This window comes from Daphnia pulex, chromosome 7, assembly GCF_021134715.1.
Source record: "Daphnia pulex isolate KAP4 chromosome 7, ASM2113471v1".
Classification (NCBI taxonomy): Eukaryota; Metazoa; Arthropoda; class Branchiopoda; order Diplostraca; family Daphniidae; genus Daphnia; species Daphnia pulex.
In genome coordinates, this window is record NC_060023.1 from 3,154,605 (window position 1) to 3,226,543 (window position 71,939).

The window sequence follows — 71,939 nt, forward strand, 5'->3', positions numbered from 1 at the left end:
ATAAATGGATTAGCTCAATGTTTTCTCGCATGCATGTAAAAATAATCGTCGAGACTATCTAAGATTTGGAATTCATATCAAACCGAGAAACAAGCCGATCGTCTTTTTAGTGGCTTCCACCTCCTATGTTCATTCTCCCGAGAGGATGAATATGACATCACTTTCTTTCAGGTTCAACAATTTTATTTCACTCAAAGCAATTTGATTGACACGCAAGTTTAGGGACAATAAACACTTAAACACGAGAGGAAATCAGGGATTAGCTCAAATCGTCGTCCACTAACGGGAGTCCTAAGCTGTCTGCCGAAGCAGCTCACACACACCCTCGAAGGCGCCATTATTAGGCCTAAAGCTACTTGTCGTAGCGAGAGGGAGGGTGGGTAAGGAAAAGTTACTCTTATCAATACGACACCTATGAAAGGGGGATCAAAGCTCCACATCTAAATTTCTGTCAAACTGAGTGAGCGGGAACATCCTACCACATTTTTGTCAAGGTATAAAACAAGTCAGAGTCTATAGCTCTAAACAAGTGTTGAGCGAATAGCCAAGGAAACTATCAGCACAGAAAAGACAAGTCAATGTGAGTATGCCATCAAATTGATCGAGATTATATGTTTGAAAGTGAACGGGTTTTTTCTCTCATTAGGAGAAGACAATAAAGGGTGGAGCGACGATAAAGTAAGCTAAATTATCAAAATGTAGATGGCAGTAACGACAAGTGTGAAATAAACTATGCAATGCCAGAAAAGAAAGAATTTAACGGCATTCGATAGAGCTCGTTAGGCCGATTCGAATGGTATACGGGAAAGTTTGTGCAAATGAACGCATCCTTGAGTAAATCGACTTTAAAAGTTTTTGGTTTACCGGGCTTCTGTAGCGTCCTTGGCCGCCCCTTAGCTCACCCCTGAGCCCACTCCTCGTCCCTTGACGGATCACTCCCTTTTTTCGCGGTACCTGAGACCCTATTTTGCTAAAAAATTTTGTCCGATTGGAGATTCCGTGCGACTCTAGGCCACTGCCTTGCCTTGTACATTAAAGCCCCTAGTCCCAAATAACCCCGGTCTCCCCTACCTATAGTTTTTGGCGACAAATTTACCTAGTATTTTCTTAAAGTAGTATTTGGTAATAATTTTTTTCCGTTCCCGTGATTGAACTCAATTTTTGATCGAAACTCAAACTAAAAAAATTATCGATTGATAAAATCTTTTTGAGATGAGTTATTTGAGTGCGATCAAACTTAAAAACGTTGATCGAACTCAAACTCAATTCTGCACTCAAAATATTCCGTTCCACGCCATCTACTGATGAGAAATAGAGTTATACAGTGGGTACCGAAAGTATCCGTACGGCTGAGAGGATCAGTAGGGAAAACGCGTTTTTCAAAACGCTCCCATTAATTGAATTTAGCGCTCCCACTCGAATCAATTCGCGTCCAAAATCACAATTCGAACTGAATTGCTTTTTTGAAAACGCAATTCGAGTTGAATATGAATTGATTCAAATTGCCAGAAACTCAATTCGAATCCATTCGAATGGAATTCGAATCGATTCGAATGAAATCACGAAAAAATCTAAAAATTCTTTTTTTAAATTAGGCAAGAAATATTACACAAAAACATCCATAATTTTAACTGTTTAATTAATTGCAGTAGAATATCACTTAAATCGACTGGATTTAGTGATCATTCAATTATTATAATAGAATATTTGTTCGTTTAAAAGAACCCAAACAATACCCATCCCCTTCGTTTATCGAAACGAAGAGGTGGCACATCTAGCGGTCGAAATTGAAACTAAAAATATCCAAACTTTGCAAAAATTTTGTCAAATTTGACACGAATTCACCCAAATATTCGTGAATATTCACAATGAATATTCATGAATCTGGAAATGAATATTCAGGTAAATTTCCATGAATATTTACCCAAAAATATTACAATTCAAATGAATATGAATTTTGATTTTTCCAATTCGAGTTGAACTGAATATTCGAAAAATCTCAAAAAACGCAATTCAAGTTGAATCGATTCGAATCAATTCGAATCGATTCGAATCAAAGGCAATTCGGGTGGGAGCGCTAATTGAATTCTCGGTGGAATTCGATAAACATTTTTTCAAAGGTTAATATAAGGGTAAGGTATCATGTGATTTTTTGGGGGAATTTTTCAACAACGCGATATGTGGTTTTTATCGCGTTGTGTAAGTATCCGTACGGCCGAGAGGCCTAGTAGGGAATGGGCTTACTTTGGAGGCCTATAATTCGGTAAGTACGTAATATTATAGGGTGGGAAAATTTTTCAAAAAAAGAGCTGCATTAGCTCTATGTGTGGTCATAAGATTACATTTTTTAAGTTTCATTTATTATAATCAAATCGAAAATGAAAACACGAATTATTAGTTTTCCGTTTTCTTCCCCTCGATTCCCCATCACCAGTGTTGCCATATCCCAAAATATTTACCCTTTCTCTTTCTCCCTCTTCCGTCCAAGGGAAGAAAGAAATTTTGGGATTTTTTTAAGTTGAATTTTTTCGTTACAAAAAAAAATTTCAACCGTTTTTTTACTGTGGTTTCTTCCTGTTATTGGAATTACTTTTGCCAAAGGAAATAATTTTCCGCTCAGCAGAAGTTGAGTTGAGTAATAAATCCCCAAAATTTTCCATTTTTTATTTTCTGATGCGCGTTTTTGCAATTTTATTTCATATTTCACCCATTCTTTTTTTTTATTAAAAAAATACATAAATAACGAAAAGAAAGAGAAAAATTTTCTCTTTCTCCTTCTTAACTTTTCTGTCCGATAAAAAAATAATAATCCCGTCCATCAGAAAAATTGATTATAAGATTAAAATTTTGGTTGGTTGCATATGCATTTTCAAAAAATCTGGCAGCTCGGACGGCCCTCATTTTTTACGGCAAATAATTGTAATGAATAAGCAAATAAAGAATTAGGCTTTACCCGCAATTAATTTAAGAGTTACAAATTTAAAAAAACGGATTTTTTTGCGTTTTTTTTTTCAACGTGCGCGTGGAGTTGGAGGGTGCGCGACGCGGCGCGGGGTACAGAATTACTCATGTTACTGGGCGAAAATCGTCGACAATGAGTTGATTTAGAACTATTATTCTCTAAGTCATTTTTCAGTAAAAATATTTTAATAAACAAAGAAAAACTAAAGAATTTTCCGAATATTGCGAACTATAAATATCATCCCAATAACGAATTTCGCAATTTTTTCGTAATTTTAAGTGTTAAAAGAGATATGAAAGGCTATGAATTATGAAGTGCCATGTTCAATGTGATCTGAAAAACAAATACAAATAAAGACAAATGTATTATAACACTAAAGCACTAGCGCTGGGACTGGAAGTTCTTTTTCAATCCGGATGTTAGCTTTATCCTGAAAATTAATAAAGGTAATTATTACTGATGTCTCAAAGAATCATCTGCATCATGTCTCATAGGTTTTAAAAACTCACGAAGTATTTGGCGTAGGAAAGGAAGACGTTCCAACCCACAGTTACAACGTTAACGTACATCACCCGATAGACAGGCGACACGTAAAAAAAATTGATGAATTGCGCAGGTGGCCATACCGAACAGTCGGTCTGAATTAAAAGACAAATTTTTCGTTAGATTAAAAAAAAATTCTGGGAATGTGACGAATAATGGGGATCGCAATGTCAACTGGAACTGATGATGGAATAAAAGAAATGTTAATGCGTGATAGTGGTGGAAGTGAGTAATTGTGAAATATTAAATGAAAGAATATGAAACAAATACAGAACATCGGAAATTTTCCTCGTTTTCGTTTCTGTAGAGCTGTTGAATAAGTTTTGCAACTCTCGTTAAAAATTTTTGAATATTTTAGATATACCTCTGAATGTTGAGACATGTTCTTTTGAGAACAGGTTCAAGTTGGAATCTAAACTTCCCTTTTGAAGGTAACAAATAAATTTCAACGTGCTTTTAAATAGTGAAGCAAAAAAATTCTCTAAATTTCAGCGTGTATAAAATTTAAATTCAAAATGAATTCTGCAGAATTACTTTCGTCCTGTTAGAATAAAAATGCGATCATAGTTTTGCTGTTTCACAATTCACATGCTTAAGATTAATGGCATTTAAACTTCGGATGGCCTGTTTATCAGTCATTTTTAAGAAAAGAATGAGCATTAAATGGATGGCAACCACAAAATTTTTTTGAGTTGGCTAATAGATAAAAAAAAGACAAACGTCATCCGTCTGACTATCAACTATTGATACAGTTATCGATCCTTAATGTTACGACAAACAAAAGCCTTATTTCACAATAGCACTGTAGCTATAGGCCAACATCCCCAAAACGATGGCAACCTACTGTATTGATTCTCTTCATGGATTTTTATTAATTCATAGGGTAGATTTTCTACACCTTTGCTTGATTATAGCTATGTGCAACTTTTGAAGATCAAGAGAATTCCGATCGTGATAAAAGTTACGTTCTATATCCACTTTGTTAAGCATAAAATGTGAAATACCTTATAAACCATTACGAATTTGGCTCTTAACTCATCCCACGATTGCCTAACCGTGTTTCCTTCCAGGAGACCAGCTCCCATGAAAAAGGAGACATTGTTAAATGGAGAAAAGATTGTCTGGTCGAGCAGGATCTTTTTGCCGACACTAAGGAGCGCCGCCCCTGGGATCACGCGATCCAGAAACTTGTACCAGAAGTGATGAGGAAGGCCCAAAGTTAAGCCGATGGCCATCATCCGACCTGATTCGTTTTACACACATAAAGATAAATTTGGGTTAGTTACAAAGATTTCACATAGGCATTCCTTATAGCTGACTATCGTGTCACCTGATCGTTTCCAGTCATATGGCTCTGCATTTGTTTTCTTGTGACCACCTTTCTTGGAGTGTTCAATAGTCTGTTGAATAAGATCTCCGGCCGATAAAAGTAGACCTGAATAACAAAATATTCGACATCAATTCCAAAGACTCTCTTTTTTGCCTAACATCTCTGTGATGCCATTCACATTGTACTTAGTGTAGCCGAAAAAATATATTAGATTAAAATGTTGTTTTCAGATCTTACCACCGCTTAGAGTGTTGGTTACCCATAGATAACGACCAAATAAAATCCCTTTCAGTTTTGATATAACGGCCATTTGTCGGTTTGGTGACTTTGTTCATCACGCGTCGAGGGTTTTTTTAAGAAGGAAGGGTATACCTTATTGCTTAGCTGAAAATGTTGTGCGTGGGACTGAGCAATCGATCGCTCTTTATATATCCGCGTCTGGCGTTTGGTATTCCGCCTGGTCTGACACGCAATCTGTGGACGTTTTATTTGTTGACTGATAAGACCATTTTTTTTTATCGTACCACCAAAAAAATAAGTCCACTGACGAGATCAAATAATCGCTGTTGTTTCAAAAGCATATTTAATCACGCCATTTTTCATATCGGTGCGAGTCTACTTGAGTCCAATATATACTTTACGAGCTAAAAATTTACTTTTACGGAACAGTAATCCAGTAAATATTTGAAAAAGTTTTTACGTTTGAATTTTCATTAATTGGAATTAGCCTAATAACCGAATAAAACGATAACGATCCATTTCTAAAATGTTTCGACAAGGTCCGTGTAAAGCGATACAAAGATCGATTTTTTTAAATGATACGAATTAATATGCCAAGTGATATGCGTTAATGCGTACAATTGAATTTGCTATTGCACGTACTGGTATATAACCTAATATCAATATTTTGCTAATTTTTTTCTTCGCTGTTGATGATTTTGTCTCCCTTCCGCATATATCGTTTCAAACGTGTTGTTTTGAAACAGTTGAAACTTGAAAGTATCGCTTTTATTTTGTTTGATTCTAAACAAAAATGTTTTGGGATAAATTTCAAATTTGTCAGTAAATGATTTTGTCATTAAATAAAATCGATCGTCGAATAAAATTTATAATCGATAATCGATATCAAATTGTTTTCCAACTTGGGGCACGGTGCACATACTACGTAGTAGAGTTTTTGCATTTCGAGCCCCTCGTCCCTCCCCCCCTGTATTAGATTGAAGTACTAAACCCCCCCCCCCCTATAATTTATTTAAACAAGAGCAGCAATGCATTGCCAAATTATACGAAATTGTCACCAAATTTCCTTTTTTTTTCTAAATTAATGTATTTTTTAAATTCTTTTTATGTTAGATTGATTTTTTTTATTTACTACGTATCAATCCCTCGGACTCCCCCCCTCCCCACGTAGTACTTTGAAGTGATTAGGCTGACCCCCTCCCTCTCCTAGCTCTACTACGTAGTATGTGAACGTCCCCTTGTTGCAAATTAGAGCCAATACAGTTGATGCATACTATATGTTGATGAAATGCCACAAATATTCTATACCCAAATTGGTTTGCGTGTAACACAACAAATGTTTACCATTCAGAAACAGAAACAACAACATATTTATTGTATACAATTTTCAGAACGAATTATTAATTAAAAGAATATTTTATTACAGTATAGTTTTTGCCCTCACGGTAGAAATGTGTTTTGTCTATAATACAAAACAAATATAAATAGGGTTCCATATAGACCAACACCTGAGTATCAAGACCTTATAGACAAATTTATTGCGTCTCAATTATTTGGGAATACCAACATAGTTCGTGTTCAAAGTCGATAGCGTCACTGCGTTTATAATTGACAAGAAGCAAATCTTGTTATTCGACTATGGCAACGGTTTAAATCAAATATCAGTCTTATCAGACTATCTCGTCGCGCTACATTAGCGCGCCAAGTCTCCGATCTAAGGACAAAGTTCAGTTTATAACTGCGTATCACTGCGTATATACTGTATGCACGATCTATATTTACATCCTTATTCGAAGATTTTGACTAGACGCAGCTTAGTTGGTGCAAATATGTAAGGAGATGAAAATATTGATGTCCGTTGTAATTATTAAAAAATCAAGAGCGTAACGGATATACATGTGCCAGTAATTGCTCATTAATAGAAGTTTGTAATTAAACGGAAACCTCTAAATTCAATCACTAGCGAAAAGGAAAGTTTTTGTTATAAAAATGCGACATGGTTAGATAAATCGAGAGGGTAACAGCTATTTCGTAATAGAACTACAGATAGCACTATCTCAAGTTAGCTCAGTGCGCATGTTTCGGTTTCGGTTCGATGTTTTCCACTACTATAGTGATTTTTTTTTTTAAATTGAGTTATAAATAATGATTTCACACCTACAATCGTTTGCTTTTGGTTAATATTATACTGTAATCTGTTGTTGATTACAAAAAAATCCATTTTAATTTATTTATAACCGCGTAATGAAACAAACAAAACTGCTTACTAATAATCTATGTATATATATAAACCTATACCTACGTAAGTATAAGTGAAAGATAAAAATGAGTGAGAATAACAACGGCAGAATTCCACAGAGCGATTTATGGCCAATGTATTAACACTAAATTCATAAAGCGGCCAGCAATCATGGTTATTTATACAAAAGAGTTTCGACGGACAGAGTGATATAATACAAAATTAAGTGAATGTGAGAAATTGTTTGATCACCATTTATACGCGTTAACTTGATTACTTCTCAATTGAATACCAGGAGTGTATACTCTATCCAAAGAATCAAACGAACCAGATTTACCCCATCGTTCCAGACTATAATAAGACACATTTTAAGTAATCATTGAACAAATGAAAATTGAAGCGCCGAATATTGACTAGCTTATCCGAACAATATTAATGAAATAGCTAATAACTAACAGCAAAAGGTTTTGTACACGATAGATATTAGAATATATGTATAATACATAAATATGTCAGTGGTCGATTCAAAATTGGAACATATCACAGCAGAAGCAACCGTTACGTTTCTCACCAAGAATTTGTGACGCTGTTGATATGCAGGAATTGAATATTTTCTTGTATACGTGTTGACGAAAACTAAAGATGATGAACTAAACGCTCGTCGTTAGAGTATACAATACATTTTTGCATGGCTTCAGTAGCACAAGGTTTTTCTACGCAGTGGGAGAGTAGCCAAGGTTCTTGCGCTGGAGGAAAAGGTGGATTTCACGGAAGGAAGGCCGTTCGGTGGGCAGTCGCCGCCAGCATTCGCACATCAGGTCGTAGATATCGCGAGGGCAGTGCTGTGGTCTCGCCAGGGAAACGCACGGTGGGGCGCTGGCGATAGTCCCCTGCGCGAACCGTTGCAGATTTTCGACGACGGCCTCGTCGCTGAGTTCTTGATAGGGACGCTGACGGGCAAGAACGAGGATCTCCCACAGGGTGACGGCAAACGACCACACGTCACTCTTGGTCGTATATTTCCCCTGGATCACACCATAATTTCCAGACGTTAGGATTGAAACCCCATAACATGTTTGCGTTATTTGTTGTTGTTATTTGGTATACCTGTATGACGGATTCCCATGCCATCCAGCGGACTGGTAAACCGAGTGCTTGATCCTCGGAGCGATAATAATCCAATCCATATATGTCACTGTCGGTCCCAAAATCGCAGATTTTGATCTGAAGCCCTTTGCCTACCAGGCAGTTCCTGTTTGTTTTGTTGTTTATAACATTGCGTTATAATTTGCAGCATTTTTATAACATTCGAATGAAATTACCTGGCGGCCAAATCGCGATGAACGAAATTTAGTGACTCGAGGTAGCGCATTCCAGATGCGATTTGACTGGCAATAAATATCAGACTTCCCATTCTGTTGGCAAATAAAAATGTGAATTAAGTGGGGAATGAATTTTGAACCCAATGCGATTGTTCGTACGTTAATGTTTCGTCCGGAGTAGAAAACGTTTTCGAAATGTTGTTGCGACTATCGGACAAATTAATTTGGTGATCCGGGCGGAATCGGTGCAACTTTAAGAATTGGTTCAAATCGCCGTAGTCCAAATACTCAAGGACGACACAGAATGGCTCTTCCGTCGTGCAGACGGCCAGAACACGAGATAAATGAGGATCGTCCAAGGCGGCCAGTAGCCTCACTTCCTGGTAGAATCCCGACCTGATTATTTTTGCGAGAGAAGGAAAAATAAATATTTGTGGTTAGACGATAAGAACGAATTGATCAAACGGAAACAGATGTGATTTACTTGTCTTTTTCCGACGTATTGGGAAGATATTTAGCGGCCACCAGTCGCCGTGAAGTGTAGACGGCACTTCCGTACTCGGGAATGTGCTCGGCTTCGGCTTTGTACACCGTGCCGAACGCCCCATTGGCGATTCGCTGGACCAGATGCAGTTTGCTGAGAGATAATTCTGGGATAATCAGTGATTCGGCTCTCGATTTCAGGGCGGATAATAATTCTGCGCGGTCCGCTGGCTGTAATAAAATTTTAAAAAATAAAATAAATTATTGGATTAATTTTCGAACATAAATAATTAGGTATTAGATTTGGTTCTAGAAATGGAAACAGGGAAATAATAAGCTTTCTTCAAAAGTGCGGATTCAGCAGAAATTTCAAAATTGAGATGATACACTTCCAGTTTTATTGGCTACAATTTGAATTGAAATGAGCCATTTGTTTACTTTTCACGGAATAACGCAGGGTGGTGGGCTCTGAAGGGGACGTAAAAAAGCGAGTTTGTTTAGAGTCTAGACTGTAATCCAATTAAAAGGGAGAACTATTTCGTTACCGGCTCAGTTACTTGGGTCTCCAGTTGGTGGCAAAGTGACTTGACTTTCTTAGCTTTTGCCAATAAAAAATGTTCCAGTCAGAAAGGCAAACTAGGCGTCTAACGTAACCAGAACCCAGCGGTTGACCGAAGACCTCTGTGGAAATAAAAAAGGACGCCACAAAGTCGCGGTTTCCAATCAACAACAAACCGCTGATGCAGATCGTGGTCGTTCGTAACGACACCCTCAAACGGATAAAATAAAAACTGGGGAAATTAAAGGCGCATCGGCATCGGCTGGTTTATTGAGGCAAAAACGAAACCACATTTTTAGAAATGGTGAAACGATATAAAAATTTCATTGGAAAAACAAACAACCCCAAGAAAGAGAATTGAGGCGAAGAGTTGTTGAATAAAAGAACTTTTGAGGGCGCCATCGTCATCCGTTCGCTATGAAACTAGCGCACGTCACTCACGATTGGTTCTTCCGGTTAAGGGTGATTCGGTGCACATTACTAAAATTTCTCTTTATTGATGCGGTAATTTCCGAGTCGACTGATGCCAAGTTCAAAATATACAATAACGAAGCCAATAAATCGTTAACAAAAGTATATGCCGTCGTGAAAAACAACCGAGGCGATTGGAGGGTTTTCTTACGCTTCGCACCGCTGCGAATGCCGAATATCTTTTAAGCTGCAAAGAGGGTGGGTCAGGTCAAAAACTCAAAACCAGTTTTTCTCCTTTTCTTTTTTACGGGGTTGTAAACGTCCGAGTGAGAAGAGTGTCATTATTTCTTCTTGTCGATCAATGGCGCCGATCTTTTGACTGTGAGATTCGAAACTGTCCGCAACGACTTGGTTCCGACACTGAATGGCAAAAATCTCACCTCTCTGTCTGTTCGTTAAACTCGCATCTTCATCACTGCTGTCGCGATTTTACTCCCATTTACGACTACATTTTTATTTTATTTTTTGAAGTAATGTTATAAGACTTATAACACCTTGAGTTTCGAGTTTCATTTCGTTTGAATTTTCTTTCAACTTAAACAAAAGTGTGACCACTTTGTTCATTCAACTCGTTAAAAGTTAGAGAGTTAGAGTTAGAAGTTAGAGGCAATCAAATGAAATCGCTAAACGAGTCAACGTTAAACCAACTAACTTAATGAGTTTTTTTTATTTCAAAAACTAAAATCCTATTCCCCATATGCCCATAGCCGCAAACTTTGAAAAGGACATAAAAAATGTTCCCGCAACTGTCGACTTTCCATCCCGATTGAACTGAAAACTCTTCAGTGCATGACAGACATGGAATCTCGTGGTCTTCTTGATTTAATCAACTAGCAGCTCGTAATTTTTTTTTTCATTTTCTACCGTATTTTTCTAGGATTTTGTAATTCAAAAATTGAATTTTAAACCACAAGTTGAGGCCTTGACGTTTTTTTCTTTTAAATTTCATTCCAAGCCCGTTGGATTCCAATTTCACGTGCATTGACGCTTTAGTTGACGCAGACCCAGCGCCAGCCCCGAGAGTCTCTCGTCAATAATCCAACACAACTGGAAAACCGCGTCGAAAACATTAAAAGAAACGATTCCAGTAGTGGCCACTTTTTTCTTCTTCTTAAAGTCCATTACGATAATCGATTTATTATGCTGATAATGCGGCTATGTGCCTAGAAGCAGGGAATGGAAGGTGGAGTGCTGCATCGCGTGACTTGGATGTAGACCCATCAGCAGTGGGGCTTCCGTCAATCAATATTGAGAGAGTGGGAGACTGTGGCTGTCTCTCTAAGCACAGGAAAGACATTAAACTCTCTCTATAAAGCTAGACGGCTCATTCGTTCATTCTCCGGATGTGGCCCAGCAACCCCACCTTATACTACACTCTGTATCGACTGAATCGGACGAGGATTATACCGCCGAAGAGACCCGGCCATTGGGAATGAGGGAGTCTGCAATGTTGCCCTGTTGTTTCTCTCTCACCTTTTTCAATGGGCTGGATTCGCTGATTCCGTTATAGTGCCCGATCTGCTGATTATTGTTCTTGCCGGATCCGAGGCGGACCGACGCCGAGGACGCCGAGCCGTTAGTGGTGGTCGAATGAGACGATGAGGCCAAAGTGTCGATTTCGATCGCCATCGATGGAGGGGAAGCGGTAGGCAATTTGGGCTGATGCGGATGCTGCTGTTTCTGTAAAGCTGGCTGGATCAGTAGGGGCTGATGGGCGGCGCTGCAGCTGCTAATCCCGCTAATATCCGGCACGGCGTAGTCGTACGTGTCTGAGACTATAAACCATAAATCGATCATCGGGTTATTCCAAAGTAAGATTAATGGGTCCGTAGAATAGTTTCGGACGTCGTCGGTCGGACTCACGACCAAATGGTTATACTGCTGCTGGCCCATTTATTAGAAATGCCGAGCACTCATAAAAGAGCAGCGCTTTTGATTTATGACGCAACTTTGGCTTTTCTGAGTCGCCGAGTTCTTTTGTTTTCTTGTCATTACCTGCGGATGTGTTGGTCTTTTTCATTGGACCCTCAGTTCCGGCCAGCAACAGAGTGCTGTAACTATAATAGGGCGAGAAGCGCAGGGCGTGATAAGGCTCCTGATATTCGGTCCTTGTCAAATGGGCGCTGGCTGGCGAGTGAGGCAGCAAGTACTGCGAGGCGGCGTCCGAGCGCGACAAGTCGGCGCCAATGTTCCCATACGGAAGAGAATTGTTCTTGTTGTAGATCTTTCCCCGATGATGTTGCAGCAATTGATCCTCGTGGTGTTCACCGACCGATCCGTCCAATAGCCGCGGACTGGGCTGACTGCCGACCTGGGAGGCCCAATTCGCCTTGTCCGGTAACGGACTGCCGGAGAGACTTTTGCGTTGACGACGCCGCATCATCATGAAGAGGATGGCCGCTGCCAGCAAGAAACTGACGGCCACCAGAACACCAACGATGATGGCCATGTACGTTTGGTTTTCTCTGGTCGGCGGACTCGTCTCTGTCAATCGAAAACAAAAGAAAATTAGACTTTGTGAAATTTAATTGCTTTATAAATTATAACATTATTGCATTAAAATTTTGAAAAAAATCTTTTGACCCTTTAAAAGGAACATCGGTGGAGTCAATTGCACTGCTGGGAAATTTTGTTCAAAAATTTAACAGTCCTCTGAAGAAAGAAAACAGTTTATGTTTTACGTCACCAGCTATAACAATGCGCTGACCCTGCCTGCTTCATTAGGTTTTGTTCTGGATCTTTGGACTATTTCAGATCTTACATGCGTTTTCCGTTTTTTCTTTTTTGTTATTCCTTTAACGACCCATTCAAAACTGTTTCTCATTTTTCCCCTTTCCTTATTATATTGGCAATAATATTCGAAAAGAGACCCGGCCGAGTTATTGCTTGTGAAAAACCCACAAAACAAAACAAAGAAAAACCAAAAGTTGACGATGGTGGTGGTGGTCGGATGGAGAAAATATGCCTCTTTGAACTTTCATGAACTTCATCGTCGTCTTCGAGTTCCGTCTGTTTTTCGTGAAAACTTGGCTGACATAAAAGAGAGAAAGAAACCCTTTGCTATACCGTAGTTTGCGCTTGCACGCATATTTATGTTGAAATAATTTTTTTCTTTACTGCGCTCCCGCAAGGTTTTTACCGAGTCGGGAATGTCATGAACACAGAGATGATTTAACAGCAGCGCCAAGAAAGAGATGAGGACCTAGATGTGAACTCATCGGGGATGGATTCTTTTGCCTTGGCGAGAATGTGAAAGAAAGTCTAGTAAGCGGCCGGATGTCGCCTTCCCGAAAAATGAATGTTCCGCTCTCTGACGTAGAGGCTCGTATTCATATGCGAGGGAAACTTTTCCAACGGTTATGGTTTTTTAAATGACTAGGAGGGAGTGAGGGAGTGGAGGAGGGTTGTTTCGTTACCGTTCACGCGCTCTGTGTTTACCAATTTCAAACTAAGAAAAAAAAATGGGGAAAAGGAGCCAAGCTTGGCACGAGAGGGTAGAAAATGGATCGTTTACTTTCGTTCCATATTCATTGATTTCCTCTGTCTACTTTGTTGTAAACACATCAATCGCCAGAATATGGACATCAGTAATATTTTTCTATGTTAATCATTTTTCCCGTTACGATGGCGAAATATTAAAAAATGATTTCTCATTTTGTAAGCTAATTCATTTAATTCAAATATCGTGAAATCAACGCTAAATGGCGTAAAACCAGACCGCGCCTTGTTTGATGTTTGCTCATAAAATATTTTCGTTACCGTTGGTTTGATCAGATGATCCGGCGTTGATCCCGACATCGTGACCGGTTGGTGGGAGTGGCAAATTTGACACGGGCGGATTGGGAGCGGCGGCTGGCGGAGTGACGGGACTGCCGTCCACTTCAGTCGTGTAATTCCTGGCGGCAATTTCGGAGCGGAACGACACCTCACTGATGAGAATCCAACGAGCCGGAGGAGCCGGAAAGGACAAGCGCAATTTCACGTAGCGACCGACTCGGTGGTGCAACTTGACGCTAATGTTGCGTGAATTCTCGAATATGCGATCCTCGGGAGGGCGGTAGATGATTGGCTCACCAGGGTAGACTTGTCCCCCAACGCTGAAATGCACTTGCATCTCGGAAAAGATCTAATAACATTTAAATGAGTGGATGATTCAAGTGTCGTGATTCATTTTGATGGCCGTTTCAAATGGTGACTGATTTGACATTGATTTGAAACTGATACGGCCAGAAATGGTGTTGAAAGTGTCCCGTTATTTATTTTGCTGATACGAAAGGACCAACCGAAAAACAAAAAATTATTACCTGAACGTCTTTGGTAAACTGATTATTGGCGAAGATACTGAGCGACGTAAAGTCCCGGACCGTGTCGAACTCGAAGACGATCTCAACGGGCTGTCCGTTGCGCGAGTCATTACGCCATCCAACCCAACCTATACAACGGCCGAATCATAAAAGTTAAAACGACGACAGCGAAGAGTCAAAGATGACGGGGACGACGGGGAAAGTAAACTGGTACTTTGCGCTTATCTTTACCTCGATCTTGGTCGTAGTAGCTGGCTTTGAAGTTATCGGGACCGAGTTTGCCGTCAGTCAGTTGACCGAGTCCTTGGCGCAATAAAGAGCCGTCCCAGATGCCGTCGTAAGAAGCGTCGTAGAATTGCCAGCCGGCTCCTCGCTGGTCTCCCTGCGGCATCAAATAGCTGGCAATTCCCTCAGACCTTCATTGGGGAAAACGACAACAAAATGAAACATTAAACGCCATGAATATACAAACGAGAGAAGGCTAGATGTATATTCTGCACGGTATGTTATATGGCGCAGTTAAAGGAGACACTCAAAACTTGGTAAAAAATAAAATAAAATAAAAAAACGAAAACGAATGCATATCGTGCGAGACGACAGGGAAATATTACGAACCAAGGGCATCCGTAAATCTCGACTCGCATGCAGACGGTCCGTCGGTGATGGCTGTAAGGGAAGAAGCGCAACTTGCGGGCGATTAGCACCGGGTCCAATTCGCGTTTCTCGGCCACGTACGTGTTTGTATTTCCAGCAATTACCTGTTAAATTAAACAAATACCATATAATATTTTAAAATTATTATTCTCCAAATCAACATGTTCTATTGACAGACAGTTTGAATCGTTCTTATAGGGGGAAATATACTATTTCAAATATTTCATCTTTGTTTTAAAAAATTCCTCAGAGAAAAGGAAGAAAATCAAACGCCAATGAGTTCTGACGCAGAATTCCCGTGTGCTTTTCGTTCGGGAAACTTCCCTGAGCCACTTGCCTTTAGGCAGTGGCGTGTTGACGTTGGAGAAAGGAAAACAAGGCTGAGTACGATTATTGATCGTGGATTGTTGGGCTCTGCTCAGACTAGAGCCAATTGTTGTACACGAATCGTGCTATAGTTTGCCTCGTTCTATTCTGTTGATTAGCGGCAATATACACTTATCCCTCACCCTCAATTCCAGCTCATCCTTTTTGTGTGTATACCTACCACCGTCCAAGTTGAGTGTTGTACACGTATACGAGAACAACAATCGACGTCGTCATCACCGTCGAAAAGGCACGACGCCATCAAAGTCAACTTTGTTCGTTGTTGATGATATCTGGGATTATTATCCCGTGAATCTCAGCCAAAGTTTGGGTATACGACGCCACTTCAGTTAGGACCGAGTCACACGCAACTCTTCCGTCATCAATCTAGCAAGGCCGGTGAGAAAAAAGTTGGCGACGTTGGGAAGTCGAGGAGCGACGGGGGGACGGGAGAAAAAGTTCATTGTTCCTTCCATCAAATCCTATCCGCCGCGCCCGCTAAGATCCTGTGGAATTTTTGGTTGCCGCATTTTCAGGTTCATGTCAACATTTTCTGTTTCTTTTTTTATAGGAGTTCCAGGTTTTCGTGATGGATTTCGGTGGTGGAAGTAGTCCGTGTTTTCTGGGTAGGATCGATGGCGGGCAACTTATTCCCGTGAACCTCGGTACCAGGGCGCCGCCGAGTATTTCGTTAATAATCTAGAGCGTCGGTTTAAGGGATGGAGGGATGACGTGTCGCTCATACAGAGCGCAGCTTTTCTCTCGCTCCCTGCCTCGTATTTCTCCGTTCGTCTTGGTCTGTTCAACGCAGAATTCCCCTCTCCTTTCTTCCACGTTGGCTCCGGCGAGCGTTGGGAATTCCGACAGAGTTGATTGGCCATCTATGCAGCACATACGTCCAGGGAGAGAAATGAAGGCCGTTCTTTTGATTCATTAGCCAGCTTGTCTTGCCCCCCTCCATATAATAAACGTCCCCATACGCATGTGGGCTATCCACAATGCACAATCCCCTCGCTCTGCCAGTCACCCTGTCATCCAGCTCTCATTCCCCTGGATGGCTGGATGGCAGAGTCGGAGAAGGAGAAAGTCAGAAAGAGCGAGAGTGCGAGACATTCGTCGTTGACGTCCCGTCACGTCTAACTATTCCCGACTAGAGTTTGACTGTAAACACATCTATGCGATGTAAAAGGAACGGCAGCAATCCCTAATTGATCTCGCTGCGGCTGGCATCGAGCAGCCACTTCTCGATGAACGCTCGGCGGGAATCGCGGAATAGATTAGTCGTCGTGCAAGAAAAGGACGGCTGCATTGCTGCGTCATTCAAAACCTTTGAAACTCTCAAATGCTCAACGAACCCAAAGAGGGATTTCAATTTCACCGAATTTCACGACTCGTGTCAATGTTTTCAACACAACTATATTGTTTGGGAAAAGTTTTTTTTCGTTTTTTTCTGTACGTCAACCTTTCCTCTTCAAACAATTTTGTAAGACGCATAATTGTAATCAGCTAATAGCCAAATGCCCCATTCTCATCATTAGATTTTCGTAGTTTTTGGTCTTCTTGGAAAAACAGAAATAGCTGCGCGCTGAAATTGATATGGAAAAATAACACGAGTGAAAAGGAACTTCTGAATTGCATGATTCATTATCCAATTTTTCTAAATCACATTTTGATTCCCTGTTATTTCCTGGGGGTTTATTCTGTCCCTTTTTTTGTTCATCTTTTGTCATCGTGGAAACAATTTCGAGGTGACATTGTGGTTGTTGTTGTTTCCCCCTTCAAACTCACAGTACTATTTTTTCTACACCCCACCAGAATAGAATGGAGAATGATTTGAAGCTTCCGGTAGTTTTCTCTCTTCCTCTAGTTGTCTGCATCGTCTTGTTTAAAAAATAAAAAAAACACCCCGGAATCACTTTGGTATTCTTTTCTGTTGTTGTTTTCTTTTTGTGTTTGTTTCTTTTTCCCTTCCTTTCCATCGTGTTTGGGAAGACACGAGAAATAATTGAGAGTCTAACGTGTACGACTGTGCGTGGCTACTTGAAAGACCCGCGCACACAAGTGATGGTTACTAACCCACCTGCTGATAATGACTGCAGCAGGAAAGTAAAGCTCATCAACAGCCTTCAACTTCCTTTTCTCCACTTGAACCTTTTTCAATATTTTTAAAAATATTCTTTCTACCCTGTGTAGATCCTTGGCTGAGCTTGGCTGAGCTTGGCCAAAAGTCGAAACATTCGCATGTTCAAGCGACCGAAAAAGGTAATTAGACGTGCTTGGCTACTTGAAAAGATTTCATGACCGTCATGGTGAGAGCAGAATGACTAATACGATCAAGCCAGGTGTGGAACAGTAGACGGTGAAGAGGGCGGACAGTCGGTGCAGTGGTTAGATTTTGGTGCACAATGGCAGCGGAGACGGGAAAGAGCTACTTGCTTGTTAAGGGCATCTACTCGATCAGTCGAGTCATCCACCAACGGTCATGATAAGACAAGTGGAAAACAGACGGTGACGTTGGGACTGCTGTGATCGATGATGTCCAGCGGGATGCGACGGACTGAAGGCCAATACATTAGACAGTCAACAGTGAAATGTCTAAACGATTTAGCGTCGAGGATGGGCTCTTGCGCTAGTTTGTCCATTTCATCTTGAACTATGTTTGGACGTCTCTATTTTTAGTTTTGAATTTTTAATAATTTACGGAACTATGAAAATTTTGTTAAGAAATCCACACGATGAAGTGAACAAGCCAAAGCAGTTTGAGACATGACCGGGCGATTTGATTTTAAACTATTTCCCAATTCCTCACGCTATCATAGGCACTTCAATCAGTTGTGAGAAAATCAGAAAAAGGAAATGAACTGATTGCCCGTTTCGACGGTGAGAATGAGGGAACGAAACGCTGCATGAACGTCCGACCGACAACAACCGTACACATCCATGCTGTTATTAACATTTTCTTTTTCCATTATATTCTTTTTCGGTTAGAGAAACTGTGATTCAGTCAGAGCTGCACACCGCATAATAAGAGACGACAACAATAAGGAGCTGTCGTTTCTGTGTCCTACTGCCAACTGTCACAATACAGTGCAGGAGAAGCCGTTCTCACGAGAGATACTGGACTCGCACGTTGAACAAGGAATCCCGTGCGAGAGTTGAAGGTGCGGTTTTGAACGGCGTCTAGCTTCCCAATTATCGATTACTTATCTGGAATATGTTATTCCATTTTAGAAAATAAAATATTGTCTCGCGATGATTACCGCATTTAACGGCAATATTCGGCTGGACAAATTTTTTTTAAAGTTCTAATAATTTACTTGTAGTTAGAAGATGAGAGTTAGGAGTGTCAACCCAAAAAAAGGGGTGGCTTCAAGAAGAGATTGTCGTCTGGATATAAGAAGAAGATGATCGCCCTTTAATGGAATCATTTCCGCTCCTGATCCCGCCCTATTTTTCTCTCTTTTTTTAGTAGAGTAGGGATCGGCTCTTTAGATAAAAGACAAAACAAGTTAACAACCCAACACTGGAAAGAAAAACAAGACAACCATCAAAAGTTGGGAAAGCACGAACGCAATCCATGGGATGGCGACGATGGAACACGCAAGTGTCGGCAAACTTGCACCGGACGTAGATAAACCATCATCCGTTCAACTCGCAACCCCCCCCCCGTCCATCTTCAATCTCCTCCCGGCGTCTGCAGTGTAATCCGCGTGAGATAATTACGGGTTGTTATACGTACAGCGGGCGTAAAAAGAAGGGACTCGGGCCAGCTGCTTCTGTGCGTCATCCGTTGGAAATCAAAGAAGTCAAACGAGGACATCCAACTTTTCTTTCTTTCCACGCGAATGGGAGAGAGCCGAGGGATAACAATCAAGATTGCAGAAGAAGAATCAAGTAAAGGGCGACGAATACGACGGCGGAAGGAGAGACTGTGCGAGAAAATAGAAAAGAAAGGAGTTGGTGCCCTTTTGGCTCTTCCCAATCGAGATTTCCTCACACCCTCATCATGTGTTGTGTATTGTTGACTTGACGTGACTTCTCATCTATATAATCACGTAGCGGCTTCGTGCTCCATTCTGATTCTCTGCTCTTTTCCTCTTTTTATTTCTTCTTTTCTTTTATTCACTTTTTTTTCTTTCTTCTGTGTCCTTCTGTGTCATCGTGGACCTTTATCATCTCACTGATGTCTGTGAGAGTCGCAGCAGCCGGGAAGGAGAAAGGGCCGTTTCGGCGGAGTACTGTGCCACTGCCACTAGTCAAAGAGGAAATGGGAGGATGACGGTAAAGAGAGAGGGGGGAAGTTCCACGCGGCCCTTTACATACAGACCGTAAACGATGAAAAATAAATTTATAGATAACATATAGAAAAATAGATTGGGATCTAGACACTGCGTGGTCGGGGAATATCGTGCCCTTATGTTACAGCACTTAAGCCAGTACCGTATATAATAAATGATTATTAAAAAATCAGTTTATAGTCTGATATTCAATTGAATTTCCCCCCTATACTTCTCTCCTGGTTCAGACTTTGGAAGTTGGTTGGCAATAAAGAAGAGATAGAATAGGAACGGCTGCAAAGTAATGGAAAGCAGACTGCGCAATAAGAAACATACCTCTTCGCCTTTAATGTCCTTGTAGCGAACCCATTTGGCCAACGATTCCCTCCAATATTCAAGTAGAAAGTGTTCAGCGAATTCTTGTCCTTGGCCGTTGCCGAATCGTCCTATCGAAAGAAAGGAAAACCGAATTAAATAAAGAACCACATAAAAAAAAGAAGACTCGTCAAACATTCATTTGTGCGAGGATTGTTTCCCCTTCACCTACTCTCTTTCTCTATTTAGTCACTACCTTGATTTTCGTGATTGTTCTGCTGCCGTAAAAATAAACAGTGGCCCAAATGCAAAATTACAAACTCGTACAAACCAACTTTTCAGATTTACTAGTTCCCAGCAGCAGCTTCTAATTATTCCCTCCTTACCCTTACCTTGCGTCTCGACAGCCGTGATGACGTGGTCCGTCTTCAAGTCGATCTCGAGCCAGTCTCGTGGCTGATGAGTGGCCTGTTGGCGAGGACACCACGCGCCTCCGTTCCTCTCCACGCGCACTCTGCACATAATAAGGAAATCAACAAGAAAAGAAGAGAAAAAAGAAACAAATTATTAGCATTAGTCGTTTGTTTGTTTGTTTATATTTTGTTGGATATTTATTTCATGTGATGGCCGACTGATCGTGACGGGAATCATCACAAATCAAAACAGTTGGCGGCCCAACAGTCTAACGAATTCCTCCTAGTTTATTTCTGCCTGTTGATGGACGCCAGTCACTGGTCCACCACTATGCACTCGATTTATCAAGACTTTCTGGTCCTTTCGTCGTGTCTACACGATGATGTGTACAACACAAAAAATGGGGTCTGCTTCGATGACTTCATTTTCGTGATCGTTCACAGATGAAAATTGCGCCGAGTCAGCCGAAACTCGAGAAAGAATAAAAGGATCGGGAATAAAGGCGCTGGCTTGACCATAGAATGGAATCGTGAGACCGGCAAGGGCAACATCACTTGATTCTGATGGTGTTGAATGCGATGGCGACAAGAAAACCAGGAGGCCAATGGCATTAATTCTGTTGGAATTCCCGTCTTCATCATCGACGTGTCTCTGATGTTGGTTTTAGCTACATGACTCGGTTCATTTCATTCCCAGTTTTTCTGCTTTCCTCTCATGCTGATTGTTTACTTTTATACAATTTTTCGACTTGGGTTATTTTCCTTTTCCACGGAATTGGTTAAATATATATATTTTTTTATATTTAATTCTATTCAAAAGAAAAGGAGAAAACTAAATTTAGCGGTTTTCTTCCACCGGGGCTGAGTTACATGTTTGGTTGTTTGTGTCGCTCTTGTCCCTGGAGCAGGATCGTAACTCGAGACTCACTATTCGATTCACAACATCTGGTTAGTGTGAGCTGCCAATTAGCGATCAATAGCGTCGTCCTTTTCAAGAATCGATTTTAAAGTGAGTAAAAGCTTTGCAAAAACCGATATGATATCGAAGAAGATATAGAAGAGTCTTTCAAAGTTGAAAGTTGGAAATGGAGTGAAAACGGAAAGATTGGAATAGTCAGCATACAAAATTAGCGTTTCTCTATCTGTTCACAGCTTGAACGTCAGTGTCGAATGAAGTAGAGAGTGGGTCGCTGTCGAACGATATCGAGTTTGACATGCTGTCATGGCTGTAGTGGAATGTGCAACGCTACACTGCCCTTCTACTTGTGTATTCTTCCGGTTTTGATCGATTCCAATAACCTCCAAATCTTGGGAGAGATGACGTCAAATGCCAGCGAAGAAGTTACCCGTCACCCATCAACTTTTTCCAGCTTGAGCTTATTTCCTAGCAGAACGAATCCTGTCACCAGTATTGAAGAAAAAATGGAAGACTAAAAATTGTAAGATGAGATTCGCGTTCACTCGACCAGTTACTAACGTTTTCGTCTTATTTCCAACAGATTTGGAATCTGAAATCTTTCCACTCTCATCTCTTAGCGAATTTCATTCATTCAGCTTCAGAGGATACTTGGCTGATCCATGAATAATTCAGCAGAGGGAGAAATTCACACATTGAAAAGTGAAATGTAGTACCTGGCGTTGTGCGGTCCGACGCTGGCGCCGTCAAACGACGAGCTGGCGGCGATGTCTTCGTCGCGTATGGCTCCCGATTCCATGCCCAAGGCGCCGACGCATTGACCTAATTGAGTCGTTCGTGCGAGATGCGAAAAGGAGACGACAGGAACCCGACGACAACCAAAAGACAAAAGAAGTGAATTAATAAATTTATGACACTGTAGAGACTAGAGAGAGAGGAAAAAGAAACATGAAATAACAAATGTTTAAAGAAGAAATTGTATAGTCTAGTCTAATTTACTAGTGGATATGTTTTATACAGTTTGTGTCATAAAGAAAGGCGGCCGACACATTTTCTTTTATGAAAACAAAAGCCGGATTCTGCCCCATTAAGAATTCAGCCTCCGCTGACAATAGAACGTAGTTGTTGCTTTCTTTTGTTTTCCAAAATTTTGTTGTGTCTATTTCATTAAATTTCTTTCGTCGAGTCGAGTACCGGCACTCGGGGGCACACTCGAAATAGTCCAAGGGAAAACGCAATCAATGTTAATTGAAAAAGCTTGATACAACAGCCAGCATCAAGAAGAGTCTGTCAGCAGCCAACAAGGGAGAGAGTCTGCGCTGTTGTACAACTGGACCTCCTCGGGCTCTTCGTCCGGCACTCGAGAGTCAAGATCCGAGTACAAATTAATCGACACCCAAGAGATGGGCAACACACAGCGCCTCATCTAATGAAAAAGACACCCATCCAACAGCACATTACATTATCTTACGTATTATTTCCTTTCTTTATTTTCTTCTTCGTCGCCATATTTTTTTGTACACAGCCCCTCATCTTTTCTTGCTCTTGAATCTTTGACGTACGCGGACGTACGTCACGCTGAGTTGTCACGTCCAACTTCTCCTGATTCCACGAGTAAATTAGGGCAAAGCGCCATTTGAAAACGGTCTTTTAACAAGTAAATTGCCGTGTTACATGACGAGTCAACTGACGCATCAAAAAATAAGATTTAAACAAATTTCGAAAATGGGGATCCTTTGTTGAGTCTGAATTGCAAAGTGTTGTACGTACTCGTGTCGAGTGCGGCTGCTGGAAGGACGACGGTCGTGGCCATCATTACGACGATGGCGAGCGCTGCGACGCTTCCCACTCTGCAATCTCGACGACGCCGTGATGTTGGTGCGGCGCACTCCATGTCTTGGTCCGACGCCTACCGACTTTCTTCCGTCGTCAGTCTCGAAGTAGACAGAGCACGTCTCTCCTGCCCCAAACGGCTTCTGGAAATTTAAAACAAAAGAGAACAAAAGATTTTGAGATTAATTACTGCACGCTAGTCCCGTTGTTTCCATCAAACAGGATGAACTTTGCAAAGGAAGGCCCATCGCAGTCGTCGAGAGGTATATTCATAACGAACGCAAAAGGCAATCGGTATGCAAAAGGAACTCTCTCCTCTGATCTTTTCTTTGAATAGGAGGAGCTTTATGATGGAACCGCCCGACGGAGCAATCGAGAATGAGTTTCCCGCCGTTAACTTCAAATACGATCTATTTATATGCCACGGCATTCATTATCAAGTTGGCGGTGCACGTCTGATTTGCAGTCGGATCTGAATCGAAATTCAAAGTGCGCGCCTTTACAGAGAATAAACAGAAAGTCAGATGACGAGATAGAGCAGAGACGAATCAGCTGGCAGAGGTACTGGCCGTGAGAAAGATGAACAGGGTTCTACAGAAACACGAATATGAAAAAAGGAAAAAAAAAAGGGAGTCTGTGAGATCGCCGCTCCTGTTGGTCGATGGGCCACGCACAGCTTCCGCTGCTTTTGGCCGCTTCGTCTTCTTCCTATATAGTAACTCCGGTCTCAAGTTGCCCGTCGCACCGCTGAGCTAACAATGTGCTGCCGCTGCTGGGCTACAACCATCATCAGAACAATCGATCCTAATCACAATGGGGGAGCCGGAGCCCTCAGACTCCTTCTTCCTCCTGCAGCTATGACCCAATCACAACGGATAGTTACATTGGGTTCGGAACGTACAATGAAGAAGACACAGAACAAAGAAAGGAAAAGGATAATACAATTTTGAAATGAAAAAAAAAAACGAAATCATCGTTGGATTTTCTGCATATGCAAATAAACTAGGTAGGTCTATGCTAAGATAAAAATATTTAGAATAAAAAAAAGGAAAGACGGGAATACATAGACGTTATATGTACCCCATGGCGGGATCAATAATGGAATATCCCTACACTGTCTTATATACTACACACAGTTTGCATGTAAAACAATACCACAAGAGAAACTCGTTGGTACTGGCCTCTGTCGGGTTATTGCCATAGGAGTTGGATGCTGGGACTCGTGTCCTTGTGCTACCACACATGCAGCCTGGCAGATGTGTTTATTCTGTATTGTTGAGACCCTCTCGCTGTGTCTTTCTCTCGAGTCTCTTTTGTTGGAGAACTTCCATCAGAACAGAACAACTTTGTCAGAAGAGCTCCTATGCCAAGTTGGAAGTTTTCCACTTTTGATTTATACTTTGATATCGATATCAAGAGCGAGACGAACAGGACCTGACTCCCGTCCCCAAGTCCTTGTGTTATATCGAACCGCCATCACGGACGGGGGCGAACGCCTGAACGAGAACTTCAAAACTCTCATCGCGCTGAGTTTGGAGAATATCAATGGGGAAAAAATCGGAGGGGAGAAGGCGCCTAGGCTATTCTCTTAAACGGGAGAAAAAAGTGTAGAGGGTGTCATATCAACCGGGTCATTTAACGGATTGCATGAAAACGCGGACCGCTGACTTTTGAATAGGATCGAGAGTTGAAGGAGAGTTGAAGGGGATGATCCACAGCTCAATGTACATGGCAGCAGCTTTTTCTCGTCGTCGCAGATGCGAACGGATGCAGAGGGGAATTCACAAAGATACAAGTCCGTTTCAATAGTGCGCTGGCGCAAAGAACCTTCTGTACTTGTACACCAGAGAAGAAAAGAGAAGCGGTGCAGAAGGGCTCCCTCTCAAGAGAGAGAGAGAGAGATGTGTGCACACGGTTGGATCGTTTCTGGTACATGTATGCGTAATTACATATATATTATGCATCCGCCGATGAATATATGTGCACTGTGGTGGCGGTGAACAAACAGATACAGCACGGAGTAGCAGCGCTGAAAGAGGCCACGGAGGACGCGGATTACATCTAGTACCCGTCCGCTACTAGTCTCGTCTTCTATTCATCCACGTCATTATCCAGTATGAAAAGGACTAGTATTTCCTGTACAGAACCAAGATGAAGCAGCGACCAACAAACTTTTAATTGCCCGTGTGTTTTCGGATAAAGAGATATGCGGCGGAGTGTATTATTGAAACCGCCGCCGCAATCGAATCCAGATAGACTCGAGAAACCGGGGGAGCAGACGTCGGTTGGTTATGGCTTGAATTTCCCCGTCTGTTTCAGCTGACAATTTGCGTCAATGGTTTCTCTTTTTTTACGATTTTAAATGAGAGATACGACGAGGCTTGATGGGTGAAACCCGAGGATATCTTTCCCTCTCTGAAAATAAGTAGAGAAAAAGACGAAAAGAACTGATCCCTCGTTACACACGGGAACTGTGCTGAATAGAAACGAGTGTAAAGGTTCTCCGTTCAGTATTACTCTCCCCCCTCATCGCACGGCCTTTGCCTGGATCTATACGTCGCAGCACATTTACTTGCGTGTGTTATTCGAGAGGATGGATTTAGGTGCCGTATATTTCTGGATAGTAGACGTGCGTATGTATAGGGCATGGTCGTATCCATTCGCGTTAAAGAAATAAGAAAATACGAAAGGAAATAAAGAGGCGAGAATCCAAAGAGCCCGCATGGGATCCACGACATCTGACGTGCCAGGGAAAGCGGAAAGCCCGATTTTTATAGATGGATCGCACAGCAGCAGAGCAGCAATCCCTCCGCTTATTCTCTTATTGTCGCCGCGTCCCTTTTCCATCCATCCACCCACCCACCCCCTGGATATGCACCAATTGCGCCATCCACGTGACGGTGGACCGACTATGCCGCGCTGGATGCAGTGCGTGGAATGGACGCGAGTTTCCCGCGATCTAATACAGCACAGACATAATAAATAACAGTGGGCTGCCCAACCGACAGCCATCCCCGAGGTGCTGAATCTCGCCATTTATCCTCGACAACAAACCGACGACCACGAGAAAAATATGAAAAACGAATAGAAGAAAAAATCCAAACTAGTTGGAATCCTATTCACGTAGTTTCACTAGAATAGTACAAAGGAGCTACGGGATCCTTCTTATTTCTATTATGGGCTATAACATCCGATTTCTAGCCGAAGGAGAATGTGAGAGCCGCGGGAGAGCGGATCAGTCGGCTCAAGAAATGAAAAGAAAAAGACGAATAAGTTTCGATAAGATGAACCTAATCATTTCGGCAAAGAATTGGAGGAGAAATTTCTTTTTTTTTTGTCAAATAACGACACAACTTGGCGGCGGTCGGATTTCACGATTGTAATTGTCCAGTTTCTCTCTGAAATTCCTCGTCATCTCTGAAAATCTTTTCTGGAAAAATATCAACGGGCCAAGAATTTTCTGGCTGGTCATTATTTATTGACGCCAAGGCGGAGAGACGATGGACATTCTCGTGTTACTCGGACGAGTCGAGCCTCCCTTGATTGATCCATGCGCGCGCGCGCGCACCTTAACACACAGAAACTCACAATGGCCCCTTTTTTTTCAATAAAAGTGGGAAAAGGGGAAAGAAAAAATCCTGGAAAAATCCGAACAAGAGAACGTCGCCGGAGATTTCTATCGCCTGTCCCTGTTCATCGTTTCCCTTGGCTGACTTCTCATAATTTATTCCACGTATATGCATCTATAAGTCTATGCACGGCCTTGTGTTGTGCACCTTCGACCAGAAAGAGTCTCCCTCCTTTTGGTGGTGGTGGTGGTGGTGCATCTGTCCCCCCTCATTTTCGTCGTCGGTTGCTGTTACCTGGCCGGCCCTTGGTGGCGGTCGATGGAAATTGAAACGCGCGCGACCCGTGTCAGCTAAAAGATGCAGTCGGGATAAATAGTCGCCGTGTCCTCTTAGTCTTTTCTCGTCTTTTCTCCTTTCATTCCTGAGGCTGGACCCCTTTTTGCGGTCGAGGGAGAGACGGAGAGGAGGGCCATGGTCGTCTCCATGGATCCGTGACCCGCGAGGTATTTTATTTTTATTTGGTTTTTGTCCGACTTTTCCACCGTGTGTCGTCGTATCTTTCGATGACGTGCCAATGAATATTCCAGCATTTATACATAAACTTTTTACATAATCGGTAAAGTTATTCCCCTTTTTTTTTCTTTCCTCCCTGGGCTGTTTAGATCCTGGCCTATGACCGGCCAGTCGCTATTACTCCTGGACCGTTTTCCCCCTGCGTCTCCGGTTCCCATTTTCCGTAACCCCCGCAGTCGAAACACTCGACGACAGTCGTTTTCTCTCTCATTTGACGTTAAACTTGATCGACATGATGTCAAGAGACTGAAGAGAGATGGTCGATTCAAAACCGCTCCCTCCTTCCCTCCATCCCTCCTTCGCTCCTTCGCTCCGACGTGTACCGGACAGACGTACAGCAACTTTGCTCCACTGTGGCCCTTTATTCCCTTCGCTTATACAGTCGAGCCTCCCTCATTTTAATAGGTCGTTAAACCAAGCGACTAATGAATGCGCAACAAAGTTTTCCCACCGGGACTCTGTGCATCCGCAAGAGCATCAAAGTATTCCGGCTGTCTTCCGCTCTCTCCTATCGCGAACCATTTGACGATGTTTAGGCTGGATGCGGCCAGCTTTAATCGTATGAAACATTTCTCCATTAAACGCGCAGTGAAAAGCGGTGAAAAGGGTAAAAAATAATACGAAAGCGCGTACTCGTTTATTTATTCGGCCTGAAAAATGTTCTGGTCGTCCACTCTGCCCTGCTGTTATTCCGTCAATTCCATTTTCGAAAGGGCACCGAAGCAGCAGCCGAGTCCATCGAGTGCGAAATTGTCATTCTCCGCCTTTTCCTCTCTCACTCTCTTGAGAGAGACGGAAGCAAAAGAAATGGACGCATCCTTCAACATCCACCATTTATTTATATGGATACGCATAGGCCATAGAGAGGCAGAAAAGAGAGTGGCGACCGGGGTAGACAGGCTACAACAGCATTGAGCTTTAAGAGCGTTCTGTTCTGTTCCGTTTTCATCGCCTAGTCTCTTCTTCTTTTCTCCGCTTTTCTCTCCGACTGACTTTGGCTCCCCCCTCGAAGACTTTTTCTGGCCCGTTTTCTTTTCCTTTCGTGTCGACGAGCAAAGGTAAAAATATGCACAGACACAAACACAACAAAAAGGAGAAGCTGAAAGGAATAGAAAAAGAAGAAAAGGAGTGAAAACCATTTCATTTTTCTTTCCAGCCCCTCACACACACGAGTCCCACAGTCTAACTGAATCTACAATTTCTCTATTTCAACCCGGATGGACTCTCAGTCCTTTGACTCGAATCATAATTCACGTAGACATGAGATATATGTACACATACTACGACTACTTTTATGCTTTTAGCTGTTGTATGGAGGAATAGAGTGGAAGACTCTTCGTCTCCCTCCACGTATGATTTCGTCGACGTTCTTTCTCCCTTTTCTCGTCTCTTCCCATTGCAGTTCCCAGTAGTTTGAGCGCTGCAGCCCCCACATTTCCCTCTAGAGTCTTTTCTGTGCGCTTCTCGCCTCGCTATATAACCTCTCAGAGAGATCTATAGCGCGACATTAAATACCTCCACAGTTCACATAGTCCCACACATGGCAGACGAGCGCGGATGAACTGGCGGACTCGGACGGGCGACAGACAGAAACTGAGGGGTCCAATAGGTCCATGAATGGATGCGTCAAGAATATAAATGAATAGAAAATGACCAACTTTGAACCGGGCCCATGCGGTTCTTAGTTACTTCAGTCCCCCCTTGCCGCAGTTATCACTTCAACGTATATTTGTATTTTTTGTGAAAAAGTCAGCTTCGCAATGGCGCATTGGCCATTGTAGCTATCTTATTTACACTCCAATGCCAAATTTAGCAGTTATGCGAGACTTGGTTGAAGGCAATCTCTGTCTCTCGACTTTTACTCGATTTTTATCTTTCCACAAAGAGCGGCGATGGATCAAATCAGGAGAAAGCCCTACACGCATGAGGCACAGCACTCGTCGCGATTGATTCGGCTGATAATAATTTTGAGATGCCTGTGCGGATGCCAAGACTTGATGTTTCGGTTGACGTGCACGCAGCGCAGCGCATATCAAGTCACCATTTTCTCTGTCGAATGGGTCTCGAATGACAGCCGGGAAACGAATCTCAACATTCAAAACCCATTTGATATTGTATGCCGGTGTATATGGCATCATGATTCGAGTCAAAGAGAAGAGAAAAGAGAAGTAAAGAGTCATCACGAGTTTAACATCTGCTGCGTTTTTGTGACTCTTTTTTATTTTCCCCCTTTTTTTCCTACTCTCTTTGAAATCATCCTTTATGGTGTCGAGTCGACTGGAAAATTGATCAATGCGACAAAAAGTCACATGGAGAGAGAGAGAGAAAATTTACGTGTGCGTATAGAGTACGGAGTAAGTATTAGGGGGTCGCTCCTAAAATGGTTCGATGGCACCACTCAACGCCGACGCGGCCACGATTGATTCCCTTTATGACAACTTTTGTTTGTTTGAATTTCCTTATACTCAGTTGCCCCCCTAAAAACGAACGGAGAATGTTGTCGTCGTCGACCGCCGTAAATCACAGTCGCTGGCCGGTGGCAGTTATCCACATCGCTGGAGCGATGAAAACTCTGATGGAGCTGCGCCCGTCCAATACACAATTCCACGTCGTGACAAACTTCAGCCCTAGAATCCTCAAGTTCTTGTGCCAGTCTGCCACCCTATTATGGGGTTGTCGTTTGCTAGACGGGGCGGCCAGCTAGTTTCATATCGAGCCATTGTTTCTCCTGATGAATCAAAGTCACCACAACAACTGCGGGGTTCAAATAAGTTTCACAGGGAACTAGGGAAGAGATGATGGTCATCCTGGGTAGCTCCACTCCCCCCTTGTCCAGCAAGAGACCCAAGAGGAGAAAAGAATTGACGGTGGTGCTGCTGCTGGTATGTGGCTGTCGCTTAATGGAGCGTGTAACAACAACGCGGAGACTCTGGGAGAGGAGAGATAATAGCCGACCCCAACGATGAGATATTATATTCCGACCCTACGAAGAGACAAATCTTGAAATAATATACACGGCCTTTCGTGGGCGCTTTATGTGGACTGACTGCAGAGTCTTGGCCACCGCTGGCCATGTTGTGGTGCTGGTAGGGGAATAAATAAGAGAACAGAAGAGGGCAGAGAGATGGAAGAAAAGAGAATAAGAGAAGAGAGAGAGAGCTTTTAAGGTCGCCAAGATGAGAGATGGAAAGGGAGTTGTTTCTTCGTGTATAAGTGCTAGGAGATGGAGACACACAGCAGCTCCGGCCGGGAAGAAGACGGAAAAGAAAAAAAGGGGGAGGGGGGAGACCCAGCAGAGAGCAAGTGAAACTGAGAGAGAGAAATGTTTGGCTGTTTGGGGTTCTCTCAATGCGAGGATTTATGACGTCCATATCGAAATTTATTAGACTTTGATTCGACTGCGAGTCGAGAAGGAGCGAACAAGAGAAGGAGAAATGGAACAACCTCCTCAACGACCTGGTAATATCCTCCTTTAAGGAAAAATAAATAAAAGATTTTGTTTTTCGTAAGAGAGCGAGAGGCAGAAACAAAAAGGCGTAGAGGGTTCATTAGGCAACTGGAACTGGAACGATATATTATTCCATCCAGTGTGTAGCATGATACCGTACCGTCTATGGAAAGGATCGGGGATGGATGGAGAGAAGCTTATAGTACACGGACGAGTTTTGGGTCTTTTCCTGTTTTCAACTGCAGTCGAGAAAGAGGCGGCAACAGCAGGAGCGGCGGCAATGATCGACACATAGATACAGGAGACAACGAAGGGGCGGAGTCGATCTGAAGCCAAAGAACAGAAACCGAGCGAGAAAAACCCCCACAAAAAATAAAATAAAGGAGAAAAGGTCCACGACCCATTTTTCATCGGCTAGAATGAATTTTCTAAATCTATTGTGTGTCCATCTCTTCTTCCCTAGTGAAGTTCGCTTAGGGTTCATTAAGCTTCTACCCGGGAGGGGGGAAATGCAACCGAGTCTCATTAATAAGTATGCAGGAGGCAAAGATCCGCTTTTAATTCTTTTTAATGCTGTTTCTACCTTGCGTCATTTTAAAGACTTCAGTTCCTTTTTTAAAATTTATTCAGTCGCTATTGATCGCCTTCTCGTCAGCGGCCTAATATTTCAACAGTCCCAGAATAGAGCGAACACTTATTCGAACCCAAATTTAGAACTATTAATAATATTCAAAAGCTTTTCATTGTCGAGGACGTTTTTACTTTTTGAAAAATATTGAAATCAAGAAGAGGAAAGTTTGAAGAATGGGAAGGAGAGTTTGAAGTTTTCGAGAAACAAAAGAAGACGAGGCTCAGTTTGGAATTAAGGTTGGTGAATGAAACAGACACTCACGTCCTCATCTCCTCTGCTGCGCTTCTTGTTGTTTTTTAACCTTCTCTCTACTTCTGAGAATGTTTTCTTTCAATGTTGCTTCAACGTATTGTGTGATACGTATGTCAACGTTTGTTCTCCCCCCCCTTTTCTTGAGTCGAGACTAGTGTCGTCTTGCTTGCTACTCACTCACTCTCTTTTGTCTCAACAAAGAATGCAGTTCATTCTTTCTTAGCACCAAAGTGTTTCAACTAAACTAAAAGGTATTGCACCATAGTTTCTAATCTCAACAGGTTATGGGCCCAGAGATTGACGTTTATTTACCACTGTCGTATTTATAATCTGTACAAGTTCCCAAGTTGAACGGAATACTCAATGACACCATTGAATGCCCAAGTTGGACGGAATACTCAATGCACCATTGAATGCCCAGTACAAATTCTGGATGACAACAAATGCCCCTACATTAATGTCGAGGGAAGATCAACAGAAGAAGCAATCATTCTTGCCTGGCATGATCTAGATTTTAAAAGCCCAAGATTTTATTTTCAGTACTACTGAAACGAGTTGCCTAATCAATCTAGAATCTCTGTTAAAGTCATTCACTTCTAAAATAAAACAATTTTCTTCTATCTCAAAAAGGAGTTCGAAACACCCTTTTGGATTGTACATCCTCTTTTATTATGTGGACACTTTTAACTCAACAATATGAGCAGAGCGCATCAGAAAAACAAACATGTTTTAATTGATCGCTTTCTTCCGCTACGAGTACGAAGCAGGAAATGATAATGGCGCATGTTTCAAAAAACAGAAAGCTTAGTTCATCAATTGCGTGATATGGGTACAATGCTTGACGATGATCAACTAATCACACAAGTTCTTATGACTCTCCCCGTGTAATACGCAAGTTTTCGAGAGGCCTGGGCACTTTTACAATCTACTGAACAAACAAGAAAGAAAAATGATAGCCAAAATTTTACGTTTAAGAGTAGGCCTAATCAGGACGTGAAATGGCTCTGTTTATTGCAGCACAAACGTCGACGTCCTCACAACTCACATTCGCAAGACTTAGCCTATGTTCTTTCTGTGGTTTAAATAATCATGTTTTTGCCAATTGTCACGAGCGTAAACGCGAACAAGGTGAATCTCACGAATCTCAGCATGTAACAAACGCAAACCAAGTTCAAAAACCAAGAAATCTAAAGTAAAAATTGGATTTAGTCTAAATCAAACATTAAATTATCGTTTCTCACGCTCCGTTCAGTTTAAGGGGTTGTGTTGTTTTTTAACCTTCTCTCTACTTCTGAGAATGTTTTCTTTCAATGTTGCTTCAACGTATTGTGTGATACGTATGTCAACGTTTGTTCTCCCCCCCCCTTTTCTTGAGTCGAGACTAGTGTCGTCTTGCTTGCTACTCACTCACTCTCTTTTGTCTCAACAAAGAATGCAGTTCATTCTTTCTTAGCACCAAAGTGTTTCAATTAAACTAAAAGGTATTGCACCATAGTTTCTAATCTCAACACTTCTTCTGGAAATTCCTCTCTTGCATAGTGTCTCTCAGCTTCTTGCGACTTTTCCGGACTTTTGAGATTAGTCCACCAAGGGGAGTCAAGTGAGTCTTGAGACGAAATAAGAGAGGACAACTTTTATCTTTTCTTTTTTCCTTGCAGAGGCAAAAGAAGAGAAGGCAAAGTCGTTAAAGGTGCGGTTGCACCCAGTAACTTCATCATTTCTCTTTTGTTTTGTTTGTTTTACCTCCTCGGCGGTCGTCTGTGTCTTGTATGTGTGTACATGAGAATCGAGAAGGAGCGGACCAGAAGCGCAGTGACCTCCTATCCAGTAGGGTTGGAGAGTTTCAAACTTCGGACATTATTATCGTGTTAAACGCGTTGCCCATTCGGTGGTGGTGTTAACTTCTTGTGGGGTCTTTTTTTTCCTGCGTTATATTGCCTTCGCTATCTGTGTCTGTTTAGGCTGCACAATCATTGCCGGCATTGCCCGTCGTGTGTTTGTTATTTTGCACCGACGAGCGTCACGAACGTGCGCATCGGGACGAGGCGCAACACAAGAGCGATGGCGGACGAAGGGAGTGGATGGGTTGCGTAGGTGGGATTTAATTAAGCAGCCATACAAAATGAAATGTCCACCCTCGCCAGTAGGTCGTTTTTTTTTGTTGTTGTTCGAACTAGCCATAGGAGGAATTATAAGAGAACCAGAAATACCAGATAAAAAGTAATCATATATTCGGAAACCTTTTCGGGGCTCTGCTGGGCTACTCCTCCCTCTTAGTGTTGCAGTTTCAAAGTGGACAGAGAATAAGAAGAAGGGGGACCAGGCAAGGCAACACCAGCAGGATGTTTGTGTGTCTGCCTGTCTGGTCGGTGTGAGGGAGCACAGAGACAAAACCTGCACGTTGCATCGGACGAACAATAAAAGCCACAGCGGAGAATCCTCTCTCGTCATCCGACCCGCACACAAACACATACGAGAGGGAGGCGATAGTCGGTGGGGTCGAGCCGTCGAGGGATAATGAAGTGAAAGGGGGGGACGGGGAGAAAAAGTGAAACAAGGAGAAAAAATGGGAAAACGGTATTGAATAACACTTAAAATTATGCTGCATTCTATTATACCTGCCCTGCTATGAGAATTATGGTAAATGGGCTTCTCTTATTCCAGAGTAGTGCGGTCTTATATTAAAACCGACTGGAAATGACAAAATTCTTGATCATTTAGAAAATTCATTTCTGCCTTGTATCCAAACCGAGTTTAGGAAAACTAACGTAAATATTTGTGACTGGATTGTGGCTTGCGAGTTACCACCCAACCACTTTTAAAACTCTGGGGAGGTATTGGATTATTTAGTAAACAATTCCAATCGGTTGTATCAGAAGACTGGAGGGGTGAACGAGGCGATGTCGGTGGCCTCCGTTCGTGTGAGACAACAACAACACAAACAGCAGCCCCAGAGTACAGAGAACAACGTCAGAAATCAGAACGAGGGGTCCCTAACGGTAATGGTAGAGGACGCAAAGATGGGCGGCGGAATTTAACTGATGAGAGACGACTGGCGTGTAGAGTCTCTCTGCTGGGAACAGAGAAGAGGCTATGTGACGCTAAAGAGGACAGAGCAGCATCTGAAAGCAAAAAAGACGTGCCATCTGCTCCCCGGATAGTCGATGGATCTCTTATTCTTAAGAAACAAGCGACGACAGCGACAATCTGACGGCCCTGCCATGACGGCCTTCATCTATGATGCGCAGATTGAGCTCTTTAAGGCAAAGTGATTGCGTCGAAGTCAATCTCGGAGCAAAGTGGCACAGGGATTATGTCAATCCCTTTGCTCTTTAGCCTTAAAAAAAGTGATTTAAAAATCTGCCATTTTTGTTATCATTAGAGGCGTTCCCTATAAAACGTCATCTACTACTACTACTAGGTAAAATGGATAAAAATGTTTGAACCGGCTTTTACTTTATTTTTATTAAATTCCGAAAGGAGAAAGAAACGGCACTCAGACAAACAAAAAATAAAAGACAATGTCACGAACAAGATGTAAAAATCCATTATTCTACGCACCTAACGCCTAGCTGTTTTGAGAGGCAAAGAATGAAGGAATGAGAGATAGATGGAATTGGAATGGGATGTGAGACAGTGAGAAAGAGAAAGAAAGAAAGAAAGAAAAAGAGATGGATGAAATTTGATTTATGATAGCCGCTCGGAGTTTTTTTTTTGTTTTTTTTCTGCGCCGCTCACGCCACCGTGACCGTTCACCCGTTGACTGATGGATGATCACACAGTCGGGCCGTTCACCACGACAACGGCAGTTTCCCCCTCACATGGCTATCGCACAGATGGATCTGTCGTGCGGTTGGCCGTGATCAAGTACGGGATGACGAATTCGGCACGGCCCTGATTGCCGCTATTCACACAGGACGACTCGCTCACGTGGTAGTGTTAACGAACGGACGGAGGAACCCAAACGAAACCTCTTCAGGCACACCAGGGCTGATGTGACGTGTCCATCGACTTTGATTTTCATTTATTTTATTTTATTTGTTTATTTTTTCTTTCTTTCTTTTGTTTTCGCTTCACCGGGGCGGTCAACTGCTCCATCCACAAATTCGAGCTAATGACTTCCATATTCCATTGATCTGAAATACGAGTTTCACCTGATTTTGAGTTCCTCTGAATGATTTATTTACGCTTCTCTCTGGACGTGGCTCTTTAGCGGTTAGCGTGAACGTGATATAAAATATAAAAGGAAACACCCAGTCGACCCACTTCGTTCACAATTTGGAATTTGACATGAAGACAAACGGTTTCCCAATGGCCGCTGGTTCTACCAAGAAATCCTATATCTAGACCGGTAATCAAATTGTCTTGTGAATATTTTGAGTCTCTCTCCTTCGTGATTCAACCGCACTCAATTAAAATGAACATCCAAGCCAGAAATAAGAAGAGTCAAATGGAGAAGGAGAGACCCTCTAATTTGAACCGTTTCAATTATACGAAGCAAGGAGGAAATTACAGTAGAGCAACTGAACGCAAGAGATGGAAAAGGTCCATCACGGCCAACAAAAAGAACGAACGAACGAAATGAGAAGGTTGGACTAACCCCGCCACAGGCGCGCTGTTTGTGTTCCGTTCAAAGATGAATGCGATTTCAAGTTGAAAAGGAGCAAAATAGCAGAAAGAACCTGAGCGGCGTATGCGTGTTGTGTCGTTATTCATATTCCCCCTTTGTTAATGGATGTACTCGGATGTACTTGAATGTGTGTACAAGCAGATTCGTTTCTTTTTCTTCCATATTTGATTGTTGCATTGTGCCGGTGATGATTGCGCAGCGGTCGGGCGGTTTTGGGATTAACGGTCGACCACCTCGTTGTGGTTTTGTTCCTTCCATCCACTTTTTTGCCTTTGCTGTCGTGCTGTCGTGTTGTCTGTGTGCGGTGGTGAATGCGTGTAACATGTGCAAGCCATAGAGTAGGAGATGGGTTCTCTCGGGTTCTCTTTATTTATTTCCCTTTTTCGGTTTGTTTGGTTGCGCGCCTCTTTCCATCCCTTGTGACAATCCACGTACTACATGGCGACTTGACACGCGAAACCAACGGCGAGGCTCAAGAGAGAAACAGAGGGGCAACGAAAAGGAGAAATGGAATAAGGAAGAGGAGAGCTGCTTCTGGGAGGAGTCACATATGGTCCGGCCAAAGTGACATGATCTTCTTCGCCCTTCCAAGTTCCAGCTTCCATCCCTCGGCTCGCTCTGTTGTGTCCTGTGCTAAACACACACAAACAGACACACGCTGACCATGTGTGTCAGATCTCAGATTGTATTATCGTTAACCAACTTTTTTGGTCAGGTTTTTCTCTTATTCTTTTGTTTTGCGTTCCTTAGTCTTTACTAAATACATTGGCGTCGTGTGGCGTCGCTCGTACCGCCAAGTGCGCCTGGCTGCTGCTGTTGGAGATTTGTTTCGGTTTGAAGTCGACGTTCTGGAACCCGTTGAGCTATGAGACTAACCAACCAAGAATGTCTTCTGCGATATCTGTTCTCTTTCACCAAAGTTCTTCTTTTACTTTTTTCTTTTTTTTTCAGAATGTTTTTAAAATTCCCGCGTTGGAGTTTCAACAGAGAGCCACGGTTACAAAAGGTTTTTTTTTTTTAAAAGAAATTTGTTTTATCGTGAGCTATTCGAGAAGGATCAGTCACCCCTTTGACGTCATGTTCTTTCTTTTATTTATTTTTTTATTTTTTTTGGTTACTTTTAAGAAAATTCAATAAAGGAAGAAATGAGACACTGCGTTTCGATGCTGATACATTTGACTGGTGAAGTTGATGACGACCAACGCTTGGACCAACGTTTCTCTAGCGGTTTAGCCCCGTAAAATCGTAACTTGGAAACATTTTCATTTTGTGTGATTATTTTGTCGTGTAAATTATCGACTTGGATTTTACACGGCAATGGTTGGGTTTCGTTATGGAACGGTTTGATAGGCCGAATGAAAGTAACGAAATCAACGTTTTGAAATTTAAATAATTAATATTTTTTTTAAATAAAAATAAACTAAAATTTTTCGGAAATGTGAAGATATATTACGACCGTGTGGAAAACGTATCCTCACGAAAACAAATAAATGGCGAGAAATAATATGAATGCGAGGTGAAGAAAACGATGGAAAAAGATATTTTTCCATCATCCCTCGACAGACCAGCAGCAGCTAGACGGAACAGTGGACCTTTCGAGCTGTAAAACATCAAATAAGAGAACAGCGGGTCTCTCCTTTTTGAGGAGTTCTCGTCTCCCCTCGCCGTGTGAGTGCAGCAGATCCATAAGCTGCTGCTACTTCCTGCCTATTAATACACGACTGCTCCACCACCGAAAAACATCAACACGGATTGCATGAAAAAGGAAAACCAACAAAGGCGAAGGGAAAAGAACAAAAGCTTCCAGCTAATTTCAACCAAACACTAAAAGATGAAATGTTCCGTCCGCTTTTCAAAATGCCAAGGAAATATTTTCTCCGAGACGTGACGATCTCAGCGTCAAACTCATCTAATTTCACAACGCGCACATACAATTCCAATGTGTGTAGTGGGTGTAATGGATTCCAACCCGCTTCTAACTGGCCCTCCTGAATTCCACAGACTGAAAAACAAAATTCCCTTCATCATCAAATCAAAAGGAAAAGAAAGAAAAGCAAAAGGGGAAATTTTTCATCGGATCTTGTTACAAACACGGCGGGTTCTTCTTCTTCTCCTCCATTGCACCGACTCAATACGTACGTGCATTTACTGCACGCAGCATTTTCATTCGTTTTCCCTGTTTGTTTTTTTTTTCCTCTCCTTCCTTCCTTTCTTTTCAGGTTGAAATGAATTTCCCAGTATTTTCGTGTACTTGTGTGTGAGGGTGTTCATGAAAGAAGATTCAAAAAGAAGAAGAAGAGAAGGAGGAGGAGGAGAGCTTGTTTCAGTGATGTGTCGAGTCTGATGGGGCACTGATTTCTCCTCACCGGGGTCCCACTCTCCCGAATTCGGAGTTTGACTGAAAGATGGGGGGAAAAAAAATCAAAGAATCAAAGAATAAAAGAGAAAACACGGACAGAGCGAGAGGTTCATCGGGCGCGCGCGGTCGGCACGGCGGAATAGAAGACGAAAAGGAAAAAAAGACGAAGATGGATCGGGTTTTTTCCCTCTTTTCGGTTCCTGACGTTCCTCTTCTCTGTCGGTCGGCGAAATGTCTGTCCCACTACAACCCCCATTCTCCTCTGTTTTTCTCCTCGCTGTGGAATCTAATTCTTTTCTAGCCCTGCTGACTAGAGGGTAGAGTAGAGTGTGGTACTTTGACTACTACTAGTACTACAAAACTACCATGTGTACCAATATACACACCATCCATCGCCCATCAGTCGACTTGAAATGACCCGCAGTGTACCGCATCTCTTTTTCTCTCTCGGCTCTGGCGGTCAGGCATCGCTGAGCTGAGCCCGTCTGTACTTTGTCTGTGTGGAACGCGTATGGCAGATATAAATATAAACGACAAACAGCAACAACAACAACAATTGTTGTGGATATAGAAAGTGTGAGCTCCGAGTGCGGGATAGGTTCCGTATTTTTCTTCTTTTGTTTTGGTTTCGAAACTTTTTTCTTTATATTTTTCTTTTGTCCGCTCGTTCGTTTCTGATTGTCGACCCTGGCATAATATCCTCTTGGATGTACAGGAGGAAACTTACAAGAGACAATTTTATTATCTGCTAATTATTCACATCGTTTCTTGTTGGCCGCGGGATATTTCCCTTTCTGGGGATGAGCTAGAAAATTGTATTTAATAAATTTCTGAGCATTTCTATTGAATTTTCGTTGAATAGAATAACATATAACTACAAGTCTTTTACACACTGCCGCGATTGTGTATGTGATGATGTAACCAATTGCATAGGAAGGCCATCATCACCAGACAACGAAACGACCCCGAGTCGACTAAACAAAAGAAAAGTCAAGGGGAGCGAGAGAACAAGAGCAGCTAGGAGACAAAAAAGATGAAAAGAGAAAAACTTAAAAGGGAAAATTAAAAAAAGAGAAAAAGAAGAAAAGGTCATTCATTTCCAATCAGCGGTGCTGCTGGGGACCCAGTCTTGGGCTCGTTACCGAGAGAAGGGAATTAGGAAAGCGATGATGAGCCCTTAATGAACGGAGACCAAAGCAGCCGGGCTGCATGGCTGCAACCGAGAAAAAAAGCAAGTAGTTGGCGCTGCCACGACAAACCATGGAATCACCAGAGTCTCGGGGAAAGACGGCGAAAGGAAATTAATTATACAACCAGTCAAAACGAAAAAAATTCGTTGCTCTCAAAAAATGGTTCAAAAATAAAATTGAACGAGGCATGTAGACGCGCTGTCCCTTTCTCTTTTCTTGAAAAGATCCTCAAGTCACATTGACGCGAGAGGGGGGGGGGAGGACTGACTAATCAGACGACAAGGCTAGTGATAATATGTGGAGCACATGTCCCGATGGCGTCAGAGCCTCACAAGGGCGAACCGCGCTTACAGCAGATTCTTTCCGTCAGTTTCTTTTTTTGTTTTATGTTTCAGCTTTTTTTGGGAAAAGAAAACGGTTTAAAAGTGTCAGCCGATGGAAAGCTGACTTTGATTTACAAAGTTTTAACTAGAAATACGGAAGATGTCGTCACAAGTCGCAGCCCCCCAACCCACCCCAGCTCGTAATTCATGTGATTTTCCTTATTAGAATGAGAAGTAGAAGACGACGATGGGTTCTAAACTTGGTGGTGTAACCCTCTGACTCGTACGAATCCCTCAACTACTCCTCGCACGGTCCCTCGCCTTTCATCTGGAAGAAGAGGAACACCACAGACTACCTGGGTTCTTGTACAACAAACAGGGTTCCCTCCCAGTGTCTACCTCTCACAGTCTCACCTTTTCTCCTTCCCGACGTGTCACGGTCTTTTCTCTCTTTTCAGTTTTTACTTTTGTGAAGCAAATGCCATGACAGCTGCATAGTCGCACGGCTTTTACGACAGTCTCTTGGTTTTATGTCGCACTAACACCTCGTCGTCAAAGAAAACAAAAGATGAAGAGAATGAAGCCGACGATGGCCATTACATTTCACATGCGCGCCCTTCGCGTGGCCACATCTCTCAATCAGAAATCGAATACTTTCATTCCCACAGAATGCGGGACATTTGTTTGCTATTGTCGTTCTTCTTATTTTTGCAAGTTGTTGGCTACACAATTCCATGAGTTAACGGTCCTTCGACTGCCTAACGCAGAGATTAGCGATTTTTTGTTGCGTCCCTGGAAAATTGGAAATCATAAAAAAAATTGGACAGAGCCGGACAGCGCAATTGTTTTCCAGGTAAGAACCACAAAAGGACAAAACAGGACACAACCCAACTGACCAAAACGGTCATTATACAATCCATCACACTGTTGAGCTCATTTTCGTTTCTTTCGTTTTCACTTGGAATTTTTAGTTTTTTTTTATTTAGAAAATCAGCTGACAGGGACTGCTGCATCAACTCTCTCTCTCTCTCTAAGCACGTAGCATTGTAGATGACAATGAAAGACGACGTAACAAAATAGTCCCGGTGACTCACCTTTTATTCAAAATCTGATGTCGGTTGTTCTAGTTGATTTGGTTCCGAAGTTGGTGACGATTATTTCCAACGTCTTTTGGCAAATCAAAAAGGAAACCAAGGTGATCACGATGGGTGTGACGGTCGACCGGTCCGGAGACTCGATGACAGAAAATCCAACCAGAGATCACGTCCGACACACACTGATGTTAGTTAATCCGATCTGTCGATCACCGACGAACCAATTTGGCGAGGAACCGGACACGGGCAAAAACACGGGCGGAAAACAGGAAAACGACACGATGGTCGAAATTGATCCGCAAAGTGACCGGGAAAAGGACAACAAGACCTTCGTTTTTCCTTTTTTCGACTGTGTCCTTAATTCGAATTGATTGTCAATTGATCATTCAACTTGGACTGCCAAGTGGAAAGGATTCAATTGGTTTGACAGTTGACTTGGACTCTCTCTCTTCATGCTGCGAAATCAGCCATTCAATCAAATTTAATTGAAAGTCGGGGTCACTTGGACACTCTCTTTATCTTTTCTTGATTTTTCGGTTTTCTCTTCTCACAGCCGTCGCGCAACTCTTTCCAATATTTCAATTTGCACTGGCAGATTTCACTCACTCGGATCGGCACTTTGATAGGAAACGGCACAAAACACGGCGAAATATTCAACTCGAAGACAACAGACAGAGAAAGTGACTGTTTTGTTTGTTTTTTTGTTTTGGCCCCAAAAAACCCGAAACTTGGAAAACTTTGCAAACGACGAGATACGAAGCAGAGAGACGTGAGACGTACGTTGTAAACAGCTCGACTGCTGCCGCCCTACTGACGTCCTTTGCTGAGCAGACGGTTGGGTTAACAACACGAGAGGGCCTCCTGTGTGTGTGTTGTGTGTGTGCGCGCACAGCATCGACTCGGGACTCGCATAGTCGAAGAGGGAAGCCATGGGCTCGAGTCGTTTTCTCTCCTTCGTCAATGGCCCGCAGCGATGAGCGAGTGAGCCCCGTAAAAAATCCAGAAATATAAATAATAATAATAATAATAATCGAGGAGAAATATCGCCGTCGTTGACTCGCGTTGTGTGCGCCAGAGTGGGCGCAGCTCATCGGAGAAAAGCGAAACGACCGGGAGAGAATAAGCGGGGAGACGCCGAGAGACGAAAGAAGAGTAAGGGAATCTTATGGGAAAATATCAAGACAAGAAAAGAAGGGCAAAAGTATTATTCGATATCGATTGCACCGGGTGGGTTCGACGGCCATCATAGACCGGGCGAGTTTTCTCTCTCTCGTTCTCTTCTTGACTTCCTTTCTTCTCCATTTGTTATGTATAGGCCTACACACGTAAAGAAATAACGTCTACCCGCCTAAACGTTATTGGATGATGTACAGATATGGACGATGTGATGGACTCGATCCGACTCTTGGTGCATCGTCTACCAGCAGAAGCGGTTCGATTGGGGGGGAATGAAAAAGTCAAGGAAACGACACACCACCCACAACAAAAGGAAATGAAAAAACAATAAGAAAAAGGAAAGAAAGAAAAAAAGAAGAGAAGAACAACAAACAGAACGGACGACCGAAACCCAAAGCGATCCGAAAATAAGAAAACAAGAAAATAAGAGAGACGGCCAGTTGCACATGTGTTGTGGGCATTGGGCTCATGTCCAAAACTTCCCGTTGATTGTGTAAACCTTATGCCTCGACGACTATAAGCTCGCATGTATACAGTCGGGGAATAAATCTAAACATGGCGCAAATAAAGAAGCGGAGAAGAGAAACATTGGACGACGCAAACATGACTGACAGTCAAAGTGTATAAAACCTGTCGGGGCCCAGTAGATTTAATACGTCAGACGGCGATATAAATATACCTGAGCATCTCCACCAAACGTTTTATTTCCTTTATCAGGTAAAGGCAGCAGGTATAACGTCAGATTCCTTTACTGTGGACTCGGCTGTTTGCCTCGTCTCTTATATACAAGAAAAAACAAAAAGGACATGCCCGATCGATTATAGATATCGTGCAACACCAAAAAATAGGCCTAGCATAAGGAGAAAAAGAGTTGCTTGATTCTTCCTCTGTTTCTTCTTTGGCTTTCTGCTGGAACTCGGTGAGCCACGGTGATTTTGGGCTCGTAATCGACGACGACTCCCCTCGGTGTTTGGTCCGCGTCCGTCGCTGTTTGCTGCCGTGGATCAGCGGTGATCGACTGCCTCACCAAGCCGCTAACCGAAACGATGAGCCAACCATCGAGGCGATCTTCATTTCTTTCGATTGCCGAGACTATAGGGGGAAAGAATAACAACGATCGAACCATTTGCAGCCAAATGCTTTCATTAGGTGAGTAGATTTCGGTGTGGACGCTGAGAGCCCGAGACATCGCGGCTGATTAATGACGGGCTTCTCCCCCAATAATTCTCGCCCCCCTTTTTCCTATTTTCTTTTTTGGTTTCGACCCCATTCTTTTTCATTTCTCCGTAAAAGAGACGATTGACGTGGTTCCATATCGCAAAGAGCCAAGGAAAAGAAAGGGAGAAGGTGCTGCCCTTCAACGAGACAAAGCGCCCGGCTGACGCAATAAGGGCACGTGTGTGCTAAAAGAAGGGACCAGGGATAGACCGACGACATTCATCACCCAGGACCCAATATTTCGCCTTCACGGGGGGTCAAGAAGAATCGGAGAATGAAGTGAACCTCTGCCGCAACTCTAATCAACGCCACACTTGCTGTGCTTTTGTGTCCGTCAATGGATAGGTTACATAGCCCATTTAGTCCGACGACCGTTTTTCAACCTATTGTGTTCTTTAAGTCATTTTTTCTCCTTTACTTTTCATTCCTATTTCCATTTTGACTTTTTATGCATTTTTTTTCGGGGGAGGGAGGGGGATCTGTTGTACAGTCACGTACGTCTTCTTACAGTACCTGACAAGACCAGCAGGTGTATATTGTGTTTTATGCTGAAATTTTTTCAAGTGTAATGTCCTCCCATTGCCACGAACCACCACGAAACGAAATTTCTGGTTGGAAGTGGGGGGCGGAGGGTTAGTTGTTGGTGGGTAAATGTTAAAGAAAAAGGGAAAAAAGAGAATGAGGAATGAATGGAATAAAAAGAGAAAAAGTCAAAAGAATGTTATTGCTTTCTCGGAAGGTGTTGATGGCTTCCCTGCGGATTTTTCTTTTCTTTCTTTCCTCGTTCACTTGACACTCGCTGCTGGCCCTCACCCCCGAAGACTACGACTTGCCCAATTCGATCTGCCGTTCTGCCACGTACTATAGGGTATAGGCCGGTTAGGTGTTGCACGGCAGAGTTCTTGTCTAACTTGGGGGTCTTTTGGGTTCCTCTTGGGCTGCGGCTTGACTCTCCGCTGCGGTGCTGCTGTGACAGGTCGGAAAAAAGGGGATCTTCTCGCTCCTTTGGTTAAAAAAGCGAAGGCAAAAGGCAAACCATATTGGGTGGGGCGCGGTTTCGTTTTCCTCCCTTATACGAAAGAAAATGTCTTGACAGCAGCCAGTCTTCTTCTTCTGCTCATTTCTACTCACCATTCTTTCATATTCTTTCCTTCCCAAACTGGAAAAAAAAGAAAAAACAAAACTTTTGGCAGGGACCTCGTTGATGGGTCGACGGGGCGTCTATAGCCCCCATTACACGGCACTGACTGGCAAGAGACCGCCGACCGTTTCGGTCCATCGCTTCTCTCCTCATCTCTCGTGCCAAAAAGGAAGAACAAGAGACAGAGCGGTGGCTGTGCTGGTCTCCCGCAAGAAATCTCCACTCAGGATGTTGTTCCATCGACTTGACTGATGTCTCCCATCACTTGATGGAAGCAGTGCAGTGCTCCGCTCTCCTTCATTTCTCCCGTGCCCAGCAGCTGGTCGGTGATGCGAGTGAGGCTGAGTGTATCGGCTCGCGCCATGTCTGGTCGATGGCAAGTGCAGCACTTCCACAGTACGTGTGTTCGACATGTTCTTTACTTATCCTTTCTTTGTTGTTTTATTGTAATTTGGTCATCGAGTTTTATCGATGTTGCAAAGGGAATTGTTTGACAATTTTCATCTGTCGAAGTTTTTAACAAAATTTGATTCTGACCCAAAATAAAAACTACTGAATGAAATTTCGATATTTTAAAAAATAATTTGGGGTTACAGAAATCAGGTATCTTTTAAAGTTTATCCATAATTTGGGTCTTCACCGATTTCCTGTATGCGCTGCTGAATATTCATTGCGATTCGCCGTTCAAGGCAACAATCATGTCAGTTTACGAATGTTCATTTCGTCGGGAAAATGATACAACGTTCCTCTGCAGCCAAGAAGAACCGAATGCCGAATGGGAATGAATGACATTTGCATAGTTTCTTCGTACCCTCAGAGCTCAGAGCATCGGTTTGGTTTCTGACTGATCAGAAATTTTGACTCGAGTCTTTTGGGTTGCCGTCTGATGAGTTCCGCGTGCGTCTGTGCGTGTCGGCTTCACTGTGCGTGTACGAGTGTGTTGCTGTTGCCCAGTCAGCCAGCCCTCGAGCCACCTAAAGAGACTAAGGCCAAGGAAATAAATGTTTATACAGCTGCATATATCTATTAATCAACTGCTTATATGAATCACTAGTCATTTGGGGAGGTACCGGTGTAACGGGGCAAAGGCAAGAAAAAGAAAAAAAAATCTATCCGACTGAACGCGCTCGGGCGTTCATGCATTCTGACACGCGCAAGATGGGGCACCTCGTCGACTCCTTTTCACTGACTACCAGTCTGCCACACGAGTATATAGAATATTACTGGCCGGCCGGCCGACATTGGCATACATCAAGCTCACTTTTCAACCCTGGCTGCCTGATGGCTCATACATAATTTATTCACGAGAAAAATGAGAGGGGTGAAAGAAGAAATCTTTCTCCTTCGTACCTTGTACTTCATTCCCATCGTCTGCCTGTCCAGCAAAAGGAGCTGGAACGCAAGCCAGCAGGACCCCAACAGTCAGCACCTGTGAGACATCCAAAACTTAATTCCCCCCCTCGAAACACGTCCCTAAAAAAAACAAAAACAAAATGAAACGCATGTTTCTTATATTCTTTGTTATCCTTTTTTTTTCTTCTTCTTTTTCTTTTTCAACGTTTTATTCCCCTCACTCAGTCACTCGCTCGCTCACTCGTTCGTATAATAAAAAATGGATTAGTTCCAAGTCGGAGGAATTACTTGGCATGAAAAGCAACACCTTCCGACATCAGCAGAGTGGTGCATGGTGAGCGCAGCCGATCTTGTTACGTATGCCACAGCACGTCGTACATTTTTGAAAGTTGGGATATCGAAATTAAAATAAAATCCAGTTCCTTGTAGAGACGACAGAGAAATGAAAAAAAAACAAAGTCTTGACATTGTATAAAGGTAATGTCCGACGATGACCCAGCACGACTCCATCATTTCGGGTTTGTTTTCTCTTCTTCTTGCGGGAATAAGACAAGGACCCTTTTTTCATCAACTGGTAACGGGATTCCTTGGATGGCTTCCGCTCCAATGCTAAATTTTAAACCGCATGAAAGAGAAGGAGACGAACTTGTGCGTTTGTTCGCATTAGCATAGTCTGACCATATTTGGGCTTGATGGGCAAGACTACCTGGATTACCCGATTACACTCTTCTTCTTTTTACCAGCGAGAAGAATTGGCGGTGACGGGCTAGGACTTGGACGAGGTCGAATCAATTTACTCTGCCACTTTATATTTTCCAACATAAAAATGAACGAAGAAGAATATTTTTCGTCTTTTAGACAAGTTTACGAGTTAGTTTCATATCGACCACCAGTTGCCGTATCATTTCCCCGTCGTACTTCAAAAAATTTGAATATTAAAAATGGTTGTAAAGTTTGGTGGTCGGCTCATTTCAGGTTTAGAAATGGCAACGAGTAAACGACTCGTTAGCAGCGCCGGTGTGACGCCTGTTATCAGGGACCATTCAACTGTACCGCAAACGACCGACAGCGCTTGTTGCGAGTTGGCTTATTTGAATCGAAAGTTGCGAGTTTGAAATCTCTTTTAAAAACAAGTCCGAGTCTCTCTTTTCCTCGTTCTTAGGAGAGAATATCAAAATGCATTTTACAATTTAACTCTGACATTCTTTTGATGAGCTTGTCATTGCACATAACTTGGTCAATTTGTTACGTCCGTCACGAGGACCCCTGAGGAAGAATAAAAGTACGCGCTATACAGAGAGAAAAATCTACGGAACGAGATGTTTGATCGTAAAAACGAAATGAAAAAGAATCGAGAAGAAGAAAAAAGAATCTCGGCACAGAGCGCAAACGGGACGCGTGTATCAAACATTTACCGAGGTATTTATACGGCGTGTCGTTACAAAATACACGATAGCCTCTGCAGAAGCACTTGACTCTTGACCAAATACGGGCAGATCAGCAGCAGGGAATTATAAATTTATTTTACAAGCATAAGGGAAATGTCAGAGGAAAATAGCACCAGCTGTAATTTCGTTTGAAAATTTTTGGTGACTGAGCGGAAATAGAGATGCCTTTTCTCCGTGTCTGTCTAACCACCTTTTTCTGCCTTATTCTTGGTGTCGGTTTCCATTTGATGTGCCGCAATAATTAATTGCAATCAAACACAAAAGGAGAAATGCAACAGCCTGAGATAAGATGGAGAGAAATTCTCTACCGAGTGAAAATGTATTTAGGAAAGCAGAACAGATTGACATTGGTTTTATTATTACACAAGAACAGGAGTGTGTATTGTGAGTAGTCTACAGATGGGATGAGCTCGGTATTGTCAGCTAGATGATGGCGAGACATTTGTCCACGTCCAGCCCCTCCCCCGTGAAAAGCAGAAAAGACGAAGAAAAGAAATCAGGGACGACGACGAGAGAGAGATGGAGATGGAGAGTGCTGCATGTGTAACAGCTAGAAGAAGGCGAGTGTGGTGAAGTAAAAAGAACTTTAGGCATAGATAGGGGACACGCAGGAGAGAATGAAAAGCAAAAAGACGTTTCTGTTATCCCCAGTTATCCCCGACAACAAGTTCCAAACATGGAAACCGATGAGCATGCAGGAGCTGGACGACCAGTCGACTGGCTACCGGCCATGCACGCCAGGCAACTTCAAAGTCATTCATCACTGCGACTGCACTGCTGCCGCTCTTACTTTTCCTATACAAAAATATTAAATGTATACAAGGGGACGACAGAAGGGCGGGACTCGTGGATGGAACCGAATTCACATCAACGGGAATTGCTCTCAACAGAAACTTGTCCAGCATCCAAGAAAAGCCGAACGGGGCGACCCAAAAGAAAAAGGGGAGACAAAAAATACAAAAAAATCTAAAATAAAATAAGGACAGAAGGAAGAAAAAGGAGAAACACTGGCCGAGTTGACATTTGATTCAAGAAAAGAAAAAAGCTCTCGGTGGAAAAGCCAAAGAGACGGGACGATGGCGGTGAAAAGAACCCTTTTCCTATTAAATCACAGGTAGGTCCATGTTTGGTCATCGACTTACTACTGTCTGTCTGTCGCTGTCTGTCTGTTAGATTCTGTTTATCTTTCCTCTTTTTTCGGCCACTTCTTTGCTGCGTGCTGTGCTCTCTGCTCTCTGCTTGTTTGCCAAATAAGGCCAATAGCCGCTCTGACTTGTCTCTTTTTAATGATGGAGCCGCGAATTCTCTGTGTTTTCCCACGCCATTTCACGAAATCGCATCCATTCATTTCAATTTCCGAGTAGAAAATGAAGTCCCGTAGTGGCTGATGAAATGAAAACACACACTACTCTGGTGATTCACAATTCCAACATGCGTGGAGACTTAAAATCAACAAATGGTTGTCCTTATTCTTTTTTTCCTTCGTCATTGTCCATCAGGTAGATAAGGCCGTAACAGGTTTCGTGTTTATCCACACAAGTCTCATACTTTTACACCCGAGCACGTCTCATACCGCACATTCTTTCAGGATTATTCACTAAAATAAACAATTGACCGGTGCCTACGCCGTACAGTAAGAGTCCCCCAACACAAACAAATTCGGGCGCCTTCTTTGAATTTTATTTTTCTTCTATATGAAAAAGTCCAGCGCAGATCAAAGCGGCTTGGACTGTATCAACATTTCACGTTGATTCCGTTTGGGCGATAAATGTCAGGCATTGAAGAGTTTCAGAACTGACGTTTCCATCATCGTGAGAACGTAGAAATGTTACCGTTGCCGCTGTCGTCGGTTTTATACTGATGATATAACTCACATCACAAAGAGGGAGGGGCGATGGTGAAAGAGGAGATGCTGTGAGGGGGTGAAAACCGTGGGATCAGCGACCCCACCCAACGCCAATGTTTCCTTTTGTGAGTGTCGAAATGGGAGTCCAATCGGAAACTATTGACAGTTTCCATACAAAGGCATCGACTTGGATTCGCGTTGCGTCACAATGGCCGACTCCGCACACGACGGTCGCGCGCGCGAACGCACACAAAACGCAGATTGAATAGAACCGATCCGAAATTAAATGAGTTTTGGGCTGTTATCAATCTGACTGAAACGGCCGACCCTCTGCCACTATGATAAAAAAATAATAATAAAAAAAATAAGAGTCGAAAAAGAAGGATAGATTGAATCGACTAAAGTTGCATAAAAAAGGAGGGAGAGAGAGAATAGAGGAATGGAAGGGAGACGCTATGCGACTTGAACTCGACGGTGATGGAAAGCAAAAGAGGCGAAGCGTGACTATATACGTCGACAGCATTCGGCACTCTGCTGCCGGGCAGCCTGCAGCTCTCAGGCCGCTCGTTTCAATCCGACCAGGAGAACGAGGATTGACGCATAGAGAAAAGGAACTATACGAGTTACGAGACGGAACTTGACGAGGGTCCGATTACTCCGGCCCATGGCAGTCCAGTCCACCTTGGACCTGGAGAATTCGAGATGAGACCCGATACGTTCAATAAACATCGATTAGACATTAGAGGGTTATCGCATGTAGAGACTCGAGAGGAAATAAGATATTGAAACCCAACGTTTCCCTCTTTCCTCTTTTTCCTCTTGAACCTTTTCCCGTGTGTGTGGCCGTTTCATCACGGCCGCGTCGACTCGTGTCGAGATATGAAGCCGCTCCTCTTCTTCTTTGTTCCGTCGCTGTGCTGCCGAGTTTTCCCCAACGTAAATCTCTTTGATCTTTTCCAGTTGAACGTTTTTCCCCCGATGCGGTGGATTTCGATATCATCAAACGGTGGCGCCTTTCTCTCAACAGATTCCCCAGCAGCAGCAACAGCAGCAGCTCCAATGTTTTCCTTGACTATCGTCGATCCTGTGGACCAGCAGCACCAAACGAAAAGGGAAGAGTCTACCCAATAACTAGGACGAATGGAACCCATGCAGGGATATGGCCCAACTTGAACGTTCGCAGCGGTTAATTGCTGCCGTGCGCAGTTACGACGACGGCATGTACACGAAAATAATTCTACAGTACCGATAAGACGTACACGTCCAATATAGAACGGACCAAAGTGTTTTGGAATGGCGGCATTTTTAGTTGGTCGTTGCAATGTAATAACGGCCGCGGTGGCGGTGCCAGGAAACATAAAATATCCGCCGGTTCGTTTATTTATAAAACAGACGAAGTTGAGGGGCAACGGCATCGACCACGAAAAAAGCGCCGACCGAAAATGAATGCCCCGCGTCCCCGATATAAAAGAAAGAAAGAAAAAAAGACTCTCGCCTTGCGTAATTGGAATCGGCTCATAAAGAACAATGAAATGCCCCTGCCGCCTTGTGTGGGTACAGGTGAGCCAACAAGACTGACGCTAACCACTGGCCGCGTTCGGCGACTAATGCGATAAGAGGATGGAACCTCGGCTACTTCTTCTTGTTGTTGTCCTACTGGAACAGTTGAGAAGCACTTGGATATGGGACTCGCATGTTCAACGACTTGTTCATCCTCTTCTTCTTCTTCTTCCACTTTCCTCAGCGGCCAGTTAGTTCCACGAGCGACGGCGGCTATAACTTTCAAAATAAAAGGGAATAAATATCATTTCATTTTGTTGTGTTGGTCGACTGAATGGAGAATGGAAAAAGAGGCCGCGAAAGAATGTTGTTTCCAAGTGGAAAACACAATTGAAACGGCCTAGGCGGCCCAAAAATATTTTCAACGTGTACGACGCGCTGTGTGGTCGTCGTATTGGATCATAACCTCCGTGATCTCCGTCCACCCCAAAAAAGGTTCCCCCATTCTTTTTTGGAGTTTTTGGGTTTTGTTTTCGTTTTTTTTTGTGGCCTTCCATTTTCCGTGCCCGACATGCAATTGAGGATGTCGTAACGTGGCGTGAAGCGTGAAAGAAAGGAAGGAGATGAAGAGGAATCCCGGTGCATCAGCGGCAGCAACAGCCAACAGAGCCGCCAAGGTGTCTGATGTTTCCGTGCGCCATTAAAGAAAAGGGAGAAGAACGGAATGAGAAGTGGAGGAATAAATAAATAAGAAAAACAAAAACTGAGGGAAAGAAAGAAGAACTAAAAAGAGAAAACTATGCGCCCTCTTGTCCTTCACTTTGACAAATGGAAGGAAAGGATTTTTGAAAATTTTTTCGATGGAAAAAAACGAAATGGCCATCAACGCCAAACTCTTTTTTTGGAATGTAACGAATCACGGGACGCTTCGGGTTATTGCCAATAGATTGGCTACCCAGTTTTGGGTGGCCCTACAAAGTTCGATGAACGCATCCCCTGAACATTTTGAGGATCCCTCATAACGACGTTGAATGAGCGAAGCTGAGAACACGTTAGACGCACTTTTCACGCGTGTGCAATAACGCTACATAGTAAAACCCCATCAAGTTCTTTCGAGAAGAGAACACACACCTCGCCACAGCTGCCGGCCGGCCGTTTCTGTCGAACCGAGCCTAGCTACTGAGACTGGTCTGTTGTTATTTTCTTGTTATTGTTGGCTGTTGCCGGTTGTTGTTAACCGACTGTGACAATTTCCCGCGGACGTTAGCCGCAACGGCGACGCCTTTTTTTTTTTGCATATGGGCGAAACGAAATATGTCAGTGCCACCTGGTGCTGGCCAATTTGGGCTGACGAAAATGAAGAGAATGAAGAAGATGAAGATGACGAAAATCGTGTGCGGCCATTAGAAGAATCTTGTGGCAGCGACGAGGGTTTTTTAGGTTTTGATGTTCCTCCCCGTCCAAATGGATGTCAGTTCTGCGTGTTGTTGTATAATTTATGATTCTTTATTTTGACGTTGCCAGCCCCGTGCACGAGTCATTAACATCGACCAAGTATTTTCAAAGAAGGGAGCAAGAAAAGAAGACGGTGGGAGGGAAATATCTCTCACCTGGTGCCAGTTCTGTGTAAAGTTACGTGGCGGGAGCAAAAGGCGGAAATCCTGTTGTCTCAACTCGATCTGATTTATGTCAATTGACGGAATTTATAATACAGTAATAGTCCAGCAGACTATAGTACATAATACTCGTAAGGTGTTGGAGGCTAACGACGCCGTGAATTCATTGAGGTGTCAAGTTCTTTATTTCATCAAAACCTGTCGGGAGAAAAAAAAAAAAAGGAATAAGCAACAGCCGAGCGAGACGAGATGTTGACGACGACCATATGCTTCACTTCTGGCTGATTTATTCATGGCAGCAGCATCGTATAATGTCAGTACGTGCATTTTCACTCGACGTATACGGCATATTCAGACTGTAATACAAGTCATGCCGCTCACGTTGAACAGATGATTCAGAATCACGAAACGGTGAATTGAATCCAAATGTTTTGCCGGCATTCCGACCAGAAAAGAGGAAGAGCTCCAATACAACCGGCGGGGTCTGTCACGAAATTGAAAGAGTAGCTGCTGCTGGGGAGGTTACAAGTTAAAGGGTGTTTGACCCCACAGGATAAGTTGCGACTTGACACACATCATCTGCATTGAAAGAATGAACGCAAACAAACAGCAGAGAGACGACAACAAGAAATGACAAGAAAGATGATGGGAGGAAAAGAGAAAGAGGAGAAGTAGGAGAAAGACTAGTGTATCCTGGAAGTCAGAAATGATCCCGCAGCCTCGCACGTCACAAAAGTCTCGACGCTCTTCTCTTTTCCCAAAGTCGAGCGCCAGTTATTTCCGTCTCTTTTCCCATTAAAAACTTATGTCCGTCGTGCAAGCTGCAAGCCCAGTAAGAAGACAGGACCATTTTCGGAAATAAAATATTCATCGTTGATAAAATGAAAGTTTACTTATTTCGTTGTTTGTGCTCAACAGAACTTGCATACCGTACTTTATTTGTGCCTAAAATAAGTGCATCTAATAAATTGTCATTCTAATGCAACACATTTACAGATAATAATGCTATTGATTGTTTTCCCATAAGCGGTAATTTGATCTATCAGATTCAACTTTGTTTGGATAAGGCGCGTCCTATATGCAAAGCAGAATGATATTCTTTAGTCTGGAAAGCAGTTGGGATATTGAATGTTTTATTTCTTTTGTCTTTTGTCTTTTGTTTTTGTATCTGGGAAGAAAATAATTTGCTTCCCTTTTTTCTTTCGGTTGACGTGGCAGGCATCAGCTACTTGTCATTCCAGTCCAAAGTTCAGACTGGAGATGATCCCGGTCATTTGTTATTTGATAAAATAGAAAATGAGAAACCTTTTCTCTTTTTCCTTTTGCTTCTTTATCCCCGTCGCCTCTGCAGTCTCAAGTCTCAGCGATGGTTATCACTGAGGGGTACAAATGGACGGCTTCGCAAGGTATATAACCCCCTAATACATCCTTATGGACTCCCATTTTTCCAGTTTCAGTTTGCAGCTGGATGACATAGGCAGGGCATAGGAGGCGTATAGAGAGGCCTACACAGACGACATCGTCTGCGCCCTTATTGTATCGCTTGTATTCATATGTTTATATAAGCCAAAGAAGGATTTATATGTAATATGGAACGGGAGCGACGGAGACGAGAAAAAAGTTTCCTTTTCTTCTTCTTCTTTTTATATTTTCTTCCCTTTTTTTTCTTCGTGTCTGTGTATCTTTCGTCCTATTTTCTCGGCGCCCATCCGCCGAGTGACTTATATTGACTTGGAAAAATCCAGCCAACATATAGCCAAACATTGCCAGCAGCAGCTCAATGTTGTCAAAGCTTTATTTTATATTTTCCTCTATTTCTCTTCGTCGTTTTTTCTGACGGGCGGCGACGTACTCCAAGAAAAAAAAAGGAGACGACGACGCGGAAGTATTGGGCCCCTCAAGAAAAGTCGTTTCATCGCCTCCAGAGAAAATTTGAAAATATTTTCCTATCAATTTGTTTACTTTGAACAAGATACGAGAAAGGGAAAAGGCACAGAGACGGTTCACACGTTATGACAACTGCATTTGTACAGCGAAAAACACATCAAGTGCCGCAATGTTATTGCCACTCTCTTCTCGGGTAAAGCCGTGCTGCTGTGCTGTTTCGACCCGACGCATCCACCAATTGACTGATGCGGATTGGTAGTCGTACAGTGTCAACTATAAAGTTCCATTCGAAAATGTATCGAGACGGCTGTAAATACCTGGCACCCATCGCCATCAGCTCCTACATACAGTATCTTATTGCATTGTTCCGCCATGTTTTCCAATCGCATTAATCGACATAATTCTTTTTGGTAAGGTTTTATGTCCTCTTAACTTTCGATCGGAAGCACCTGGGATTTTTATGCCTTGCAGTCAGTCAGAAGTTCTGTACACTACTGTATATCTTCCGTATGCCACATGTGTGTATCTAGAAGCTAAACATTGAACCGTAGAATCTATTATTAAAAAATAATAAAGGGAACGAAAGTAACAAAAGACGACCTTAAATAATAAAATTCTATTCAGTTTCCCGGTGGCGTCTTTATTGCGTTTTATTTATTATCGATGAACCTTTTATCCTTAATCGGATTTCCTCCCTGCCTCGCGTCAAAGAAGCAGTATGCCTTCTGTGGATAAGTAGCTATACAAAGGCATAGGCCCTGACGCAATACACTGAACAATCCAAGGGAAAGCGGCGCTTTTGTTGGACGTTTAACGAGGGATTATTAAAAAAAGTTGCGATCGAAATAACACAGCTGGCCAAAGACATTTTCTTTTCTTAAATATCCCGTCAACTGACACATTGATGATGCCGGCTGTTTTTCTTTTTCTTTGATTCCATTCAAGCCATATTCATTTTCTACTGAATTTCCATTTACAGCGCAAAATTTATAGGTATATCTCGATGACGTTTAACTATTCCATCAACAACGACCACTTTTCCGTCTCTTCAAATGCAATACAAAAGATTTGCTTATTTTATTTTCATAGGAAAAATCCTTGTTGTCATTTATTCTTATATTTGCGTAGATCCTAGATGAGACATTGTTAACCCTCAGCACATTGTGCCGTGAGATCGTAAATCTTTCCTCCTACGCCTGGCAAAAGGTTCCGTACTTTTTTTGTGAGGAAGAAAAGTTTCCATGAAATTATTAGTTGTGTTTATCCTCACTCTATTACTCGCTGGCATGTGGACACGAAGAAAGGAAGATTTATAGACGTGCGCATTGTATCTAGTCGATGGTATGCGACGGTTGATTGCAATTTAGAGACTTTGATTGCGGGCCATCAGATTCATCCCATAGGAACAGCCGGAACAGCAGAGGGAGCGGGCGCACGCTTTTTCTTAATCGACGATGCCGGAATGATGGATGAACTTGTCTAATTAAAAAAAAATAATAATCACATCGAACACAAAAAGAAGAGAAACATCCATCTTATTCGTGTATTCCCATGCAAGAGGAAGAATGAGAAAGAAAGGAAAAATCAAAATGTTTTGAAGGAGAAAAAAAGAAAAAAGAACAAGCGAGAACTGTAAAGGCGATCCGATTGAAGTTCCTTTCGTGATGCAAAGTCAAAGAGAAAGAGACCGCGCCCGACCCATGCCCATTGGCCCGCGACTGACGAGAAGAATAGGTTCATTCCGATTCATTAAAATAATATCCCGCGTGTGTCGGCAGCACGTGTGACAAGGAGAGCTTCTTTCCCTTCCCAATCCTCGAGACCCAAAAGTCTTTTGCGCCCAAATTCTGTCCACATATTATCGCCCCATCTGCCGTCTGCAAGAATCGAGGACTATGTAAAGGGAGGCCGGCCCTGGTAGTTTATAGGCAAAAGCCGGTCGGATCGTAGACAACCGACAACGTGTACATTAGACTGGACAGACTCAATAGGCTGCAGATGCGTAGAATGGAATAAGAACGACAGCAGCTCGTCTCATTAGGTGTTCCAGCAGCAGCAGCTCCTTTGCTGCTTATTATTATACAGCAGAACTCGTCGGGTCCGTCTGTGTGGTGCCTTCTGCTGCCGTCCACTTTCTCTTCATCTCCTCCCCTTCATCCTCCCCATATATTCTCGATCTTTGATTGGAAAAGTCAAACTGTCAACTGTGTCGTTGGCCAACTTCTCGTCGTCGTCCCCCTGCTGCCCGTCTAATTGAAACAGGAGGAACAACATTTGACTCGAGGATCGATTGACTCTGTTGATTCGTTTCTATTTCTTATTCTTGTCTTATTCTTTCCTTTGTAGTTCCCCCGTGCAGTCAATTTCGGGTCTTTTTTTTTACTCCGTGGCTTATCGTTGGCGTTCCGAAACTGTTGCCGCTGTTTTAAGTTGCCGGCCGCCCGATGGTATCGCGTCGCATCGGTTGGCGAATGTCTGCAATAAGTTACGATTAGGAAGGTGAAATCCGGTGACGGTCTCCGAATTTGGTTTCAATGTCTTCATACGAACACACGAACATACGAACAATGGGCAATAACTCTTTTTCCGGTGGGACGTACCGTTTATAGCGACGCTCCCACGTCTTGTTCGAGACGAAATTGCCGGCCATATTGTATTACACTTTAGTGCACAGCAGCAGCGAGGCAACAGAGTCCCGGGATACATTTGAATAAAATTGTAATCTTTGAAATCAATCATGCAACAGTCTGCTGTTTCACGCTACTCGCCTGTGTGTGCGGCCCGTCTCTCGCAGCAGAGAGTTGCAGGGCTCGGCGCTCTTTTCCCGATTGTATAATTCAGCGGCCGTCATGGTTGTCTTGCAGCGGCTCCTTCTTCGTGCGGATATCTCATATGTACTTCCCGGCCTCATCCCTATATTTATAAACATCATATCTGATCCGGCGAGCATTAGAAAAGGGACGGAAATTCATTTCGAGGATTAATGATTCAAAACTCGACCATGCATGTAATGATGCTTAGACGACTACCAGACTACGAGCGAAGGGGACGTACATCGTACACATAAGAGGGAGTGAGGGAACTGGAAGATGGATACTGACGACGATCATCGTCGTAGTAGGACGTAGCCAGCGCACGATCGATGCTTGGGCTCTGCTGTCGGGTGCGCTACACTGTGTCAAAGAATATTACAAAAGCAGCGGTGGCATCAAGATCTCCGCCGCCTTGCTTGTGTGTGTTTTGGCCCTGGATCGATTCCATCCGAGCGAACGAATCATTTTGATTAATCTGTTTGCTTATATAAGACTCTTTGGATGTCTTTTATATATTGTATACGGTAGCGAATGGGGAAGGGATGATGGGGTTTGAACGACTGGGTGCCTCTTGATTGATGCGGTGGGGTAAGAATAGAATAAGAAATGACTGCGGCACAGGCGTCGGCCGGATAAATCTTCCGTCGCTGTGATTACGGAGACAGCACACGCCACCGCCAGCAGTTATTACCGAGAAGAGACCAACAGTTATCATCCAGACGTTTCAAACTTGGCGCGCTTTTGAACTGTCGTAACCCAAAAATGTACGAATGCGCCTGCGACGTCGGACGGGAACTGGAATTTGCAGATAAGACTCGGTGGATAACTGCGGATGGCTGGATATTCTTTTAATTCCTCCCAAATAGTAGTGCCTCGATGTCTTGAATAACAATCAGATGTCGATCTGTTGCAGGACTCGGCATGGGCGGATAGCCGATGCATAAATTCCTGGTGTCATTGCTGACGACAAGGAACTTGGGGTGACGGATTTCTTCGTGGCTCGTGGACAGAAGACGAGAAGAAAAAACAAAACCAAAAATGAGAGAAAAACAAAAAGACGACGAAAGAGAGAATAGAACTGTCTGTTGGAAATATATTTATAAGACGCCCCACGTCCGACACGATGGGCTGAGAATATGGAATGAGCTGACGGGTTGTTTTCGTATATTTCCAACCCACTCTTCTTCTTCATTTTCTTCTTGTCTTTTTCTTGTTTCTTTTCCTTTTTTGTAAAAACGCGCTCGTGCTCTCGAAATGTCTGGATGCGGCGGTGTGTCATTCATCAAGCCGTCAAACGTTCCATAAAGACACAGCCAGAAGTCCATCGAGAAGATCTACTCGAGAGCCATTATATCGGCTATAAGCTATAACAAGCTACTATTTGGGACGGAGCTTCCGCGATGTGCCTGCGAGTTTCAAGTGCTGCTCATTCCCCATTAATTCAGACCGTTGATGAGTTATTTATGACGCATATTTCTCCTCCCACTCCCAAATAAGTTGAGCCCACTTATAACCCTCCCGCCCCCACTACACAGAGAATATACAACCCACTTTTAATTATTTATGTTCCATCGTTAACTAATTGGTGGCTGTGGGGCATTGGGGCAAGCAAAATTCTATACGGACGCAACCAACAGATCGTTTTCATTACGGGGCATTTAAAAATTGAAATGCTGCCACGCTATTTTGGCGCTTATTCCCGCCGCTTGTTCAACCACGCGACCTGAGGAATTGGGGATATTGGATGTAAATTACGGGAGGATCTAATGCCAAGGGCTACAAGTGCTTTGTGAAGCTCGTGCTGCACAAAGTAGCAGGTCAAAATCCACATCACAAAAATCTTCCACACGCTAAGGCACTCGAAGTGAAGGTGTTGGGTGAAATTGAATAAGTTTAATAACTTTCCTAGGACAGCTCATCGTCGTCGTTGTTTATAGAGCCGCGTGTGCCTACCCGATAAAGTGGACGTTGCAACTGTGTTGCAGGATTAATAAAGAGCCGAGTTTAAGAGACAAATATTGACCTTTGGAATTTAACAGCAGCCCAGGGGGGATCCGTTGTCTGTTGGACCAGTCGCGTCTGTTTTCGGCCACATTTTCTGTTGGCTGTTGGGTAACTTTGGCCAGTCCTGGTTACAACTGTCAAATGCAACATGTTGCAAGTTGTTTGTGACTAACGAAAACAGAAACTGCTAAAGGCGAGAAGATGAGCAGCAGGGGAAGACGGAGATGGGTGACGTGATATGAGATGATGGATGTTATTGAACCTTCACGACGTACTACAGTTTGTTTAGACACGGACGCGTCCAAGTTATCTGCCGGTTTATTTATTTGGGGGCCTTTGACGAGCGGAAATCTCGACTCGACTGTTGCAAAAAAGAAAAGCCAAACGTCCCTGCTCGCCGACAGTCAGAAGCCAAAAAGGGAAAATCTTCTTAATGAGGCAACTGGAGCCCTGCCTTCATGTCAACTGGAGAAACGCACCCGCCGCCTTCTTCCTTTTTCTCTCGCACACACACAAACACATATTAGAGGCGCTACAGCTTCACATAGTATACGCTTATATGATGAATATCTATGATGGGAGGCTTTTGCTCTTTGATGGATGAGCAGGTCGCCGGAGCGTCGCGTTCCAGCAGCGCCGGAAGATATTGGTCTTTTTGGCTTATTGCTTGACTTTGCGACGCCTTTTGAATGTTGTGTCGCCCACAAGAGCAGAGAAAGGGGATCGATGTTTTTCTTTTCTCCAACGGTTTTACTCGTCTCGGCTATTTTTCCTTCACAATTCTACTTCAGACAGTACACAGAATGTTTATTGATTGTAATTTTCTTTTTATCTCCGGGGTACAAATTTAGACTCCCCGCGCAGATAGGAGGCGCATCCGGCTGGATATTGGGCTGGAACTCGCCTACAAGATGTTCCAATGCCTCGACATCCTTCCTGTTTTTTTTCTCTTCTCGTGTCAAAAAGAAAAAAAAAAATCAAAACACTGAATCGACGATGAAACATAAAAAAAGGCCAAGAAGAACAAGAAACCGGAACTTGGATAGTTTGGGGAGGTTCTGCGTTCTGGGCGTCTTTTTATTTTCTTCATTTTTGGTGCTGGGCTGATTCTTTTTAAAAAATCTCTTTTGTTTGCTGCTTTAGGCAACGCTTGGATTTTCAATGGCTGGTTCATGTTTGTGTATACATCCCGTATCCATGCACGTACACAAAGCCACACAGAGATCGAGGGATAAAGCAGAGCAAAGAGGCAGCAGGCAAGAGCGAAAGAAATAAGAAGCAGCCGGAATGAGTCTGGCCAGCCAAAAGACCAGACCAACAGACGCAGGCCATCCGGCAACTGAACCAGCGATCAAATTTCCTCCCACGTTTACACAAGAGAAACATGACTGCCTGTGCTGTACGATCTAGATGATGACCTCACTTGCTGCTCTCAGTTTCATTATCCATCAACATGCTAATATTTTATAGACTACCACATTTACTAATTGCTTGTAATTATTGCTAATCTAGGGCCCACTTGTGCAGGAGCTATTTCCATATTCAAGGGGTAGTTGCTTTATTGAGCGACCGGAAAGAAAAATTTTCTCGGCTATTTAAAAATTCGATTTTAAATTGAAAATAATAAAATGAAATAAAAGTTTGCGTAACAAAATTTAAATGAAAAAGGAGCTGGAGGGGGGTTGGAGGGGGGTAGAAGGAGGGGGAAAGGCATTGTCTGAATGTGCATTACGATAATAGTGTACGAATTGTTTGATTAGGCGCGGCGGAAGTGAACAATAGGACGCAACAGTGGGGGTCGCGCACCCCCACGTCCCATTACATTAGTGAACATATGGAAAACTAGGACGGATTTCGATGCTCCTTTTTCGCTATTTTCCCACGAATTGTGTCTCTCTTCTTATATGGCCCTGTAGTTCCTATAAAAAATTCACCGATGACGTCCACCACCACATCACCCCCGCCTTCTTTGCTCGTTTTTATTTTCTCCTTTTGTTATTCTACCTTCATTCTTTCGTCCTTGTTTTTGTATTTTCCTTCCTTTTTTATTTTAACGACAGTCTCCTCCAATTTGGTTTGGGCGGATATTGTGGAGGGCCAACTTTTCTCTTTTTCTCACACGTTAAACTAAATACCGCGGTACATGCTGTAGTGTGATTCATTCACCGAGAACTTCATTACGTACAAAACGCCTTCGATGCTGCTGCACTCCCCCACCACCACCACCACCACCACCCGCTAGGCTGATACAACATCACTAACCATCACCACATTTGGTCCCGCCGCTATAATTAACCTGACGATGACAATCCCGAGACTTTTTTGGCCTCCCATTCGCTTTCGAATTACGGAATTAGCCCATTGTTCCCTCGCAACAGGAACTGCATTGCACCACACCACACGCAATGTCGCCAACTTGACGATAACATATACCAAGGAGAGCAGAAGGGTTAGAGTTTGAAGGAAAGGGTGAGCTGTAATCGAATTTTCTCGTCTTTATAGGAAAGACACAACAGTATCAATCAATTACTTCGACTCTTTGTTGGGCGAGTCTCTTGCAGCAATAACCGCCTGGGGTTTCTGAGAAATTATTTCTTATAAGAGTTTTGGTGGAATGTGTTGTGGAAATCGATCGTCTAATTTTCGTGATTGTAGAATTTCAAATGACTGAAAAAAGTATTTCATGGAATATGCTATACACGGTATAGCATAATTAGCGAGTTTAATAGCTTTGTATTAAAAAAGGGAACCGTTTGAGTTGATGCACTAAACTCGAGTTAATAGAATACGGAAAGTTGCGGTGCCGACCGCAGCTCCAAATGGAGCCATTTAGTAAGAGAAAAGGGAACGATCCGCGGTAAGATAAAGTCATCCATGTGCGATGCTGTTCTATGAAATGAGGATGAATGGCTCGGTGTAAGTTGGCCAGTTATGGCCAGTTGCAACTTGCAAGTAGCAATGTAGCATCCACTCTATATACGTGGATGTATCAAGAGTAATAACACAACGGTATAACCCCTTATGGTCTGCTCCTGCAAACTCCCCCACGCTGCGAGAATAAAAAAGAAAAGAAGAAAAAGTAGAAAAAGGAGCAGAAGGGCAACCAATAAATTTCTATACATGTACACGGAAGAAGACGGCGGGAAGTCGCCAGGGAAATCCCACGCAAAGCCTCTGTATGTATACACTTCCCTTTTTTCGTCCCGCTCTATTGCCGTAGATGGAAAACGAGTGGTCTGTATATACGAAGCTCAACTCACGCGGGAATGATGATACCGTCGAGACCAACAGCGAAAGGCGGCAGACCGTATAGCGCACAGAGGAAGAAGAAGAAGAAGAAGACCGAAGTGAATAAATAGTCGGCACGTATAGGAAAACGGTGGGAGACATTAAGAGTTTGATAGAGGCGGATCTGCCGCTGTCCTGCTTGGATACATCCCCAGCAGTTATCCCAAATCTATTCTCTATACGGGCTGCCTCTCCTTCGATGCACTCAGATCGGTTGCTGTTTATTCAATTTGTTTGAGCTCATTCGACGGAGGAATTGCCACTGGAAATTCATTCCAGTGACAATATAAAGGAATGGCACGAGTGTTATTTGGACGGCAATGGTTCCTTTCCTTATTCCTTTCGTTTTCTCCATTGTTTATTGTCTTCGTCGTTACATTATTGGAAGAGGCAGAGTATAGTCGCCGTGTAACAGCTCCAGGTGGATCGGGGGAGAGACGAATGGGCGCATTCCTGCGGCGGCCACTAAAACAAGCAACAGACTTGATAATACAAAGTGCTCGTGTCTCCTATTCGGGTTGGGAGAAAAAGTAGATCAGTCACGAAGGACGACGACGCTAGGCGCTATTAGGGCGGAAGAAGTGGGTGCACCGGTGCATTTTAGCTGTGCCAGGCCAGACTATATTGGACCTGGCGGGGACATGTCACACGGTTGCCGTATATCTAACAAATTCATGAGGATACACGGCGGTTATTCCTGGTCGTTGCATCGGACAGAGACACACTTCTCTCTCTCGCCCAGAGTCGCTTCTATATATTGCGCATTTCTCTTGGCCCTGCTGGCCAGAGCAGAGAGACCGACCGACCGCACGCATTGTCTTACGCTGATGAATTTATGGCCGTCCGTCCCCTTTGCCTACCGTACGCGTATATAACTGCAGTATAGTAGCATATAACTTTATACCGGTGCTAGCTGGCTACCTTATTCCGTCGTCGTCTGTAATGGCCGTCCTGGGCGAGATGGGAATAGTCATAATATCATCCATAGAACTTTGTCTTATTGTGTAAAACAAAACAACAAGAATAAGAAAAAGGGAAAACATGGAACGCGTCCAGAATGTTGAAATGGAATAAAAAATGTCTTTTCTTCTTTTTTCAAATAAAATTCTTTGGCATTTTACATTACAGCCATAAATTGTTGCAGGTGCATGTTCCTTTTTCTCCCTCTCACAACAGACCCAATCGAAATCTTCAACTTGATTTGGTGCGCTCCGCTGCAATTAAAAGAAGAAAGACCTGATCGATTTTCCCTCCGACGTCCATTCAACGGGAATTCAATCTCAACGAACGTGAAGTCGTCGTGATGGAAAAAGAGAAGAATTGAAAAGAGAAAAGAGAAAGAAAAGAGGCGCGAATCTTGAATAATGCGCTTGTCTATGGCCGCGGGAATTGCCGGAGAAGAAGAATTGAAAGGTTCTCCCGCGTTCACCAGAGAATAAATGGAGGCAGGTGATTCAATTGTCTTCCCCGTTCAAGACACCCTCTTCCTCGCCTCTTCCTTTCTCGCTTTATCTTTCACGCTGTTGTTGCCATTACTTTCCCCACCCACATCAACAGCAGCAGCAGCAGCAGCAGTAACACCTCTTCAGGCAATCAGCAACAGCTCAATCGACTTTTTTTCTCCGATCGAGAAACAACAACACGGGTCAGGGGATGTTGTACAATTGACTGGATTTCTTCTGATTTCGACGTCGGTGGCCTTGGCTATCAGCTTTCACTCACGAATCAATTTGGGAACCCACAAATCATCGTTCTCCGTATATATCGTAGTATCGTGTGGGTGATGTCTGGGTGATGTGAAGACATAATTCGTTGGATTCGTGAGCCTCCCGCATCGCATCGCGTCAATCGCCTCGTCTCTATTGCCGACATGAGCAGATGAAAAGGTTCCAATGTCGACCAAGAAGAGGAGAAAACTGAGATGGGCCGTCGTCCTGCTATTGCTGGTGATTTAGTGATTTGTGGTGTTGTTTTGGTTCTAGTGTCGTCGTTAAAGAATCTGCGAGAAAAGGAAATGGGGTGAGGTGTCGATTCTTAAAAATAGATTCGGGGGCTGAACGAACGAGAGACACGGAGAACCCGAGCGCTCAGGACGGGTGAAATGTCAATGCGTCACTTCTAAAAGCCAATCCATCACCTAATGAGACGGACGAGCGTATGGGGCGACTAAAAACAAAGTAAAAACCGCAATTCGCCATTTAAAGAAAATGAGATTCCCCGTGTAGTAGATGTTGTTGCATTTCCAACATTTTCGTGTCGCCACACAAGAAGTGGAGGAAGTGAAGAGGAATGAAGCAAAAACATCTCCCTCGCAAAGGGAATGTTGCCTGGCATTCCGGCGCTTCTTTTTTATTTACCAAAATATAAAAATGACTGGGTGAAACGGGAAGGTTCTATTTCAGTTCTGTCGGAAAGGGATGAACAGCACAGACACGATATAAGAAAAGAAAAAAGAAATTTCAAAAAAAAGGAACACGAGCGCCAAGCGACTCGGCGTGAACAGATTGACGCTCTGTTTGTACAAGTGTCGCAATTAACCCAATTTTATGAAGACTCGATTTTCTTCAACTTTTCCTCCCTCAAAACTCTAATGGTCGCTCGATATTACGTCATTAAAAGGAAGAATTTAATTTCAAAGTTCATTGGGAATATTCCATCGATTTTATTTTTTAATTTGGGCCTTTTTTTGTGGAGCTTGTAACAACAGTTGTAACTATTTTACGACTATTTGACGTTTTCAGTGCAGGAAAAACGTGAATGGTGCGACCTGTCCAACTCGTCGTCAAGTCCGTCCTACTTGATTGCCCAGTACGCCGCGTTGGTTTACAACTTTTGTCGATGCCCACAAGGCGCAGGGCATGAAGACGATGCCATCTACACGAGATCTACTAAATGCTGATTGGATTTAGGATGTTGGCCCTGTTCAACTACAACTTTTGAGTCTAGTGGCAATATAGCCTCGTGTTAACAACAACGCAGGCCAACTGTGCCTCAACCCGACACGTCCACATTTTGACGCACGAAGGCCCATCACATCAAACGGACGCAAACGGTCCGGCAGTTGAAATAGGAGTCGCTACCTTATAGTTGCTGCTACTCTTTTTAACTGCCAAACCTCCAACTTCCAACAACAGTATAGTGGCAGTGGGTAGCGAGGAGATGGAAAGGGAATATAATAAGAGAAACGCGGGAGGTGTGTGGCGCTGGCACGCAAACACAACAACAGACACAACAAACACGTACCGCGACGATATTTCTTCCTTTCTCTTCTTATTCTCATAGTTTATCGGTGCCCATCTCGCAGTAGAGTTGCAGGGCTCGCAGGAGCCGAGATGAAGTCGGACGATATTTGTTTCCCTTTTTCTTTTTCTTTTGTTATTTATTATCGTTTCTTTTCTTTGGCTGTGTTGGTCTGGTAGCGAAAGCGAACACAAGAGAATAAGAGGAAAAAAGGAATAAGGGAATCGGAGAATAAGGGACCTGCTGGTAGTCCGTGTCCGTGTGGTGAGAAAGTTTACAAGTGGACACGGCTTTGTCCAAAACTGTTGGTCAGCAGCAAAGACTGAGCTCCGTGTTAGCACCGGGACTGCCGAGAGAGAAAAGAGGAAAACAAAAAAGGCGAGATGGGATCAACACACGAAATACCTACACACGAGTTCTACTGCTGGGAATCTCATAAGTTGGTTTGGTTGTTATTGCCCGTTTGGCGAGTCGTTCTGCAACTTGATGGTCTCCAAGTTGTTTTCCACATGAAAAACCGGATGAAACTGATTGTGTTGGCTCGACGTTCAATCATCGCCGTCTCAACGGCCCATTGGACTTTCAAGTTGAGAAATCGAGGCCCTTTATATTTCGAATGGGGATCAAAACAGTTTGGAATGTTGATTCATTTTCAATCAAATTGATTCCTATTGTCATTTCGTTTCCCAGCGATGGCGTCTACATGTCTACAATATCCATTTAAAGGAAGGCGATTACAGATGGGGCCCTCCATACCTTTGGGTTCATTTAAGGCGATCTCGTTATAACTTTCGCATTCGGCTGTTAAAGAGAGATTTTCTTCGGGCAGATAATCAGAGTTCTATAGTCATTATTTCTCTATTCAAATCATTTCCTGCTCTCCTCGAATGGTCTCTACGCAATTTATATTTATTTTAGACGCATAAAATTCCTTGCAATTTACGATGAGAAATGAACAACAGCAGAAGGACTTTTCCATTTCGATTTTCTTTTCTCAAGTAGAGGGGGGAATGTATTTTTAGTGTTGATTGTGCCATTCACTCCGTCCTGTTTGCTGTTTCAAGTTCAAACCTTTTCTCTTCTTCTCCTTTTTTCCCACAGTGAACCCAACCACCAAAGTGTTCTCGTTTTGTTCCACCGCCCTCTTTCTGGGCTTCTGCCTTTCCAACCGTTCCGTGAATCACGCGGTTGCCGGTCGGCTGAAGAGACTTGGAGTCTAAAGGGAGGGGAAGATTTGTCAGACAGTTGAAAGTGGTGCGCGCCTGCCTCTTTTCTATAGCTGACTGTTTTTCCGTTTCTTTCATTTTCCTTGTCGTTTTCTTAATGTGGCGATGGGAAAGCGCGGCCGATGAGCCACGGCGTCAGAAGGTGCTAAAGCATTTCAGCCGTGTACACTCACGCACGCACACGAAACAAAATGAAACGAAATTGACAACGACAAACTCCTCTGGGCGTTGGCCGCTAGTCGCCATTTCATTTCTCTCCAATTTTCCCCACTCGATTCCTTTTGATTTTATTTTGGGAAAAATTGTTTTTCGTTGTTTTTCTTGGTGGAAAAATTTGGAAGGCAACGCGCGCGTCGACTGAACACGACAAAAATTTATTTTGAGAAAACGTGTCACGCACACGCCTCCCGTTCATCCTTTCCTCCACCGCATCCTCGTTCACTCCCCCCCTCCCCCCTCTTACTAACATGACGTTAAAGGAACAAGAAGAAGAAGAACAAACCCCGCGGACCAACCGAGTTTACAGACTCGTGTCAATGGAATGATTGGAATATATTAGGCGAGGAGGGAGAAAAGGGAGAAGAAGACGACAAGTGCACCGTGACGTTGGTTCGTTCGTCGGTTGTTGTAGTTGTCAACGTCGTTGCGTGATGCGCTCGTTCGTGCGGGTTTTCTTTTATAACATTTTCTTTCATTTTCTTTGCGTGCTGCATGAATTTGGTTGAGGGTATGTCGTGGCTCGTGGGGGGACGGAGGAAGAAAAAGACTTGGAGGAGCTGCCGGTCCCGCACGGCAGTCGTCGTCAACAAAAGACAAATGATTTCGCGCACTCGGTCGGCTAACATGAAATGCACTGCGCAACTTGATGATGACGGATCGGACTGCTGGGCCCATTCCATTTGGCCCATTCCATGCCAGTTCGGGGCTGTTCGGAAACGGTCGGAGGGCGTGGGCCGTGCAGAGCCGAGGCATAAATAATAATGTCAGGCAAATTTCCTTATCCGTCTCCCGCGTTCGTTGAATTCTTCCAAACATTTTGACGACGTTTAAGTTTTGAATTGCGTGCATTTGATACGAGCAGATTTCTCCTTCTTCTAATATCTTTTTTGTGCCAACAAGCAGAAAAGTCAAATCAGAACGGACTCTCAGTTTCAAGATGTCGCCACTTTGCCCATTTGATGGACTTGATTCTTGAAGTCTATTATGCGACTCTAGAAAGAAGACAATTGAACCTCTTGTCTACAACGGGAAAACGAGTATATTGCACAGCAAATTTCATTTTTCTCTTTTGTTTGGTTCCTCAGCTGTTGATATTGGAAAACAATAGGCCAGCAGCAGTCAGCCATTCAGTCAGCATATTTTGTTGTTCATTTCAAAGCAGTCAAGATGTGTCGATCTATCGATTTGAGAGTCTTCTTCACTTTTATTTCACCATGGCTGTATAGTCTCCGTCTAGTTCCCAGTGTGACGATCGTTGCCTGCCGTGAAGACGGGCGGATATTACAGGGTGAAATTGAGATAAATCTCTCAATATCGAGTCGACTGACAGAAAGAGAAAGTGAGAGAATGGAAGAAAAGGAAGAAGAAGAAGACGGGGGGAAAAAAGTTCATTTCGTTCTGAACGTCGGCGTGATGTTTGCTCGGTCCGTCTCCAACGCGCATTCGAGTTCTTCGGTAAATATTGGACCAGCAGCAGCACCGGCCCGGGTCTATTTGAACACGGCACTTTATGTATTATTTGTACACGGACGCGGGAAATATCTTGCACAGAGACGCAGAACCTCCGTGCTGGAAATAAAAAGAAAAGTAAAAGAGAATGGAATGAATGGAGAGAAAGATACACAGCAGATGCAGCAGCATGCACTAAGGGAAAATGGGAGAGAAGAAAAAGTTCTTCATTCATATCTGATGCCAGAAGGGATTAATAGACAACTCTGCCACACATTGAAAAGTGGGGCTTCTGTTCTTTCTCATTCAATAGCTCTACTCTCTTGCAATAGTCTGGCATCGAGTTCTTTATTCTTTTCTCTTCGACAACCTCTCGAGAATCTTTTTTTTTCGATTTCTTTTTTCGCTCGTCCCGGTTGCGTATAGGAGGAAATGATTCGGCCTCTGCTCCCGAGTCCTTCGACGTTCGGGAAAAGGGCCTTTTGCTCTCGAAACAGCAGATAATCTCAAGCGGTTACCGCCGCTTTAGACTACGCTTTAAATTCGTTGGCATTTAGCAAACGGCAATATCCCGTGCCAGTCACCATGGTGCTTCTGCACGGGCTATTTTGTGCGGACGCGCAAGTTCCAATTGACTCTGAATCTACAGCGAAAGCAAATATTATTTTAATGGGAAATAGTATAAGGAAAACGATGTGACTGGATTGAATTCACATCGAGATGTGCACTCAACGATCAACGGTCATCACCTTCGCTTCTCATCAAGAAGATCCGTGTTCAAATCCTTGTGTATCCCATTGTGCCTCCAATTGTATCGTCCCCCCTCCCCCACTATGCTATGTAATCTCTCTCTATGTTCGTCTGCTCCGTATCTGTATGCTGCTCAATGTTTCCAACCCACCCGCTATACCCAGCTAGTAGATCTCTCGACTGGCAGGTGCCACGACCGACGACATCGTGTTATCAGACATACCCAAGCCTTACGTCTTTAGAAGTTGACGGTAGTCCCGATCCAGTAAGGCGAAACAGTATGCATACACACCGGCATAGGAGCGTAGGACCGAGTCCGAGCAAGTTCTCAAGCATTCCAAATTCCTCCCCTTTTAATTTAAAATTTACAAAGTCCTTTTTTATTGAAAACATCCTAATATACTAACAATAAACGTCACATACTCGCTATGTCTTTGGGACATCACCCAAATATTATGCAAATTTTGGTTCTTATTTCTACGCAGATTTCTCAAAATTGAATAAGTTTTCAATTGTGAGGATGACCATATAATTTAGCAATAAAAATGTGAACGAAAAATAGAAAATGAAGAAGGAGCAAGAAGGAAGTAGCGCAAGTAGAACAGACTCAAGTTCTTTCTGTGGTTTTTTTTCCTAGAACTTTGATGATCTGATACATGTATACGTCGTATATAGCTAATCTCAATGGGGTTCCATTTGACTTCGACCCGATCCCCCTCTGTTCTCTTTTTCTCTCGACTTCTCGTAAAATTCCACCACATCAGTCCAGCCTCTGCCTCTCTTAATGGATTGATAATTATGGAATTTTTCATGTCTCGGTCGTTCGAGTGCAAGAGCAACGGCAGCAGATGCGCTGCCGTGCGCAGCCATATAAATAAAGACGATCACTACCCGTTCTCGAAGGAAAGAAGGAACAACACGAACGCAACACTGCTGCAACAGAAAATAGAAGAAAAGGGAAAAACGGAGAGATAAAGAGGAGAAAAAAAAGCCAAATAGAATTTCATTCAAGTGGCTCGTAAATTCGACAGTCGTAATATTGTGGGTTCCTGCTGGCTGCCGTTTGGTCCTGTTGTTGCTGCATCTCTTTGGCTACGGTAATGACAGCTAATGAGTCGCTTGTTTGTTCTTTAACGATCTTCTGCAGCGGTCAAACCAATGGACGAAACATCCATCGAAGACCCTCAAGGGCTTCATCAGGTCTCCTCTCTTCTTCGTTTTTCTTCTTTTTATTTCTCTTTCATGTCTCGTCTCGTTGTTGTGGTCCGTTGTGTTTCCACCTGCTGGGAAACCGTCATCAACATAACTCCGTGGAGTTTGAATGTTCTATTCAACTTGGATTTTTTTTTATGAAAGAGCCAGAAAGAGAGAAGAAAGAAAGTGAAAGAGACGAGTGAGCCAGTACAAACTTTGATCGATGGGCATTCGAGATATCGCTCTTGCCCTCTCTCATATTCTCTCAGATTGTCTCTTCTTATCGTAACAAGTGCTCGAATTCACAACATTTACTGCATACCTGTTGTGGAGATCCCGGGGCCATTTGGCCATTGTCGACTTCAGTGAATGGCCAACTTTTCATGATCCAACTCTACAGATATACAATAACAATTTTTATTATTTTGAAGAGAGGAATTTCAGGCGATGCAACATGCTAGAGTGAATGAAACGTTAATAAAAATATATTTTGATGTGTTCCAAGGGCTTTATTTTGCTGATTTTCTAAATTTGCAAGGAGAACGAATAACAGATGACTTTAATCGTTTAGATTTTATTTCAGTTTTAAATCAACGAAACAGATGGATGGATACAACGTACCAACGGAAAATCAACAGACAAACAATCAACAATTTGTGTAAAAAAAAACATGAAAATTCATCTTCTGAAAAATGAGAAAAAAACGAACCAAACATAGTCCATAGACCACCTAGGAAAAAACAGTCGTTAGGTTTTTAAAATAAAAAAAGTAAAAACGAGAAATGCCGGAGGTATGAATCACCAGCACGCAATGCACCACCAGTCCACCACACACAAAGCAGCAACCAGTAAGAACAACAACTCTGCATACGTGATGAGTATCATTATAAATCCATAAAGGTGATCTTCAAGGGGAAAACAACAAGGCAAAGGAAAACAATTGGACAAGAAACAAACAAAAAATGTACCCACAAATGCAACGCAAGAAATAATACTCGGATTGTCGGATCAAATGTGTGCCGGTTGCTGGAAACGATTTCATTTGGAATTTGGGGCAGAATAAAAAACAGAAAAGAAAAAAAAGAGATTAGAGCGGGAAGAAAAAAATTTGAAACTGCCAAGCAAAAGATATTTCAATTCAATTTCGTTCCTGAAATATGCCGGATAAAATAGTCTAACTTAAACTCATCGTTATTTCGAGGGGTTGTAATCGTCGATGATCGAACGTGTAATTTGAAATTTTAAAAAGGTTTTTACTACAGCAACCTGTTTGCG

The 71,939-nt window shown here is 43.1% G+C and overlaps 2 protein-coding genes across 3 annotated transcripts; both read right to left on the bottom strand.

The window, feature by feature from the left end:
- Nucleotides 1-3,265: 3,265 nt before the first annotated feature.
- Nucleotides 3,266-5,250, bottom strand: LOC124197490 (mpv17-like protein 2). Its single transcript, XM_046592992.1, has 5 exons — nucleotides 5,073-5,250; nucleotides 4,836-4,940; nucleotides 4,510-4,748; nucleotides 3,472-3,600; nucleotides 3,266-3,392 (listed from the first exon to the last, which is right to left on the bottom strand). Exons 1-5 carry the CDS (start codon nucleotides 5,143-5,145, stop codon nucleotides 3,336-3,338), a joined length of 603 nt encoding a protein of 200 aa, XP_046448948.1. The 5' UTR covers nucleotides 5,146-5,250; the 3' UTR covers nucleotides 3,266-3,335.
- A 2,175-nt stretch (nucleotides 5,251-7,425) lies between these two features.
- Nucleotides 7,426-42,160, bottom strand: LOC124198878 (discoidin domain-containing receptor 2-like). 2 transcript variants are annotated; one of them, XM_046594945.1, is made up of 16 exons: nucleotides 41,297-42,160; nucleotides 23,165-23,370; nucleotides 22,111-22,216; nucleotides 20,458-20,579; nucleotides 20,087-20,196; nucleotides 15,069-15,211; nucleotides 14,685-14,869; nucleotides 14,454-14,581; nucleotides 13,909-14,275; nucleotides 12,145-12,633; nucleotides 11,623-11,924; nucleotides 9,121-9,350; nucleotides 8,796-9,032; nucleotides 8,637-8,729; nucleotides 8,422-8,566; nucleotides 7,426-8,339 (listed from the first exon to the last, which is right to left on the bottom strand). In XM_046594945.1, the coding sequence occupies exons 2-16, from the start codon at nucleotides 23,286-23,288 to the stop codon at nucleotides 8,028-8,030; spliced, it is 3,093 nt and encodes a 1,030-aa protein (XP_046450901.1). In that variant the 5' UTR covers nucleotides 23,289-23,370; nucleotides 41,297-42,160; the 3' UTR covers nucleotides 7,426-8,027. The 2 variants fall into 2 exon arrangements, with proteins under 2 accessions (XP_046450901.1, XP_046450902.1); XM_046594946.1 differs by having other exon boundaries at nucleotides 23,165-23,378.
- Between the last annotated feature and the right edge of the window lie 29,779 nt (nucleotides 42,161-71,939).

Bases quoted from the DNA above. Each gene is read 5' to 3' on its own strand.
- LOC124197490 (XM_046592992.1), bottom strand. From the start codon at position 5,145: ATGGCCGTTATATCAAAACTGAAAGGGATTTTATTTGGTCGTTATCTA. The intron at 4,749-4,835 runs GTGACACGATAG...AAAACGAATCAG, and splicing joins ATATGACTGGAAACGATCAG to GTCGGATGATGGCCATCGGC. The intron at 3,393-3,471 runs GTGAGTTTTTAA...ATTAATTTTCAG, and splicing joins TTTCCTACGCCAAATACTTC to GATAAAGCTAACATCCGGAT.
- LOC124198878 (XM_046594945.1), bottom strand. From the start codon at position 23,288: ATGGAGTGCGCCGCACCAACATCACGGCGTCGTCGAGATTGCAGAGTG. The intron at 11,925-12,144 runs GTAATGACAAGA...TATGGTTTATAG, and splicing joins AAAGACCAACACATCCGCAG to TCTCAGACACGTACGACTAC. The intron at 9,351-11,622 runs GTGAGAGAGAAA...ATTTTATTACAG, and splicing joins AATCCAGCCCATTGAAAAAG to CCAGCGGACCGCGCAGAATT.